At 37.5% G+C, this 68,336-nt stretch overlaps 4 protein-coding genes across 4 annotated transcripts; 3 read left to right on the forward strand and 1 right to left on the reverse strand.

Moving 5' to 3' along the window:
• Positions 1 to 3,217: 3,217 nt before the first annotated feature.
• On the reverse strand, positions 3,218 to 6,124 carry LOC580704 (INO80 complex subunit C). The gene is made up of 5 exons (XM_780745.4): positions 6,017 to 6,124; positions 4,874 to 5,332; positions 4,239 to 4,350; positions 3,639 to 3,706; positions 3,218 to 3,369 (listed from the first exon to the last, which is right to left on the reverse strand). Exons 1-5 carry the CDS (start codon positions 6,116 to 6,118, stop codon positions 3,238 to 3,240), a joined length of 873 nt encoding a protein of 290 aa, XP_785838.2. The 5' UTR covers positions 6,119 to 6,124; the 3' UTR covers positions 3,218 to 3,237.
• Positions 6,125 to 6,280: 156 nt separating this feature from the next.
• LOC587854 (pre-mRNA-processing factor 40 homolog B) lies at positions 6,281 to 30,978 on the forward strand. The gene is made up of 25 exons (XM_030974683.1): positions 6,281 to 6,354; positions 7,794 to 7,874; positions 8,384 to 8,624; positions 9,191 to 9,268; positions 9,856 to 9,890; positions 10,571 to 10,657; positions 11,380 to 11,490; positions 12,208 to 12,328; positions 12,901 to 12,928; positions 13,367 to 13,684; positions 14,219 to 14,318; positions 15,413 to 15,477; positions 17,939 to 18,011; positions 19,407 to 19,498; positions 20,247 to 20,506; positions 21,186 to 21,319; positions 21,754 to 21,960; positions 22,660 to 22,776; positions 23,746 to 23,883; positions 24,321 to 24,416; positions 25,255 to 25,353; positions 26,555 to 26,795; positions 28,588 to 28,652; positions 29,849 to 29,962; positions 30,846 to 30,978. The coding sequence occupies exons 1-25, from the start codon at positions 6,352 to 6,354 to the stop codon at positions 30,936 to 30,938; spliced, it is 2,997 nt and encodes a 998-aa protein (XP_030830543.1). The 5' UTR covers positions 6,281 to 6,351; the 3' UTR covers positions 30,939 to 30,978.
• Positions 30,979 to 38,365: 7,387 nt separating this feature from the next.
• LOC115918348 (aqualysin-1-like) lies at positions 38,366 to 47,087 on the forward strand. Its single transcript, XM_030974687.1, has 9 exons — positions 38,366 to 38,465; positions 39,636 to 39,742; positions 41,468 to 41,590; positions 41,859 to 41,994; positions 42,329 to 42,438; positions 43,408 to 43,546; positions 44,017 to 44,201; positions 46,173 to 46,344; positions 46,950 to 47,087. Exons 1-9 carry the CDS (start codon positions 38,381 to 38,383, stop codon positions 47,081 to 47,083), a joined length of 1,191 nt encoding a protein of 396 aa, XP_030830547.1. The 5' UTR covers positions 38,366 to 38,380; the 3' UTR covers positions 47,084 to 47,087.
• A 5,166-nt stretch (positions 47,088 to 52,253) lies between these two features.
• LOC115919953 (all-trans-retinol 13,14-reductase-like) lies at positions 52,254 to 65,835 on the forward strand. Its single transcript, XM_030974697.1, has 10 exons — positions 52,254 to 52,565; positions 56,194 to 56,376; positions 57,355 to 57,599; positions 58,497 to 58,698; positions 59,800 to 59,997; positions 61,118 to 61,237; positions 62,156 to 62,407; positions 62,888 to 63,054; positions 63,982 to 64,141; positions 65,570 to 65,835. Exons 1-10 carry the CDS (start codon positions 52,358 to 52,360, stop codon positions 65,698 to 65,700), a joined length of 1,866 nt encoding a protein of 621 aa, XP_030830557.1. The 5' UTR covers positions 52,254 to 52,357; the 3' UTR covers positions 65,701 to 65,835.
• Positions 65,836 to 68,336: the final 2,501 nt, after the last annotated feature.

Raw genomic sequence — 68,336 nt, forward strand, 5'->3', positions numbered from 1 at the left:
TGCGGTATTCTGTCATTTAAAACGAACTGAAGAAATATCTCACCTTGTGCATCCTTTCCTTTACTCATTTTAAGTTGATATGTGATGATTTTTCTATGCAAGAACAAGTAAAATCGCAAACATTTTCAGTTGCAATGACTACTTCTTCGTCAGTCGTCGGTTCAAACTTCCCGCAATCTGTGCACGGCTAGCGCGCGCTGATCAGGGGCTCGTTCCTAGAAACCAACGACAAGACAGTCATAACTTTATCCGCCAACTACGGAGATGTCTGTGATCTTCCTAAACCGTTTCACGAAGAGCTTACTAGCTAGTATCTCGTGAGATCGATATTATCGGCGAGAAGAGGAGCCGAGAATTAGCCTTAGTCGCAATACCACCAGATTATTACAAAATTAATATTAGGGAAAATGCAATTATTTAAATGAATTAGTAATAAAAAAGATTAAAAATGATACCAAGAAATAAGAGATCCAATGTACTTCCAAATTTGTGTAGATTAAACAATTGAAGTACTTGTAAAATACAATTGTGAGTTTTTCATTACATGACCAGTGAATCAGTTTTGTTGTTGAGATGGGCACCCCCCCGAATATTTTCATTTGATAGTTTATAAAAATACACCCTTATATTATTCTTTGAAAAAATACGATGTAATGAAATTTGTGTTCAATGTTTTTGGCGTCAGTACAATATAAAAATTACAAAACTTCAATATTTCAAACGTTAAAACATATATTTAAACCATTCACTTTGCATAATTGAAAATAAAATTCATCTCGAAATTAATATGGGTCTGAAAACTAAAGAATACACTTCAAACTATGGCTTGCCTGCCGTGGCAAAATACATATCCCTTCGATGAGTTTACAATGTGGAAATAAAGGCGTATAATCAGTTTATTTAAGTGGGAAAATCCTTAAATACAAACATGGCATATTTTCATGAGATTATCAAATACAAAAAAACGATAATTCACTGTTTAAGTGAATGTGTAGAAAATCATAGTTGGAGGATTTATTGTCCTTTTTTGCCAGCCATAGTCTACCCAATATATGACATGTGATGGCGCTGCCCATCGACTAAATAGTTATGACAGAGATACGACGGTGTCAGAGGTGTCATAACTCCTTAGTCAGGATGTTGTCGTTGATCTAGGCAAAGAGGGCTTGGTGAAACACGTAGCGGACAAGTTGTTCACTAACGCTGATTTAGTCAAGAAGTTAGACTTATGACGGTTTGTAGGAACGGGCCCCTGAGCGATCGCGATATAGTATGCATCATATCACCCCCCCCCCCCCCCCCAAACCCTTTTTTAATATAATTAATTTGCCCATTCTATCAGGGATCTCTTGCAACAACCCTTCTGATCAACATATACCCGATATTTTTTTTTCTCTCTCTGTATTTAGTTTCGCTTTATAAACCCAATCTAGATTTCTATTTCACATCTCCTTTTACCCTCTGGCTCTCTCCTCCCCCTCTATATAGATCTGTCTGTATCTCTCTCTCTCTCTCTCTCTCTCTGTCTCTCTCTCTCTCTTTCTCTCTCTGTCTGTCTCTAGCTCTGCCTTTCTCTATTTTTTGTCTCTCTCTCTCTCTTTATTTTTCTCTCTTCCTGCCTCCTTCCATCCTCCCAATCAAAAACCATGATTTCTACAAGTATACAACACATTTCATTAGTGTCTTCTTTCTTTTTATCTTTTTTTCCAATTTTACAATAACTGAACAAAAAATGAATCTCTTATCATTTCCAAATTGCAAATTGACTAGAAAGTAAGAAAAAAAATCCAACCAGTTCTTAACCACGTTGTATACATTTTATTGCATATTTACAATTCATAGTTCATGAGAAAAAATATCATACAATATATACAATATTATAAAAACATAAGATTTAACTAATGAGATGAAGCAACTTCATGACTTATAAGCATCTTTCCTGTGCCTTTGTTTTAAACAAATGCTTATGAATGAATAGGGCATGGAGGCTCTTAAAGATACTGTAACACTACAGACATGATATAGTCTCTGGAATGAGGAGGATGTGTGCATGAATTAATGTACCTGTGTGAGTTGACTACAATGCAACTGTTACTCAGAGCAAGGGCCATATATTATGGCACTAAAAGTAGTTTGATGTGCAATTAAATCAAGTGAGCAGGCGTTAACTCAATATTGTTTACAAGTAAAATCAACAACTACATACATGCATGTCTCAAAACTGTAGGCGACTTCTGTTATTCTTTCTTTAAGTACATCATACATTGTACAATCAGAAAACAAGGAAATAAAAAGTGGACAAATAACTCCTTTAAAACACTTCAAATAATCTTGCTTTCATGCCTCTTCTTCTTCTTTTTTCTATCTACTTTTTCTAGCAATAGACTCATGCACTATTAAACCTAATTGATTCATTTATTTTTTGTAATGCTAAGAAGTAGTACTTTTCTAATTGTGTTCATATGTGGAAGTATAAATAAAACGGTTATTTTCCCCAAACATCAATATCATGGACATAGAAATAAGCATGGTATACGACACAACTTTTACAAGTATGTATCTTTTTTTCATTCAGGTTCTAAATCATCTCGCTTTTGCTTTTCCATTTTGCAAATGATAAATCCCACATAAGCCTTCATGTTTGTCCAATTAATTTGTCTGTTCTATGATTTTTTTAATTTTAATTGTTTAATCTTAAGAGAATTCATCAGCAAAGGGTATATCAAAATAATTTAGCTCTTTACTCATGATCATATTTAGAGGTATTGAAGTCAAGTGGTTTCAGCACTTGACTTGAAATGCAAAGATAGTGGGTTCGATCCCCGACATGGCACTAATGTCAGTTGACAAGGCATTCATCTACATTTGCCACTCCATACCCAGGAAAGAAATGGAGACCTGGTTGGATGACTGAAGCATTTGTGTTAGCGCTTGTCATGTGCCCTCACTGTGACCATGTGATAGGAATACTCCCCAGGGAGTGGAGATGGTGCAAATTGTGTGAGAATTTAGAGAATGGAAAGTGTGAGAGAGGGTCCTTCATGTTGCTCTCCCTCTCTCTTCCATTCTTATTCTCACTGAACATTTAAATTGGCTCTCCCCACAGGTCACATCTTCTTTTCCAAGTTGTCTCCACCCCCCCCCCCCCTCCCCCTCTCCCTCTCTTTCCCTCTCTCTCCCTCCCTCCCTCCCTCCTTCTCTCTCTTTCTTCTTCTCCTTTTCTGACACAGTGTCATTTCACTGGACATCTAAATTTGCTCTCCTCAATGACAACAGTCCATTCACAATATCTTGTGGAAACATTCGCAATTGAGCAAACTCCTCGGTGGTTGAGTATCTTAGCTTGGTAAGAGGATCTGTATACTTTGCCTGCAGAAGAAAAATAGAAAGTAGAATAGAGATACAAGTCAATTTCTTGAAAGAATTAACATTTTCTGATCGTTGGTTGTTTTGTTAATGTTGGAGGTTTATACACAGATAGAAATATTAATTTTTTTAAAGGTATTAATATTCATGAATCTTAGCAAAGTCCAAAATCTGCGGGAATATTGTCAAAATGTGCCGTGTTTTTGTGATGTTATGATCTATTGATAGTCTTAGAAATGATAGGAACTGAAGAAAGGTGAAACTATACTTACTGGCAAACCTGAAATATCTGAGTATTTCTTTGGTGGTTTTCGTGAAGAAGGTGCATCAATACTGCTATCTGAAAATATCAAAAAATGAATAAATACAACATTTACTATCTGACACAATAGAAGATAATGTTGTCATTTCCAAAACCATTAAACCTTCATTGAATCAGTGAATTGAATGCTAAATGACTGCCATTCCACTGACAATATTGCCAATTTGAGAATCGCTTATAGCTATAGTCATCTCATATTTCAAACATTCATAACTTTATTCTTATCGGTCCAATTTAATTCAAATTTTTGCCATTCTGTTAATCTTATTTTTCTACTATCTTTCAAATGAACTTTAAACAAGGATTTGATTACCCTTAAACTTGCCATGTACTGTGTATTACAAAGAATAACGTTTTCATCTTCACTAAAAGTGTTCAGGAACTTTTCTACATTGTGTAAAAATGTGCTAAACTGCAAATACAGGTTTCCCTGCTCTGTTTTCACTTAGGAGGTTCAATGTTGGCTAATGTGACAAGAGATCAATTAAAATTCTACCTTGAGTTGAAGAAAATTAATTAATTCAACAGGACCCTCATCTTTGACACTCACATGTTGAGCCTACTGGTCTATGGAGTTGAACCCTTTCAGATGTAATGATCTGTTTCAATGTCTTCCATGCCCTCGTCTTCTTCCCAGCTGATGCACCCCCTCTACCTGAAAGCTTTAAGATGAGAATAAAAAACGGAGAAAGCGATTTTCAAATCAAAGGCACGATTGCTTTCAGTTTTCGCAAATAAAAGTTGGAAAATAATATGTATACTTGGCATTGGAAGTGGATGCCTAGCACACTCAAGACAAAATGAAAACACACACACACAAAATATCAAAAAGCAATATTGCTTGATTTCACTCACTTCAAATATCATAACATGGGAAACAAATTTTGCTTGATTTACTTTTTATCTTTGTGAACGAACATAGCAGAAACACAATTCTGTAATAAACCCAATGTTAAGCCTAATTTGCACCCTAAACAGATATGTAAAGAATCTTTAATTAAAGTAAAAGATTATTTGCTGATAAGTAAACACATGTGTTGAAATAAATTCATATCTACAAAGCTACAATGTATACTAATTCACAAATTGGAGAATAGTAGATGTGAAATTGTGTAAATGATCACACTACTATTATGATACAATCTTTGGAAGGTGTACTGAGCTTCAGAAGAGTATTAAACATACTGTAAAATTTGGATTCTTGAAGATGTGAGTTGGAGGAGGTAAGACTTGAGCTGCCAATTGAGCAGCCGGTTGAGCAGCAGGACCAACACTGGCCAGAGACGCTGGTTCAGACTTGACCTGCTGTCCTCCAGTATTAGTAGTAGCAGGAGGATTTTCAGGTGGAGCGGATGCAACAACCGGCTGTGTGGATACGATTGGCTTGGAAGGCACATCCTCCTTGGGCGCTGACGATGCCCCTCTCTGTGACGACCTTGTTGCCATGGTAGCATTGGTTGATGTTGTGGCAGCAGGACTGGAGATGGCAACTATATTTGCTGGTTTGCTTGAAGCTGTAGTTGGTGTAGAAGACTCTGCTGAAGAGTGGGATGGACTTGGACTTGTGAGTGTGGCATTCTGGACGACTGCAGATTTCTTTGCAGGGGTCGTCGGTGGAACAGCAGGGGTTTCATCATCTTTTGACTGAAACAAGAGAGAGAAATAATGATGATACTGATAAAAAATACTTATAAAACTACTGCTACTTCTACTTACAATAATATATTAGATAGTAATGCAGCTACGTGTGCCTTTCACCCACACATAGCTGCATTTTCCTGGCTGCTGGCTGTGTATTAAAACCTGTTTAAAGGGGGAGGGGCTCATATAAAAAGGAATAGCCAATAGAAAGGAAAATGGGCACTTATCAGAGGTGAACAGTGGCATTTGAGAGAAAGGAAAGGGAATTTTTTTACGAAGGAAAAAGTGCACTTATTAAAAAGGAAAAGCACAGGTTAAAGTAAAATTTCTAAAAATAGGGCAAAAATTTCAAAGGTGAAAAGGGGAATTTCTCGCACCCGAGTCTAGAGAGTCTAGATTCTAGATCTAGACCTACTTACCAGAAAAGAGAGGAAAGGGACAGTTATTATAAAAGAAAAGGGGCACTTTGAGGAACTTGAAAAAGAGAGATCTACACGAGGAAAAATGTTATTTTGAAATAACTTTGCACATAACAAAATTACCGGTCTCTGTTGTAGCTGTAAAAACCAGTAGCACACAAATACACACACATCGGACTATAAGAATATTTTGATAAGAAATTTATCATGGTTTTCACAGTATAACATGAAGGAAAATGATTTAATATAATAGTTATAATAAATTTACATTTTTCCTCTTCCTTCCTTCCGCAGCCGGTTCTTTATCTGTAGAAACTACCCTGCTTTTTCGTGCTTGAATTCTAGAAGAAGTGCGTACGGTCGCAGACATTTTGTCAAATTGCCAGGCTGTTCGATATTATTCATTAACTGAAAGCAAAAAATATATACTTTTGAACTATTTTGATCATTTTTATTCTTTAAAAAATATTTTAAAGTTATTCCACATATTTTAATTTGTCAAAATATTGAATTTAACAAACATGTAAGACATAATTAATTTTCTTTGTGAATAATTTTAATCTCGACATTTTACGCGTGTTTTGTGTGAATGAGCGGCTGGAAATGGTCAGTATAAAATTTAATTGTTCATTATATTGAGCTTACTATAAATGTATTTTGTGTGATCTCTTTATACAGAGAAGATATTCAAACATAACTTATGATTAGATTTGCTTTTTATATTAATTTGAATCATAATGATGGTGAGTTCTTTCGGACGTGTGCTTAATAAGCCGATGGGATTCGGGGAAGGCAGACGATAGCAAGCAACGCCGCCGGTGGTGCAGGCGTCCAATGCAGGTCTCGTCTGGAGATCCCGCTGATGATTTCTGCAGCGAGCAGCACCAGGCGCAGGCTGCACATCCAAGTTCTTGAATACCTTGAATACCAAAGCTTCTGTTGAATCGAACGCGTGTACTTTCTTATGAATTGATACTGTAGTACTGTACTATAAGTTAGCTCTCCTATATCATGTGAAAGTCAAATATGTGTGTTAATTTTGTGTGATCTAATAAAATCTGTCTGCAATCTGCACGGGCACATCCAATTCCAAATCCAAATCCAATGACAATTTGTGAGACTCGATCTGAGGCCAATCTAACTCCAAAAGAGTCCAAGTTTGATTCAAGAGATTCTCTCCAATATTGATTTATTGGAGATTCAGCTTACTAAAGATCAATTCAATAGAAAAAAACACTAACAACAAGACAATTTCCCCCTAAATTTCACCTTAATTTTGCCACTCCTAAGACCTAAGAGTAAGACTACGAGAGACTAAACCAGTATTTGGTTGTGTGTGTGATCATATTTTTCATAACAAAGATGTGTGTCATGAAAACAAAAGTAGACTGTGAATTTTTGAAGTAGACTGTCACAAATAGGGGTATTTTTTCATGAGTAGTCTGCACATCATATTTGTATTTTGAGCCAAGGTAAGGTAATTCATTTGCAGCAAACGTTAACACAGGAAATTGGTAGCCCAAAGGGAAGACAGTCTCCTATATTGCCTGAGCGCCTCTGCTGTCTATGATAGAAAATTTGACGGCTTTGGACCCGAGACTCCTGCTCGGAGATACCTTACTACAACACACCAAAAATCATCTAAATCTTCAAAAATTGTTCAAATAACGATCATGATCAAAAAGTTTATTTTTCTTGCCTGTTTTGTGTCAATTTTCTTATCTTTTTTTGAGTATTTTTCCTGAAAACAATATTTAATATACACTTTCTCACAGGTTTCATGACAACTGCTGCACAAAATAAGTGCATACCGACAGTAGGCCTCGATGCGTGCGTGCACGCATGCGTGAAGTTAGCGACTGAAATAATCATCATTATAACATTAATTCATAATGTGCATTACTTGCATGAATTCAATGAGGATTCGAGATAGCACCCGGCCTACTGTCGGTATGCACTTAACCAAAAGCTCATTTATGAAATGCAACATGTATTTTTAATGTAGCACTTTTTACCTGTCCTTTTGACCTTTGATTTATTTTTAGTCTGGACCAGGAAACCAGCCACCTGGTGGGGGGAATCCCCCTTACAACCCTCAGGGACCCATGATGATGCCACCGTTTGGGGTAAGAGTTATGGTTCTCTTTTTCTTTTTCTTTTTTTTTTTTAATATTTTTTACCATTCCTGACAAATGTTAACACTCCTAGTACTTTACTTGATACACATAATTTTTGCCTGTGGATAACTCCTCGTAGTATCATTCTTCACTGCACTTTCGTTGCTGTAGTATGAATCAGTGTTGCATGTTACTTGTAAAACAGCAAATTTTACAGTTAAGATAAGAACAAAATTTGGCAGAGCTACATGCACAGAAAAACAATATACAAGATACTAAATGGGATTTAGATGTGTCATGTCGATGTAAAGGTTCCAATTATAATAACTAAAATCAAATAATTTGTGCAAAACATGGTTTGATGGTTTATTGAATTGTACCACATCTCAAATGTTCCAATTCAAAATGGGTTGTCCAACTTTGGTTTTGTCTTTTGAAAAATTAGGAACCATTAAACAAAAATCTTTAGCAATGTTTTGTTCTAATTTGAATTTCTTCTGCTATGTCTCTCACTACAGGGACCAGGGATGCCCCCACCACCATTCCCCATGCCGGGTCAGGGGCCTCCCCCAACAGGTGGTCCGCCACCCCAGGGAGGGCCAGGAGGAGGACCCCCTATGAACATGCCCCCACCTAACTATGGGCAGCCCCCTCCTGGAATGCCCCCTATGCCCCCTCCCATGGGCATGCCACCCCCTGGATGGCCCACCGCACCCAACATGGGGATGCCCCCAATGATGCCGCCAGGATTCCCTCCAGGTAAATTATATCATACGTATGATGATGATGATGATGATTAGGATGATGGTGATGGTGATGGTGATGATTGAGAGGAGGAGGAAGAGAGAGGGGGGGGGGATGGATGATATTGATTTTGATTGATGATGATGGTGATGGTGATAAATAATTGTAATGATGATGACAACATCTTTCATGATGAGAAGGAAGAAGAGATAGATGATGATGATTTGTCGGCTAATTGACAAACCAAGAAATTAGTGAGTGCAGCAACAAAGATTTACATTGATGCTGAGAAAAGAACAACATGGATTAAATAATCATCCCCCAAAGATCTTCTTTTCCAATCCATGTGATTTTACATAAATAAAAACAATGATATACAGCAAGATAATGAAGTGAAAACTTTCAAAAGTTAAAGAATAGTGACCATTGACCTTCAGATTAGAAAGAGAAAAAATGTGAAGAAAACATACGTGTGCAAGTTAGTAAGGTCGCTTTATGATGATGATGATGATGAAAAGGATCATGCTGATTTGAAACAAAACAAAAACAAATCAGAAATGTTTTAATTTTTTTCATTTCAGGTATGTTTCCACCTGTTGCACCTCCCAGTGTACCACCAACATCTACAATGCAGCCTGCTAAATCTTCCGATGCCGTGGGTAAGTCTCAGTACAATAATGATCCAAGGGAGTGAATGCAAGTACTTGTTGAAATTCACAAGTTTTTACAAAATCAATGGTCTTTTCAGTAAAAATTTGAGTGCCTTAGTGAGACCAATAAGACAGAGAGAGTAAACCAACAATTACCCTGAATGGCCAAGAATCAGTTGGGTTGGGGTCGGTGTGGAGTCAATTTGGCAGTGTGATGGAAGTAGCAAATGGCTCATAAACACTTCAGTGAAGCAATTGTAACAAGAATGAGGGATCCATGTTCCTAGTGTATTCTTCTGTGTAGACTTATAAATATTGATGAAGTATAATCTGTTTCTGAAGCAGAACTGCATAGTTTATGTTTGTGTGCTCATGAATGGATGGACTTGTAAACTTATCTGTTTGGGTTGGAAACACACTTCATCTTGTGTGCATATGCATTTTGAAGCGAAAGATGTGTGGTTAAGTGTGGCTAAGCAGGTCTAGCCCAGATAATTTATTTGTTTAGCTAAAGATGAAATGATAACATTCCTTTCATGAAAAATGCAATCACATTGTGTCAAGTTTTCAATCATTATCTTGATTTCTTGTTACAGCTTTAACTACTAATGGGTCAGACGCATCAACAAAGGTGAGTTGCATGATAAAGTTCACATGATTTCAGGACAGGATTTATTTTTTAGGGCTAAATTGATCACATACTGTTCTTCAAATTGGCAACATTAACATTTTCTCTTATTGCTACATTGTTAGCATCAAATTCAATGTCTCTGTAAATAATATATACATAGGCAAGAATGAGAGCAATATGTTGAAAAAAATAGCGAATTTTGAGTTGAAACAATGAATTTGAATCTCTGGAAGTGTTGCCAATTTAAAGAGTTTAAAGCTTAATTTCTTTTCTTAAATTTCTGGCATCAAACACAATATAGTTCTTAAACAAAAATGGATGCAGTTTGTGTAGGAATCTTGCCCCTTCTCCAGTGTTATCTGGTATATATTTAAGGCTCTGAATCAAACTTGAGCAAAACCACAAAATGTGGAATGATTGTCTTGAAAGGGTTAAGCTACACAATATATCAGCGAAAGCGTTTCCTTTAAACATGTCAATGAAGTGCAGACCTACAAGTAATTATGTCCTTTTTTCACATGTTTGTCCAAAAGTTGGGTATTAACATTCCTCTCCCTAGCAGAAAAAAAGGTTTACATATTTTTCAGATTACCAACGTAGAAGTTATGGAAATGTATATTGTTTGACTCCTTACAACCAAGAGTCTAAATTTATTCTGACCTCTGTCTTTTGCCCATCAGCCCTCGTCATCAGGAGACAACAAACCCGGCGATAGCAAACTGGCTCAGAAGGAGACGGTTCAGGGAAGCGGTGATGAAAAGAAAAAGGTACCACGGATGCAATGCTGTAATGTTATTGTTTATGGAACCAATACCCACAGAAGTTTTATCTATCTGTATTCAAAATATCAGATTTGAATGTTACTTCTGTATAGAGATTTTGCAAGGTTGAAAATGCATTAATTAAATGTAAAAGCAACTGTATCGCTTGCATGCACACGGAAGTGAACTTTAAACCGTAACCATTTGTTGTATCAGCTAATTGAGGATAAGATATTCTGTCTCCAAATGATGTGCAAATTGTGTGAAGGACAACTAAAGTATTGCTTAGTTTGACGTGTTGTTTGAGGAATTGTTGGGTAGGTGTAGATCAAATTGATTTTGAAGAAACATTAATTTCACAGTTGAACTATTAAGCATCATGTGCGTTCAAATTAATTGAAATAATGCTGTTGTTTGTTCATTATGTTTAATATGCTAGTGGCATGTTTACTTTCTCCGGAACAATAATCATCTTTTCCTCTTTTGTAGCCATCTGCTATTCATTTCAACCACTATATTTTTTGATCTTCCATAATGGCTGTCATTTATTTACTTCTTCCTTACTGCCTTCTATTTTGACATCTGTCTAGAACAATAATCAATAATCATCTTTCCTCTTTTCTAGCCATTTGCTATTCATTTCAACCACTATATTATTCCATCTTCCATAATGGCTGGCATTTATTTCCTTTGTCCTCACTGCCTTCTGTTTTATTTATCTAACACAGAAGACTCAGTGGACTGAACACAAAGCTCCAGATGGGAGGACGTACTTCTACAACAATCTAACCAAGCAGTCCAAATGGGAAAAACCGGATGACCTCAAGACTAAAGCTGAGGTAAGTAGCAGTTCTTATATGTTTGCAAACATTAAACACCATTGTGTTTTTGCCATCGTTTCCTGGTGCCTTTATATGTAAATCCAGGCACTTTTACATGGCAATGTGACATATATCATTGTAGTTATTGTTATTGATTTTGAATCAATTTTTAAGTGATGTCCATCCAAAACTATTCATCTAATCTTGAAGCAGAATGCCCTAACAGAGTAACTTCATAAGTAGAGGTGTCGTATCGAGGGGTTTAGGCACTTGATTTTGAAATGCAATGGTTGTTGGTTTGATCCCAACATGGCACTAATGTCCTCTGAAAAGGCATTCATCTGCATTTGCCACTCCATATCCAGGGGAGAAATGGGGACCTGGTAGGATGACGAAAGCCTTTGTGTGATTAATGGCCATATGCCCTCACGGCGACCATGTCGGGAATTTTAAGAAAGTATATAAATCTAATTTTATTAAATCATACACCCTCTGAGAGTCAGAAAAGCAGTACGTTTGCCTTGATTTCTGTTTCTTCCTGTTGTACCACTTAATTTATATTTAATTACTCATATAGTTTAGGGACAAGCCTTTGATAGACCATTGGCCTTGTTTGTCCCCCCACATTTTGATACTTCTGTTGTGTTATTTGTTGGAATTGACTTTGTAATGTAATGTGTATGTTTATCAAATATGCAAATAAAATGAATTGAATTGAATTGAATTACCCCACAGATCTTGTTGACAGAATGTCCCTGGAAGGAGTTCAAGTCCGACTCAGGGAAGGTCTACTTCCACAACAGTCAAACCAAGGAATCGAAATGGACCATTCCTAAAGATCTAGAGGAGATAAAAAGTGAGATTCTAAGTTCATCATTACATGCTGCCCTCAGTGCTGTATCTAAAAGGCTTAAGGCTTCGTTGGTGAAATTAATTCTTACAGTACCGAAGGCAGTTAGAATAGCCCAAATTTGTATATCGTTTGTAGTATATTAGGGTTAATGGAAGCTTTTCTTTCTTGTCTTAATTCAGAACAGGCTCTTCCTGTGTGAAGTTAAAGTAACAGAACCATGTTGGTTTCACCACAAACAATGATAAAGCAAGTGTGGTGGTTTAATTTGACAGAATCTTATCTGTGCTACAAATTTGTGAATTCGGTGGCACGATATTGATTTCAAAGAAATGCGATGATTGCCACCACCACCCGTAAAATCTTGGCTCTCATAGCTTTCGATTTCTCAATACTTTTGTATTTTCAAAGATTGAATAGAAATAACAAATACTGTCTGTATGAATGCATAGTCAAAGAAAATACATCTTCAATGTATTTTTTTGTTTGTCCCAGAATTGAACCTTCTCTTCTTGTTCAGTACTTTATACCAGTTTAAACACTAATTTATGTTCACTCTATTTTTTATGAAATTGCAGATCGGATAGCAGCAGAGGGCCTTGAGAAGTAAGTGTTCTTTTATAATATTATTTTGTAATGTGTCAGATAGATTAGTACAGATTGAAGATGATTGATATATGTTTACCCTTTATTGGTGAATTATACACTGTTGGTCATAAAGGTGGAATATTTTTAAACCACTAGGCCGCAACACTCCTCATCTTTACCTAGGGTGACGATAGTAGTATTAATTATGCTTTTCCTGATGATCCTGCAGTTATTATTACTCCAACATTGCCAGGTACCGATATGATACACCTGGGTCAAGAGAGTTAAAATGTGGGCGAAACAGATATAAGCCCCAAGCCAGCATCGAATGGGGGACCTCTCTTATGAGGGTCAAAAGCCTTCAGCAATACACCACATTGTTCTTAGTAGTAAAAGATAGTTTATAGTTGTACTGAATATTACCAATAATTTTTCTGTTCTTTCGAAAATATCCAGGTTACTCCCCGGTTCTCCCGATGACTCCGGAAGCACACCCGTGGACAAGCCGGAGGAACCAGCCATCAAGCAGGACGCCCGAGACACGCCCACCTCCCAGGTCGCCGAGGCAACCCAGCAAGCTGCAGCTGTGCCCTCAGCAACCCCTGCAGCAGTGACGGGAGCAGCCTTAGACCCAGCAGCCATCATGGGGATTCCCCTCCCGGGAGCTCCCATGCCTGGTGTGCCGCCCGGTATCCTACCGTTCATGGCGGCGCTGGGAATGCCCGTGGTGCCCGGTGCCGTGGTCACACCCAAGACGGATGAGGACGCCGGAAGGTGAGTCATCGATTTCAAGCAATTGCAGCACAAAATAAATTGACGATGTACATCATGCTGTTATAGGCTTAGGCTTGTTTGTGTTGCTAAACCAGTAATATTGCTGTTGGAAACCCATAGATTCAGATTACTTACAAATCTGATTGCTTTCTTAATGTTTGTGGAGTCATTAATATGAATAAAAAATTACATGCCTGTCATGATCTTTTGGTCAACAATTAAAAGTCTCATGTGCCTTAAAAAGATCACCTACCCAATCAAGTCCTGTACATATTTTGTATTCTTTCCCAACACAAACAGACACCCAGGACCAAAGAATGCCCCAAAACTAAATGCTGGACCCCTTCAAACAATTTAAATTATGAAACCCTGTCTATGACACTTTTAGTGTTTTTTTAGCCTACTTAAATAACAAATCTTCATATTTTTACTGTGTCATGGCCATCATGTCAGAGAAAGTATGTTCATATTCCATCTTAGTCTGATACTAATTTCTAAGCTTGTCCACTCTTCTCCCTGTCTTGTTCAATACAGTGCAACTGAGTCTAGACCAGATACTCCAGAACTGAAAGAAGTAGTCTACAACACCAAGGAAGAGGCAAAAGATGCTTTTAAACTTCTTCTGAGGGAAAGAGTAAGTAACCAGGGGGTATTTAACAAAGATTTAAGTTAAACTTAACTATAAATTGGACTTAAAAATTATGGAGAGCCATTTGTAGCCTCAAAATAAAATATATTAAAAAGCGAAAAATCAAGTATTTTAGAATTTTTTTATAAATTCCACATAAAGAACGTGAAATATCTTTGATAATAGAGAGAATGATTTGAATCAACATTTTATGCCTTTTAAATTAACTTTTACAAAATATTTTCAAATATTCTAACAGCTTTCCATAATTGTTAAATCCAACTTAGAGATAAGTTCAACTTAGGATCTTTGTGAAACACCCCCAGCCCTGCGTTAATGATGTTGACTTGCTTTTGATTTCTATAAGATCAAATGATACTATTTTACCCTCAATTCATGTAAAACAAATGTTTTTTAAAGGCTTTGATGTAGGAAATTTATTGATTGACAGATTATTTTATTTACCTGACTGCCAAGAAAGCAAGCAAATGGTTGTACGTAAACAACTAGAGACTAAAGCCCAAATACATTCCAAGGGACATGGTAATGAGGATTTTTTTTTTTATGGGGGGGGGGGGGTGGGATATGTTTTCAGTTACAAACAATTGCCAGTTCGGGTTTAAACATATTATTGTAGACAGCTGGTCACACCAGCCGTTTCAAGAAAAGTCCCAAATGGGCCATCTCAAATTGATTTGCCGCTGCTCAGATGATGTTATGTGTCACTAATCTATTTTAAATCTAAAAATTTCTAACCCACATATTTTGTCGTAACATGAAAAAAACATGTGTGGAGCTCACAATAGTATACAATGTAATAGTGAGGAAATGTTCACTTATACCAGAGAAACAGGACATTACATGACAACAAAGCAACTAGATCTAAAAGCAAGCCTCACCCTACTAGAAGACTTTTTTTAAATTTAAATAAAAAGGAAACAGCTCCAGGTATTAATGCCATACCTTCAGTTGTTTTCTAAATAGAATCTCCCAGTTATCAGACAAGTTCTTCACCACTGAAATTGTAATGTGATCATTTGCTTGCTTTCAGTATCTGGAACATAAGTTTAATGTCCAATTTTGTTGTTGATTTTTCACAGAGTGTTCCATCAACTGCTAACTGGGATCAAGCCATGAGACTGATAGTGAACGACCCTCGATACAAGTGAGTGATTAACCCATACCCATCTTTCAAGAGAGGATTATGTCTTTACCGTAAACAGAGATGCCAATAGTTCCATTTTTGCCGTATTTGTTCCGTTTTTTTGCCATGAATACAGCAGTAAGTTTTTTAAGTTTTGTGTCTTTTTTTTTTTTTTTTTTTTTTAATAAACCTTTTTCTTAATTTCTAATCCTGGGCTTTGTGTTGTATGTGTATTATGCACCTAAGTCTTCAAACGATGAACGCAGTATGGTGACACGGGGCCCCAAACTCTGCATGTTGTGAACAACCCACGTGTTTGAATTGAATTGTACACAGTTCGTATATATATTGTAGGTGTTTCCTTGTCCTTCTATTTCTCTCTGACATAATATCTGCCTTCTTGGCCAGATGATGACAAAATAACAACAACAAAAACTAATTGCTATGTAAAGAAAGAACAGAAATACATCTACTAACCGTACTACAAAATAGTACAATGAATACGAAGTACTAACGGAACAGAAATGGGAATGCTTCCCCCCATCAAAAAACAAATATCACATTCATATAATTTCTTTATACATTCAATAAAGAAATGCAATGGAAATAAGGGAAATGTAAATCCATTAATTGAGCAAAAGAAAGACAATAATAATTGCCAGTAATTTTATAAGCTTATCAAAATTTGTTCTATGTATGTATTTCCGCTATGAAGATACAAAGATACAAAGATACAATTACTACTTTATGTATTGAGTGCCCCATTAATCAAGCCTTGGCTTTTAGGGGCACCCTGACCATTTACCCTCTATCAATAATGTTCATACATGCATGATTTGTATACCCGTACTGTTTTGATTTAAAATGGTTTAAAAAAAACAAATTGAATTGATTGAATTGATTTGGGATTCAAATACATTAAACATTATGAGAAAAACTCCACCTGGAGGTCATGAATTCCAACATGTAAACTCAGGGTTAGGGTCTGGGTGTCAGTGATGAATGAACTGACCTTCATTCCTTCCTTTGTCCATTGTCCTTGGTTGCTAGGCAACACATAGTCAATAGTTTGCAAGTACCAGCCCATCGTAATGTTCGATCTATTTGTGGCTGTTTTCACCTCTTGAATTAAAGGCCCATCGTGATTCCAGATATTCAACTTTTATTTATGAAATAATGATATTGAGAAAACCTACTCAGACTTGTTATATCTCATTATCAAACAACATTTTGTTCCACTTATTACCAAAAAAACCTGGCTTGTGAGCCTAATGCGTAACCCAGCCATTCAGACTTTCCCAGCGCTAAGCCCAGCCATATCGATAACAATAATAATAATAATAAAATAATAGTGTACACTTATAGACTGCACACACCGTCCAAGGACACTCATGGCGCTAGCTCAGCAACAGTTCTCTTTAATACAAGTAAAGTAATAATTTTGCAATATTTATTTATACCATCCATTTCAATCCTCAGCTCTGCCCGGTGGGGCCTCGTGCGTATACCTTTCATTTTGAGACGGAGAATTTTGAACTCAAAGATAAAATAAAAGACTAGCAGAAAATTTGTGTTGTGCAATTTTTATAAAAAATTACAAATGTATTATTTTATCAATACAAGGAAATAGAATAGAATTTCAATACATGACTTAGTCTGGCTCCAGCCCCTTATTTCTTTGGTGTCATTTCTAAATAACCTTTTGCCTAATCGACGAGCCCACAGCCCAACATCTAGGAGTGTGGCCTAATCCTTTAATACAAAGGACATGTCCATCCATACATGACAAGCAATACATGAACAAAAGATATTTCTGAATAAATCAAGTATTCAAGTATTCAATTTATTTCACATCACTTTAAAAACACATCTAAAGATATACAAACAAATCATTATAAATTAAAACAATATAAATATATACAAAAAAAACATTCATTTACATTGTACTGATGAAAGAAGGATGAAGGGTGGAGGATGTGAGGGATCAACAAAGGCCATTGGCCTGTCAAGGTTGATCCCCTATATTTCCACCCTTCAAAAGAAATACATTATACAAAATATAAACAATAAAAACAATCAAACAAACAGATAATATAACATAGCATAATCACATAAAAACACAACATAATTATTTACATAAATCACATAAATATACACATTATTACACTTTGAGATAGTCAAAGTTCATAAAGATTCAATTTCCATTTATTTCATGTAAATCACAGATATTTAGCAAAAAGAGTATCCCTCATGAAATGCATTTCCCCGCCAGTGAATGTTGTATTCCTGGCCTTAACAGCTGGATTGCCTTTTTGAAGAGCTTCGTGCGCGATCATTTTTTTGAGAACCATTGTCGCGAATGAGTTGAGAGTTGAACCGTTGCAGGTATTTAAAGTCATAGTAAGCCAAGTGGTGAAATATTTTTACTCTCTGTTGTTTTTGTTTTATATTGTGTCTTATTTCTCTGTTTCTGTCGTTTCAGAGCTCTGACTAAGCTGAGTGAGAAGAAACAAGTATTCAACAATTGGAAAGTCCAAAGAGGCAAGGAGGAAAAGGCAAGATTATTATTATTATTATTTTTTATTTTTTTATATTTTTATTTGTATGTTTTATTAAATCAAAACTAATATCACAATATTTACAGGTCATCAATAGTGATTGGTATATAACAAAAAAGATACATATAAAAAAAATAAATAAAAAAGTGACAAGAAATACAAGATATATTTAAATCAATAAACATAATATAATGCATAATATGAAGCCACAGAGAGAAAAAAAAATAGAAGACTGTTTATTATAACAGGAGTCCCCCTAGCTGACAAGACCAAAATCGTCCTGTCAAGGGCCACCAAAGCCTGGACACAGTCCACCAAACCACACGATCTGCACAAGTTCCATTCTTAACTACCACATGATCAGACCAGGGCTTTAATTAATCCAAGGCCACCAAGGCCATGGCCTTGGATGACCCTGTGATTGGCCTCAATGCCCCTCTAATTGGCCTTGGAGATTTTTGTGCCCTTTCCAATTCTTCCTATTTGTGCTGTATGATAGGAATGTGCCCTACAGAAAAGTGGCCTTGCCCTAAAAATGTTGAAATTTAAGGCCTGTCAGACCATCACTAAATATTGCCTGTATTAAACCTAACATGCAGCTACATGTAGCTTCATGATCATAACCTCTTCCAAACTATCTGATCATTCCTCTTCACACTCCCGTATTTCCTGCTATAGCCCAGTACATCATCTCTCATTTTGCTTACTTAAATTCATATCCAAAAAACAAACAAAAATTCAATCGTGGAGTGCGTCCTGACCCCATCGACCCCGAACTGGACGAAGAAACATAATGTGCACTGAACCAAATCAGCCACTTCGTATCCATTCCAGGCCAAGGCTCGATAAAATCACCGATGAGACCCACTTTATGCTCCCCTTAAAAATATCTCTGTGGCTCTGTACAGCAAATATTATGATACACAATGCACTGTATATACTAAAAAGGCTTAACTTAGGCATAACTTCCATAGTATACCACCAAAAAATAGGTATATGTTTACGGGAAAACAAGGTAAGATTATTTGATTGTTCCTAATAAAAATGTCATCACATTCCTCTTTTTTTCCCTCTTTGGGCTGATATTTCTTAGTTTTGAATGCTGTAATACATTTTTTCTCTTCAAAAAACGTCGACCGTAGATTTCCTAGATTTCAAGATTTTGGGGTCTGTCGCAAAGGGCAATACAACATCTTTTTTTGTTCGCCTTATTGAAATTGATGCCAATGCTAACATGAATTTTTTGTAACAATTTGCAAATATTTAAAATCATATATACATTGTGACTTTAAGTATGTAAGTGACACAGTATTGTGAGAAATTCACACGTTTCAGTGCACATTTCATGGAATGTCCATTTTTGTCTCTTTATTATTATTATTATTATTGTAGGAGGAACACAGATTGAAAGCCAAGAGGGCCAAAGAGGAACTTCAAGAGTATCTCCAACACCATCCCAAAATGACTTCTACCACCAGATACAGGTAAATATTGTGTACATGTTCATGGTAAGGTCGGGTCCCCGTCTTACAAAGAGTTGATATCAATCGCTACTTATTTGCGATTGATTAGAGGACTTGCGGTTGATTTGGATCAGTCACAAGTCTTTGTAAGACGGGGCCCAGACAAACTTCATTGTTATGCAATTCAAACTATTAAAGTTGGACCCCTTTTGGGGCGTGATGTGCCACTCTGGATGACATATCTTATACAGATGATAGAAATGAACAAAAGATCATGAGTGCAATTAAGCAGAAACCTAGGTTCGCATTTCAAAGTAGAGCTATTTGTTCATGAACCACTTGCTAGATAGTGTGTAATTCGGCACCAACGAGACCAAGGAAGGATTTATGAGTTTGAGCTGATTACATACAGTCGAACCTGTCTGTGGCAACCGCCTAAGGGAAACACAAAAAGAGGTCTTTGTAGACAGGTGGTCACTAAAGCAGGTTTGACTGTATGTTGTTCTTCTGTTCTCAAGTACCGTAAGTGCATGTCAGAAAATGTGCAAAATCTTAAACTTTTACTAAAGTTAAATCTGTCAAGAACAATTAAATTCCAATTTTTTCAATAAAATTTGTCCTTTATAGAAGTATATATTGCTGTGTGAATATTAATATTGCCTTTTATCTCGTGCATTTCAGCTTATTGCATTGAATTGAAAGTAATTTCCTATACGAATTCAGGCCTCAGAATTCTTAACTTTAACAATCACTTAACTTGCCACCACAGGAAGGCAGATGCCATGTTCGAGGAGGAGGAGATCTGGCGGGTGGTGCCAGACCGGGATCGGAAGGACCTCTATGACGACGTCGTCTTCTTCTTGAGCAAGAAAGAGAAGGAGGCGGCCAAGGTGCTGCGCAAGAGGAACATCGAGGCGATGAACAACATCCTGGATAGTATGCCCAACGTGACCTTCCGCACGACCTGGTCAGAGTGCCAACGGTATCTGGCTGAGAACCCCTCGTTTGCGGAGGATGACGAGCTTATGAGTGAGTAGTGGGAAAGAAACAGTTCCTTACTCAACAGAAATAAATTTATCACATGGGATTTAGTGCAATTTGCCCCTATCGTCTTTTTGAAACCAATGTAGCTTACTTGATGATTGGTTGTAATGTGTGATATCGCTAATCATGGTTGACTTGGAACTTGGAACTGTAGACAATTTCAATCTATTATCTGTACCTGCCATTTGCTGAGCTAATGAGTGAGTAGAGGGGACCTGAACTGAATTTAATTTGATTTAATTGAAGCGAAGTGAACTTTACTACCAGTAAGTTTACTTAACTCAACTCCAGTTGATTCAAATTGAAACAACTGATATGAAATGAATTGAATTGAAATTAATTGAATTACATTGAACTAAACATAACTGAGTCAAGTTGACTTGACTCTAATGGAACTGTGTCAAATTAAATCAAGTTGAGAACTGAAATGAATTGAATTGAATTAGAATCAAATTATGAGGTTTACTTGAAGGACAAGTCAGGGTTCTTTTTTGGGGTGGTTATATAATGTTTAGAACCATGCTAGAATATGGATCAGACCAAATGTTTAAAAAAATTAATATTATGTTATACATGTAAAGATAATTTTGGTGCCTTTTTTTAGATACGAAGGATGATGAAAATGGTACAGGCAGTTGATACAGTTCTATTTTGTTATATGTAGGTATGGACAAAGAGGATGCTTTGATCTGCTTTGAGGAGCACATCCGTCAGATGGAGAAGGAAGAGGAAGATGAGCTGGAGAGGGCTAAGATGCTTAAGAAGAGACACTTCAGGAAGTGCAGAGAAGCATTTCTGGTGAGGCCATTAAAATCACTTCAAATCGAATCAACTACAATATACAATTATACAGTAGGCTTGCGGGTGCACCATGTGAGAGAGAGAGAGGATTGAGGAGTCCTGAAAAGGACTGTTTGTGTAGTCTTGAAAAAGACTGTTGGTTATCTTTCTTAGCTTATAGTACTTGGAGAGGATGAGTGGCGGGAGTGGCTCAACGTTTCGAACAGGTTGACTATCCGTCGTCAGGCCTGATTCTACCCACAAAGTTCAACTTGGGATCTTTGTGAATAATAATTATAATAGTTCATTTCTTGTATAGCGCATGATACATTATGGAATAACATCTCTACGTCAGTGCTGACTCTCACTTCAAGAACAACCTTTTTAATATGCTTAAGGATTCTAATCCTTCTAATTATTTCTTTAAATTCTTATTTCTTGTAAACATAAAGGTATTGCTTGATGAGTTGCACGACAGAGGGCAGCTCCATTCCATGTCTCTCTGGATGGACCTGTACCCTATCGTCAGTGCCGACCCTCGCTTCAACGGCATGCTGGGTAAACCAGGGTCAACGCCCCTTGACCTCTTCAAGTTCTACGTGGATGACCTCAAGGCCCGTTTCCATGACGAGAAGAAAATTGTCAAGGACATTCTCAAGGTGAGGGATTTTTTATTTTTCGGTTGTCATGACAAATTCCATATTATGATTTTCTAGTTGCATGGGAAATAAACTTCAATTTGGGGGAAATTAAGTCAAAGGTTACAATTTGGATTAAAAATTTGTGGTCCTTTATATGTGATTATGATATTTAATTGCTTGAGAACTGCACATATTGAATTTGATGGAAGTATTTCAAATGTCCTTTGTATTGTAACATTGTGGTTCTTTGCTTATTATTGTATTGAACGTTCAATCTAACATTTGATCCAACAGCCTTACTTTTTTTATGGTACAAATAGTTGTAAATAGCTGTTTTGATTGATGGGTATGGTAATACAGTCAAACCTGCTTTAGCGACCACCTGTCTACAAAAAACAATCCTAAGAAATATCTGTTCAATTTAGCCTATGATTGATTACCATTAACTTTCATGTCTGTACATGATAAATATATACAAAAGTACAATAGTCCCTATTGTACTTTTGTATATATTTATCATGTAATTCATCTTCTGCACAAGTTGCACCTTGATCATTTGATTGTCAAGTGGATTTGGTACCTTACAAATCTTGTGTATTAATATTATAAAGACCACTTTTCTTGTCTCCCTTGGGAGGTCTTTATAGACATGTGTTCTCTTGTGGCATTTATAATTATGACATTTCACATTATTGTAAATTTCATCTTTGATTGCAGGATAAGAGCTTGACTGTGGAGCTCATTACAACCTTTGATGATTTTGCCAGTGCCATCAGCCTAGACAAGAGGGCTTCCACCTTAGATGCAGGCAATATCAAGATGGCGTTCAATAGTGTAAGTTCTGACTGGCAAGATAGCCAGCTATATTTGAAATCAGGGAAAACCGGGATAATGAGTTTCCTTTTTTTTTCCAGCCAGGGAATTGTCGGGTATTCAAGAAATGGTAAGGTAATGTTATTGGCCCCCAGACGAAAAATTTATCTCATTATAAGTTTGGCTTGTGTCCAGATAGTTAATCCGCTGGATGGTTGGCTTCTGTTGCCTTTTATTGTTTAAAATATCTTCTATCATGATTCTGATAAAATCAGGGAATTGTGTTTTCTCATGCAGTTATGGGATCACTCTCGGGGGTATACATTGGATTGTATTCACAGTTTTGTTTGGCTCCTCTTAAAGTCAGATTACTCTGCATTTCTATGTGAAAATCACACCCTCTGTTGATTCTCTCCACGACTTCAAATTCGTCAGTTCGGCGATTTGTGATAGGTCTAATGTTATACCACCTTATTTTGTCAAAAGATCTGCTGGCAGAAGGGTAGTTTCTCCAAGCAAATTCTCCTAAAAACATATTTAACGCATGATCATTATCTCCGTCGTAATCATCATCAACATCATCATATTTATCATCATCATCATCATCATCATCATCATCATCATCATCATCATAATCATTGTCACCATCATCATCATCATTGTCGTCATCATCATTGTCATCATCACCATTGTCATCATCACCATTATCATCACAATTATTGATTTCTCCTTTATCATCATCATCATCATCATCATCATAATCATCATCATCATAATCATCATCATCATCATCATCATCAGCATAATCATCGTTGTCATCATCATCATCATCATCATCATAATTGTCATCATCATCATCATCGTCATCATCGTCATCATCGTCATCATCATCATCATCATCATTGTAATCATCAGCATCATCATCTTGATCATCATCATCCTAATCATCATCCACACTAATTGAATTGTTATTATTCTTATCTCTTTCAGTTGATAGAGAAAGCAGAAGCGAGAGAGAAGGAGAGACAGAAAGAAGAAGCCAGGAAACAGAGAAGAAAAGAGAGTGCCTTCAAGACCATGCTCAAGCAATCTGCCCCACCCCTAGATGTCAACTCCAACTGGGATGACGTAAGTTCTTATCATCATTGCTTCTCTTTGAAGGAGGCGCAGTGGTAGAGCATTGGTCTCGTAACCGGGAGGTCCGGGGTTCGAAACCAAGTCGATGCGTTTGTTCCCTTTGGTTAGACCTCATAACCAAGTCTCGTGGAGAGGACTTAACATTAAAACTAATTTTATGTTGCTATTCATTTTATATTACCGATAGATTGTAAGCATGGTAAGATACAATTTATGGCAGCAAGATTGGAGTTATGATAGACTTTTACTATGGATTTAAATCCGTTTATATATTACAGGGCCTGGAAAAGTTTCACCATGTCGTTTGCTTGATAGGTGAAATTATTATATGATTTTTTTTTTTTGGGGGGGGGGGGGGCATCATTTTGCGCTCAAATCATATGTGTTGATGGGCCATGTAGATTAATTTTTGATATTTGGTTTTCCAGGTCAGAGATCGCTTTGTCAACGACCATGCATTTGATGGCATCACTGTTGAATCGGAAAGGATCCGTCTCTTCAAAGAATTTATTACATCTCTCGAGGTAAGCAATGTATGATGTGTGATTTTTGATTGGTTTGAGTCAGTTTGTTAAAGATGTGAATTGCAGGAAAATTTTAGTGCAAGGCAAACAGGTAATCGTTGTTCATCAAAGACTTTAAAGTATTTATTACATCTCTTGAGGTAAGCATTGTATGACGTGTGATAGGTGTTTCATTGAATGCTTGACTGGTTTCTAATGAGTCAGTTTGTTATATATGTAAATTGTAGAATTTTTTTAGAAAAAGGAAAACGGGTAATCGCTGTCCTTCACAGACTGTAAATAAATTGAAACATGGGAATCTTTTGTCCTTTGATAATTGACATTTTGTCGGAAAAATGCTTAGAAGGAAATCTGAATTTTTTTGGAAAAACTATCGTTGCGCTTTACAAAACGTGATTTGAAACTAGCCAAATTTGTTTTTATTTGAGTTCCTTCGTAGAGTGTGTTTTTTAGAAGAGGATTTCTTTCTTTATTTTTCCTTCTTTTTTATTAATACAAGTAGACAATATACACAAAAGGTATTATTGTCTTTCGAAAATACATGTTTAAAATCAGTCCAAGAGCAAGATTACAAGGAAAGTAAGAGGAATATAGTGTGTCTCTGTAATAATTTTTTGTAGCTTTAATGATATCTATGATATATCTGTTTCTTTGAATACAATCCATACTATTCTAATATAAAATTATATTTCCCACACTGAATAATGGTTAGTTTTCTTTGAATTGTCACAGCTGCTTTTTTTCATACATTTTAACCAAACTGATACACAATTAATGACCATATCAAAAATATTAATCAGTACATTTAAACAAATCATAATTTCTTTGTCTCCTTCAGGTTGCTTGTGCCCATCATCATGGGAAATCTACATCTCGCAAACATTCCAAGAAGTCAAAGAAACACCGCAGCAGACGATCTCCATCACGCTCTAAATCGGTGAGTCTTGAATAAGCCAGATCATAGTTGCAGTCTGAGCATGAGCAGATAAAGGTCATTGCAGACCAAATTGTGAAATAAGGCGGTGTCACACAGAAAAATTCCTTAAAAATCCCTTTAAAAATCCTTTCAATGGAGAATTTTCTTCTTTTGTTATTGGATTTTTGAAGGGATAATTGATGACAGACAGCAATTAAGAGGATAACTAAAATCCAGATTTTTGGCCTCTGTGGGACACCGGCACTGCCTACTGAAACAAAATACTGGTTGCGTGCTCATGAAAGTTATGCACTAGCAGTGCACTCCATGATACACAGGTGGACGTATTCTTTGAAAAGGGGAAACAGGCTATTTATGTAGCACCTCCATCGCTGTAGGAGTGATTACTTCAAAATGTATAAAGTGGGACTTCATCATGTTTTCAAGATCTGTGGATATTCGGGGTCATTTGGGACATGTGCTAACCATGAACTGGTCTATTCAGATTGAGAAGTAGAGAAAGGTTGTGTGAGAGAGTTTTCAAAAGCATGTAAGGTACAGTGGTGCAAAAATATTTAATTTTTATGAGTGAGACATAGACTGTATTATGATGCATTAGGTGTATATGTACGGGTAACAACTAAATTATTCATACCCTTACCAAGTTTTGTAATTTGTTAAATAATGTGAACAATTGATTTGTCTCAATTTATGGTTTCTTGATAATGTGACATATTACAGCTTACATCTTAAAGTATTCAACAAAGGCCATAATTCAACCCGTACACACTTCATTCTAATTTACGAAAATCACAAAAACATTGAATTTGCAAGGGGTATGAATAATTTAGTTGTAAACTGTAGCTGTTCATTCAGTAAGGTGGCTTTGTAGTTGAAGAAATGTGTAGTGAATGGCCAAATATTAAAGATATTGTGATTTTCATATTAATTGCTTAGCTTCTCACTATTTTATGGATTATGTGCATGAAAGTGTATCACAATGCAGGTCGATTGTAATAGAAAGGTCTTTACTTCAAACTTGTTGACTATTTTATTGCTTTGTCTCGCACGTTTTTCAAACTGTCTGATGAGTGTACATGTATTAGCTAAATATCTGCATAAAGTTTATAATCCTGAGGTACTTTGATTTATCATAAAAAAGGTTATATTTTTTACATTAACTGTGATTTAACTTCTGTTTTCTTTTGTTTTTTCTCATCAGTCGGATTCTGTTGATGATGAACAGGAAGAGAGGGAGAGAGAGCGGGAGCGAGAAAAGGAGCGTGAGAGGGAGAAGGAAAGGGAGAGGGAGAGGGAAAGGGAGAGAGAACGCGAGAGAGAACGTGAGAGAGATAGAGAGAGGGAAAGAGATAGGGAGAGAGAAAGAGACAGAGACAGCCACAAGCGCTCCAAGAAGAAGAAACGTTCGAAGACGCCTTCAGAGTCATCAGGTCATGAATCGGGTAAGACGATTCATTTTCTTTTTAATCAAAGATACTTTATAATTCAAGTGAACGATAGCATGTTAACAAGTTTGTGAGAACAATGATACTTTGAGTATTTGAAGAAAATTGCAAGTTGTCAAATCTATTAGATGTGATTGAATTTCGATTTTATACACATTTTTCCAAAAAGTCCTGCCTGGGTTATCAGTTTAGTTTTTGACAGGGTATGACTTACAGCCTTTTCACACAGGGGTAAAATTCATCGTATCTAGAGCTGATTAGTTTAAAGCTGTTTAACTAAACAGCTTTAAAGAAAATTTTCCCTGTGTGAACGTCGTTGATACGATGTTCGGACAGATACGAAGTCGGGATTTATATGCCGGTCAAAGCAGGCTGCAGATACGAAGTCCGTATCTAGAGGGCAAGACAATTTGTGTGTGAATGGATATACGTCCTTAACTAGAACGGGCACTGCTCTTTAAACTCTCAGTAGAGTGTTTAAAGAGCAGTGAACCTCGAACAACCGCACCGAAATCATCTGTTTGTGAATGATGTTATATCTAAAGCTGATTAGTTTAAAGCTCTTTAAAGCTAATTGGCTTTAAAGAATTTTACCCCTGTGTTGAAAAGGGGGTTAGTAAATCGTGGATACATTTTGAGAGTAGGAAATATTTTAGCACCTTCCGAGCCACCAGATTTATGAACAATTATAGATCGATTTTCAACATACACTTTTAACTTTTGATTCATTGAAATTTGAGTAGAATATAGGTTTGAACCTGGTTTGAACCTTGAGAAGGTCATGTGAAGTTTACCATATTAAAATACACAACTCCGATGTAATGTACTAGCAAGGAATCTAAGTTTATGAAATTAACAAGAAATCAACTCTCGAGTTATCTCTCAAAATTACAACCTGTCAATCAAGTGGTGAAATTCACTCTCAAGCAGGATGAAATTGACAAGCAAGTTATTTATGAGTGCAGTGTGAAATGTACACTTGAGTTGTTAACAGGCAGGAATCTGGGTCACAGTTTAACCCACAGTGCAGGTGTAGTAGTAGTATTTGCTGATTATCCCCCGATTCACTGCTCGTAAACGCGCAATGGCCCTACTGAGCGTTTAAAGAGCAGTGGCCGGTCTAGTTAAGGACGTATATCCGTTAACACACAAAACGGGCTTCGTATCTGCAGCCTGCTTTGACCAGCGTATGAATCACGACTTCGTATCGGTCCGAACATCGTATAAACGACGTTCACAAAGGGAAAATTTTCTTTAAAGCTGTTTAATTAAACTAATCAGCTCTTAATACAATGAATTTTACCCCTGTGTGAAAAGGCTGAATGAGTATTCAAATTAATGGTTGTTTCTTTCCTGGAGACCTTGTGACGAGGTATTCCAGTAACCTGTTATTAATGAATAAACTACAATACTTGGAATACATTCTGCATATTATTTGTTGCTATGTCAAGCCAGCTTTCAGGTTGTGAAGAACAACTTTTTTTTTTAAAGTATGCTTAAAATGTGAATAAGTTAGTAAACAAATCTAATAAAGGACCAAATTATTAGTAAAAATCAAAGCAAGCTTAAGCTGCATTTACACTCCAACCAAAAAAACAAAAGTCAGTTTTTCTCACATTCCCACATTTCGCCGGTAGTTGCATTGCACAACGTTTTTATTTGAGACAATATTAATCGATTGTGTGTACAAAATGAATTGTGTGTACCAATTTCACAGCATATTTTCATTTTGATACATCCTGTAGATTAAATTAAACAAGTCAAATTTATTCATTCATTTGTTTCACAGATCACAGTAAGAATAAATCGTCAAAGAGACACAAGAAGAAGACAAAGAAGAAGCGCAGGAGAACGGTAAGCAACCAGTCTCAAAAAGTGTTACAGAAAGCTTGTTCAGATGATTATGATGATGAATATCAAGTTCTTTATGCTGACATTGAAGGGGAAGTCCACCCTGATATTACATTGGTTTTAATTAGAAGCAGAAAATGAGAGAAATTGGTTAGTAAAAGTTAGAGCAAAAACCGATTAAAAAAAGAAAGGGTTATGAAAATTTGAAGGTGCCCTGTTAAAAAACACTTCAAAAATCTATATTTTCCATTATGAATATTTTCAATCATACATTCAACCTAGATATAATTAATTCAATTTGGATGCATCTAGAAGTTTATCATAGTTTGATGACCTTACGCTCATACCAGATGTTCATTGGAACAGTCAATATTTCATATCATCTCTTTAGAACCAGAAGGGCACTAACTCATATACTCAAGACAGAGTTATCACCCCTCTGGGTCTGAGCAGATAATGTATTCAATATTTGATTTTGCATGTTGATGAAGTAAGCCAGTTTAAACCAGTTCAAACCAGTCACATGCACACTCAAAGATCAGGTAATGGAGCTCCCAATAGTTCCCTTTGATAATAACAATAATAAATCTGGATTTATATAGCACTTTACAGATTTTATATTTACACCGAACCTCGAATTAATTCATGAGCACAGTGTGCACAATTTCCACTCTTAGAGGAGTTTTCCTACTGTATGGTTACCTGGAGGGCATATGGAAATTTGTATCACAAAGGCTTTTGTCATCCTACCAGGTCCCCATTTCTCTCCTGGGTATTGAGTGGCAAATGTAGATTAATGTCTTGCAAAAGGCCATAAGCTTGGTGTCGAGGATCGAACCCATGACCCTTGTAGTCAAGTGCTTAACCTTAAACCACTCAACTACGACTCCTCCTGTCTAGTCTCTATGGGAGGGAACTAATTCAGCACTTCTTGAAATTGACTTATGAACGAGTGTGACTTCCGGTGAAGTGACTATTTCTACTCTACTAGTTGTCGTTAGATGCAAATTCTGCTCTGGCATGGCTTAAGTTTTGTAAAATGAAGATAAGTGTAAAGTGTAATTCTGGCAAGTAAATAACATTGTATGAACCTATTCCTTGTAATACTTTATTTGGGAGCAATTTAAATTTGATGTACTTGTGAAAGAATTCAATTTGAACAGATAGAATTACTTTTATTTTGTTGTTTCTTTTTATAGCCTGTATCTGATTCTGGCTCTGATGAGAAGGAGAGTGGTGAGATATCAGTTCCCCACAAGCCAAGCAAGTCCGGTACTCCATCCATGTCTGCTGGAACACCCAAGAAAGAAAAGGTAACCAGTCTCTGCTGTATTGAGAACGGTAGAAACAGGAAGGATTTCAATTTCTATTTTTGATTAGGTATATTCTACGCTGCACACATAGATATTGTCTATGGAGACATTGCATTTTATTAGAACCATTTAGCAATAAAAGAAAAACATTGTGGTTGCCAATTTCAAGAGCAACATATGATCAATTAAAGCCTTGAAAGAAATCCTGTCCTGAAAGAGTTAATCTAATAAGAAGACGAGATGGCTCAGTTGGAGAGCATTGGTCTCGTAACCGGGAAGTCCCGTTCAAAACCAAGTGGATGAGCTAGTAAGGCATTAATCCTCGTTAAAGCTAAAGACCAGTTATGGTCATGCGATTGTATTGTGAAAGAAACGTTGTGAAATCGATCAAAAAAGGTTGATCATCTAGCATAGATGTACTGCAAGGTTCTGGAATCATCAAAATGATAAGAAATTTGGCCAAGTCTTCATAAAGTTAGAAGCACTGTACACAGAAAGATGTATATGGGACTACACACACGTGCGCGACACATGCATTTCATATCTCTCAACAGGCGAGAGATACACTAATTTACCAAATATATCAATTAGTAGGCGTTTTCCCGCCAAAATTTTTATCATCATGTAATATTCAAAACATATTCCTTCACATGATTGGTAATAAGAGCTCTCATTTCATTTTTGAAATTGGGGCGTTTCCAATACTGGTCTTTACCTTTAACAAGTCCCTCGGTGAGGATTTAAACTAAAGCCATCAGTCCCCAGGTTGTTTACTGACTAGCATACACATTTCTTAGCAGTCAAGTAAAACAAACCCAACCAAACAATACCATAATCTGACATGCGCTTCCTCATAAGTTTCTGCTTTCTTTCTATTATGCAGACTGGCTGGGATACTTCCGATAGTGATCTGAGCGATGGAGAATTGGAAAGACGGAGAAGGGCACTACTAGAGCAGCTGGCTGAAAATCATTGATGATGCAAGCTCCATGGAATCCTAAATTTATTTCTGTAAATGTTTTTATGTAGGGAGGAGATAAGTACTCATGCTCAAATCCTTTAAAGCCCTAACAAAGTCTGAATCATGCTAATATAGCTCAATCTGCTTTAGCAACCACCTGTGTAGAAAGACCACCTGTCTAGAAAGACTACATTTTTAGTTTCCCTTGAATATGGTTTCTCATTGAAACCTGTCTTAAAGGAACCTGTACTTAAAGACCACCTGCCTATAAAGATGACTTTTCATGTTTCCCTTGAGCGGTCTTTATATAAAGGTTGCACTGTAATACAAAAATTGTTTACCAAGGAGAGCCTCATTAGCATTAGTACTGTTCTTCCTGATGGCCCCTGCAGAAAGTTTCATTATTTGCCTTATATTCAACACCTTTCTCTGATTTTTCTGTTTCCTCCCAGTTCCACTGTTAAAAAAAGTGGAAATTTCCCTCTACCGTAGGTATATGAAATAAATTTTGTGTCTATTTTGGTTGGGAAAAGGGACAAAAAAGACGCAGAATGATGTTTTCTTGATAATGCTTCGATCCGAGGTGAAATTTCAGAATAAAAAGTTTCCAACAATGTCATTGAACTTTAGGATTGTTTGCTTTCCTTCACCGAGCTGATGCCAATTGGCAACGTCCCGTTTGTTTACAATAGATGGGCAGTTATCACCACCGTCGTACGTCCATGCATAGATAAGCCATTATTCTCATCAATCACTCTGTTGTTATCTGACACATGAATTGATAAGAAGATTGCCAGTGCCTTCCATTTGCCAAAGTTTATGTCCACAACAAGTCATTTGAAATTTGAAGGGTTATCTTTCTTTCTTTTATTTCATCCCATGCTAAATTTTGAGCAGAATTTCCTTTTATCAGCCCCATTTACCAATGAAATTAATTTATGTATTTTGCTCCCCAGACCCTTGCCCACAATTTCTATGTAAGTCATCTGTTATGTTAGTCCAGAATCTGACTGATTCTTATATTTTATCTCTATAATATTCTCAACACTTGCTTCAAGCCGCCAAAGATGGAGTTATCAGCGAACTTTTCGCCGGGCGTAGAAATACGGGGATCACGTCGTCTTGGGCTTACGGCAAATAAGGGGAGATTGCGGTGATGGAGACTAAAAAAAAAATTAAATTGGTCAGATTCTGGACAACTGTTATGTATGATAAATCTATGGATATAATCCCTATCTCATTAAATAGGTATTGCTATGTCGGGCAAGTGTTATGAAACTTCTTGGGTCATTGTTAAAGGAGGTTGTGTAGTACAGGTCATGTGATTGCGCTGTAAAAGGAACTCTAAAATTTTGAATAATTTGTATAGTAAATAGGAATAAATATGTATTAAAAAGATTTTGAAAGCACTGAAATGATAAGAAAACGACTAACTCCGACTAAAATCTGTCACAAAATAATGAAAGGAATGTGACAAAAGTATGGCTTCCACTTACAAACGACAGTAAATTTAGTTTGGTTTAAAGTTCTGAACTATTTCTAGTCATATAAGTATTCATATAGTTTGAATACATTTATTTAAAATGGTATAGGAATTGTAACATAAAACATGATTCATTCATTCAACAATTATTTTCTTTCAACCACAAATGTAATTTCTCCGATCTGTTTTGGATTGGAAGGTTGATGGACCATTGCCCTGCCCCGCCCCCCCCCCCTTTCTTTGTACATTGGTTTATCATTAGACAGATGTCAACATAATTTGCTTGGGTAGTTTACACCTTTTGTTAGCCTTATGCCTAACCTATTCCAATCAAATTTAAATTAAAGACCGTCAATACTACTGGGCCAGGAGGGATTAGACCACACAGCGAGGTCACTGACAGGTGGCTATCTCATTAACTCAGCTCTCAACTAACATAAGAAAAAGAGGATCATGGGGGACCAACAGGCACCGATTGGGGAAGTTTTTCTATATAGAGGGACCAAGTAGCTACAAGTAGGACAGTGGGGCTGATATGAACATGATCGCAACTTATTAGAAAAAAAGTCTACCTAAGGCAATGTCAGTAGCCTTGTGCATCATCACCTATTGAAATGTGTGAAGGTGACAATGACGTATTGCTTAATACGAACATGACTTCTATGGGATGTACAATGGGGTATTGAAATTACCCTGAATTGATTTTTCAAAAATAGTTGCAATCGTGATTATGATAGGGAAGGATAAATAATTAATCATGTTTTTTTACTGACCCTGTGTTGTTACAATACAAGCAAGACAAATTGTGCATGTCTTGAGGGATTTCGAGACGAGTTCTATTTCTTTACTGTATATTCAGAGCGGAGGAGAAATGAAAAAATGAATCTGGATTTCTTGTAAATATATGTGTATTATAGCCAAAGACCTGTATATCTTGTATATTGTTTGTTCTTGGGTATTATTCTTTGGGGTTTGTTAAATAGAGATCACTTAGTAAGTAAAGAAGTTTGTTAACCTTTTTGTTTTTACATTGTCTGCTTAAAATGCATCGCACAAACTGCATGTCCCCATCCCAAAATGGATTCTGGTGTTTACAAGTCATGCTGTTCTCCCATGGACTATGACAAGAAAACAAGATATGAAGATTTGATTCAAAGTGCCCTTCAGAACATGAAATATGAATAAAATGTCCATCTTATTGACCCTATAAGCAATGTGATGCCAAGTTGACATAGTCTTACAGAAAGGGAGAGAGAAAGATGGAGAGTTAGAGAGAGAGAGAGTATTATTCTTTACCCTCATCATTGATTGTCACATGATTTTTCTGTTTGGGACTAGAAGGGTGTTAACTCATATACTACAACACAGAGTTAATGCCTTTCTGGTCTGAACAGAAGATATGCTATTCATATCCGCCTGTGAAGAGGAGGAGGCAAAATTTTTGGTTAGGTGATGTTGAAGATGGCAAATTAAGTTATGCCTATAGAGCATGTAGTCATGGATGTGGTGTGTGTGTGTGTTAGATAGAGAGCGAGAAAGAAAGGGAGAGACACACACATTAGGGGAGAGAGGGTAAAAAGAGAAAACATGAATATAATGAGAGAGAGAGAGAGAGAGAGAGAAATGGGCGAGGGGTAAAGAGCAGAAAAGGGAAAGGGAGGGAGAGAGGGGAGAAAGAGAAGAAGGGAGGTTAGAGAAAGAAGGAAAAAAGAAGCGAGAAATGGGGGGAGGGAAGTACTGTATATGAAAGATGTGCGGATTTGTGAGTTTGGACAGTGAGGGGGCACACAAAATGGTAAACAGGGGAAATTACGTCGTTTGAAATTTAAAAATGCAAAAATGACCACAATAGCAGGCAATGATGTGGAGAGATGCATAGAAATATCAACAGAAGATGAAAAGATTTTTTGTTTTTCTTCAAAAGGAAGTACAATTAAAAATCGTTGTTAGGCGAAAAAGAAATAAGATTTTATCAGATATTAAAAATGTAGAATTCTGAGGTAACTACATATTACTTACGTATCGTTCCTAGGTCAATTTTTTTTTACCCTTCTTGGTACAAACTATCTCCATCCAAAAATGGATTCTGGTGTTTACAAGTTATGCTGTTCTCCCATGGACTATGCCAAGAAAACAAAAGATACGGAGATATGATTCAAAGTGCCCTTCAGAAAAACACGTATGACAAGAAATCTTCTTAGCTGTGTTGGTATTATTTGACAGAAAGCTCTTCAAACAACTTTAAAATTTTGAGATTGCTGGTTTGGATTCTCAAGAAAGATTTCGTTTTAAAAGAGAGAGGAAGGAAAGAAGATGATATTTAGTAAATAACTGGTAAAGAAGTCGTTTAGAGATCAGGGCCCCGTCTTACAAAGAGTTACGATCGATCCAAATCAATCGTAAGTCCTCCAATCAATCACAAGTTTGCAGTCTCCTATCTCTTATGTACATAGTTACGATTGATATCAATCGCAAATAAGTTACGATTGATATAAACTCTTTGTAAGACGGGGCCCTGGGCTCTGTATTACAAAGAGTTGATATCTTGGCACTACTATATCATGTAAATTGGATTGGTAAAAAAATGTCAACATTATCCAGAAGAAAGCAAATCAAAGGCTTTATTTCCTTAGACAACTTAAGAAACTCCACATAGATAATACACTTCTTGTTTTGTTCTATAAATCAATCATTCAGTCTATCTTGACATTCAATCTCATTTGTTACTTTGGTAATGGAACACGTGCTAGCAAAAGGAAAACAGAAAGAATAAGGAAAATTGCTCAGCGCATCATCGGTTGGGAATTGCCCAGTTTAGAAAGTATATATGTTGATCGTACATTGCTGAAAATTACACGTATTATGAAAGACCCCATCTCATCCTTTGTTCCATAATTATAATTTTAACCGTTCAGGAATTCGCCTCTGCGTTCCCCGCACTAGGCGGGAACGCTTCAGACGCTCATTTGTTCCGGATTCAACTCACATGTTCAACAGCAGGATGAAACGAGGTCAAGCAATGTAGACACTGTACCCCTTTTTATTTTATTTATTGATTTCCTCCATTCCATTCCTATGCAAGTAACCAGATCGTATTTTTTAGATGAAACGCCATTGATGTTATGTTGTTATTATGTTTTATAATCTGTCTAATTTTGTACATTTCCTTGTAACACACATGTACCAGTGAACAATGAATTTCCATATTATGGACAATAAATCAATTCAATTCGATATTGATCGCAACTATGTACATAAGAGATAGGAGACTGCAAACTTGCGATTGATTAGAGGACTTGCGATTGATTTGGATCAATCGCAACTCTTTGTAAGACAGGGCCCAGAGCAATAAAGACGAAAATAACGGCCACAAGATTTATTGATTTATACTCTAATTTTTTTCATGGTTTAATTTGTGAATGGCAAGCGGTGGCTGAATTGCTCACCACTTCAAAAATATGCATTTTAAAACATAATGAGGGTATATATCTACATGTGCAATAATAAAGGTATACGGTAAAAAAAAAGACAATCTAATAGATATTGAACATGTAAACAGAAAGTTTATAAGAGTAAGGACACAAATCTATGGAGAGAAACGTAAAGATGTGAAAATCAGCGTATACCAAGAGGCATAAAGAGTGGCAGTGAAAAAGGGGGAGACTGCGAGAGGAAGAGGAAGAGATGGAGAAGAGAGGGGAAGAAAGATGAAGTGATATAGAGAGATGGAGGGAGGGGATGGAGGGCCGAGAGAGCGAGAGAGAGAGAGAGAGAGAGACACACACACACACAGAAAGAAAGAGAGACAGAGACTTTACCACCACTACCATTGCTACTACTTCTACTACTACTTCTGCTACTTCTACTACTTATACTACTACTACTACTACTACTCCTACTACTACTACTACTAATACTACTACTACTACTACTACTACTACTACTACTACCACCACCACCACCGGTATACGGGGACGATGTCTACCAGAAAATAAACATAACACAAATTATTATCCACCTTAATTTTGAATCGAGTAGCTTTGGTAAATTGGTCTCGTTGACCCACTGGCCACCCCTACCCCCACCCCCCCCCCCCCCCCTCCCCATAAAAAAAGGTTTCTGAATGTTATACTTTAATTGGAACTGCAGCTAACGTACATGGTCTACCAGAAAATAAACATAACACAAATTAGGTTTCTGAATTGGTCTCGTTGAATTGGTCTCGTTGAATTGGTCTCGTTGACCCACTGGCCACTCATACCCCCACCCCCCCCCCCCTCCCCATAAAAAAGGTTTCTGAATGTTATACTTTAATTGGAACTGCAGCTAACGTACATGGTCTACCAGAAAATAAACATAACACAAATTATTATCCACCTTAATTTTGAATCGAGTAGCTTTGGTGAATTGGTCTCGTTGACCCACTGGCCACTCATACCCCCCACCCCAACCCCCCTTAAAAAAAAGTTTTCTGAATGTTATACTTTAATTGGAACTGCAGGTAACGTACATGGAATGCTTCAGTACAAGTGAAAAAGGACATTCTAGGGAGATAAAAGTTTCGGGATGGCATTATTTTGAACCATTTGTAGTCTATAAATGGAGAATTAGGGTTAGCACAAGGAATAGGGTAACGGATAGAGATCACTTAGTAAGTACCGAAGTTTGTTAACCTTTTTGTTTTTACATCGTCTGCTTAAAATGCATCGCACAAACTGCATGTCCCCATCCCAAAATGGATTCTAGTGTTTACAAGTCATGCTGTTCTCCCATGGACTATGACAAGAAAACAAGATAATTATGAAGATATGATTCAAAGTGCCCTTCACAACATGAAATATGAATAAACTGTCCATCTTATTGACCCTATAAGCAATGTGATGCCAAGTTGACATAGTCTTACAGAAAGGGAGAGAGAAAGATGGAGAGTTAGAGAGAGAGAGAGAGAGAGAGAGAGAGAGTGGGGGAGAGTTGGCACAGAGTTCGCACAAACTATCTCCATCCCAAAATATTGGTTCCAGTGTTTACGAGTCGTGCTGTTCTCCCATGGAATATCTATAGCAAGATAACAAGATATGAAGATATGATTCAAACTGCCCTTTAGAAATTAATATATGACTTTAATAATTGCCCATCGCGTTAACCCTTTTGATACCGTAATATCCGCAACGGGATCGGCCAGACCTCGAGAAAATTGTAGAAAACTCACGAACTGCTTTTGCACGGTCATACGACACAGGTTCCAACGACAATATCTCGAGTTAATGACGGGCAATCCAAATTTTGTAATAAGTTACTTTTTATGAGAACAGAAAATGAGAGAAACAGAATGGCGAAAGTTTGAAATAATTCGGACCCGTAAATAAAGAGTTACTCATGTTTGAGATATGACAAACCCTTGTCAGTCACTGTGCTTCAAGGTACTATGTCTCATTTGCAGCCAACATCAAATTCTGTAGAACTTTGCAGAAATTATTAACATGTAACGTATGTCCTATCTGTGAAGGTTAACAGTGTCCTTTTTGTTTAAGGGGGGGGGGGGGCTACATCTGATTACGCAACTATAAAAGCGACCAAACAATATTTTTATCGAACTGCAAAATCACTATTTATTACACCCAGTTGAAAGTGTGCTTCCCTGCAAAGTCTTTAGTGGGAAAAGTTTGCTCTCTTGCAGACGATGAACTTTTTCTTGGTGGCGCCGAAATGCGGATCTGAAAGGGTTAAAAAATACTCTCGAACTTTTTGCTGTATATACTAGAAGTTGCATATGATCTGTATTTCAAAATGTCTGGTATTCTCCGGGTTAAGAATTTTGAATATACTTTGAACGACTCGGTTGCTTCCCAACTGATTACTTTATTTTTTAAATAATATTCAAACATTTCGTTGATTGGATGAAAAACATCAAGATAAGACATTTTAAAGACGTCATGACTAAAGTTTTTGCTCGATGGCTCAGGGATGATAGCAGATGTTCCTTCTTGAATGGCATAAATACACCGCTGCTTCCACACTAAAACCATCTCATCTTCGGACTGCAAATAGACAAGCAACCGGTAAGTAGAAACCTCTCTTCGTGCATTTTCTGCTCGATCTGTGCTCTGCTACAGCCCACGGACCGGCAGCACAAGAGACCGACACTGAGCCCAGGAGACCCGCAACCCATGAGACCGACAGCTCACAAGACTGACAGCCCATGTGGCCGACAGTTCAAAAGACCGACAGTTCAAGAGACCGACAGCCCAAGAGACTGACCGTCTAAGATACCGACAACCCAAGAGACCGACAACCCAAGAGACCGACAACCCACGAGAACGATAGTCCAAAATATGGACAGCTCACGAGGTCGACAGCCCAAGAGACCGACCTGTCGGTCCGTTGGCCTTCTGATTTCTGACAACTTTTCTGAGGATTCATGAGACTGACAATGTTGGTCTCATGGGCTGTCGGTCCATAGGGATGTCTCGCCTCACTGAATGAGTGATTGAGGTGATCCTATATCTTGCTAGCCTCTCTGCAGGCCGAGTCGTACGTCACGAAGACGGCATATGCACGAAGGTGTCAGCAGGTTTTATTCTAGCTGCAATTGCTCCAGGCTGTTTTCTGTTCAAAATTATGTAGGGTTATAATAGGGTTAGGTTGATTTTAGATTTCGGGTAAGGGTTACTTTAAATTAAACATGAGCGGAAATCCATTTCCTTTCAAGTCATTATTAGGCCAAATTAGGGGTCACTTTATTTGGAGTAGAATCCGTATTCATATGAATTTACTCTCAAGAGAGTATTTCATCAACAGTGCTTTCGAGTAGTGGATCCTTCTGCAATGTAAGTGAGTCCTAATCGGAGCATTATCACCGCAGCATAGTTCATGGGCCGCGAAACCAGAGGGGAGGGGGAAGGAGATGGAGCTGCCGGGACTGCACCCCTGCACCTTTTTTTCTTCCTGTGTGGTCAAAATAATTAATGTTTAAACTTTAGAGTGCGAATCTTCTTCTTCTTTCTTTCGCAAAATGAAATGTAATTGTACAAGTGTGTCGGTAAAATTCAAAGTTTGGGGAGATCAAAATATCAGAGGTAAATATGTCAAGGGGGTGATCCCTTTCAAAGAAAATGTCGCCTAGCAAACTCGATAACTTAAAGAAGATTCTCAGGTTTCAGTGTACTTCATGGTGGAGAAAACTGTATAAAATTGTTCAACATACTTGATGTTTTGTTTTTTTTAAACAGAAATCATGCGTGCCTTCCTAGTTCTCCTCCTCGTTGCTGCGGCCAACGCCGCTAGCCTTCTAAAGGCATCGGAACCTATTTTCGGCCAATACATCGTGAAGATCAAGGTAAAACTTTAGCTATACAGTGTGAGTCAAAAAAAAAGTTTACACCTAGAAAATTGCTAATTATTTTAAAAATCATCTATGAACAGTAAATGATTATACATCTTATGAAAGGGTGTTTTATCGCAAATCATTTGGTATCATTTTTGTGTGGTATGTGTTCACGCTTGGATAAACAGGAGGCATCGTTTGCGAGAGTGCAAAAATCGATTTGCGCCAAAGTTGCTTGTGTGATGTTTAAACAAAGCAATTGGGATTTGGGTATTAATTCGGTCTTTGCAGATCCAAATAACATCCCTAAGAAAACTAATCATGCCACACATATCAAATATCGAATATTTAATATCAACGAACATTATTAAGTGCGCGCGTGTGTGTGACTTTGCTTCTGCAAAAAGCATAAATTATGCAATGCATTTCATTTGATACATTCAATTCATTCTCTCACTCCGCTAATCCCAACATTATGCTGTAGGCATCACTTTGGCGCAAGTCGATATTTGCACTCATGAATACCTCATGTTCATCCAAGCGTGAACACATACCACACAAAAATGATACCAAATGATTTGGGATAAAACACTCTTTCAAAAGATATATAATAATTTACTGTTCATAGATTATTTTAAAAATAATTAGCAATTTTCTAGGTGTAAACTTTTTTTTGACTCACACGGTATATTATACAGGGTGGCCCACTAAAAAAAAAAAATTTCCTTTTGCGATCGTAATGTAGCATTAGTGTGTAGTAATTGGTTGTAATCGAAATAACGTGTCGTGTGCAAAATCCATTATAGGGATCTAGTCTCCCAAAATATAATAATACTTATAATGATAATGATAAAAATAATACTAATAATAATGAGAAGAAGAAAACAAAATTGCCCTATAATAATAATTTTGTTTACCCATGCAGGGAAGCCTCACCAGCGCCAATATGCGGTTCTTTCTCAGAACCCTGCAAATAAATAACCCCAGTCATTGTCACGCACCCATTTAAACTTGGGTGAAGAGTGGTAAATGTGGATTAATTTCTTGTCAAACGATATCAGTTTTGGGCAGGGATTCGATCCCTCACCCCTTGGATTGAGAGTCAAGTAAATGAACCACTATGACCAGGGGCGGATCTAGCTTTTTGCTAAGGGGGGGGGTTGACCAAAATAATGACGATGCGGAGCATCGTCCACGAGCCGCGAAGCGGCGAGCCGATTTTTTTTGGGGTGTTTATTTGAACCCCGTAAGTGATGTTTTCCTGGCATCTATTAACACAATGGAGACCATAAAAAGCAGTGCATGATAACGTCTTTTTAAATCAAGTAACAGTTTAATACATAGTTATATCCAGAGTTATCATGTGTTTGGTTAAGTTACCAGATGAGTTGAATATCTTCTCACAATATTTGCACTTGAAAGGGTTTCTCTCCAGCGTGCTTTCTTTTTTCTTTCTTTTTTTCTTTCTTTTTTTTTCTTTTTTTTTTCTTTTTTTCTTTTTTTTTTCTTTTTTTTGGGCCGCCCAAGGGGGGGGGGGGTTGCAACCCCCCCAACCCCCCTCTAGATCCGCTTCTGATGACACGACACCTCCGAATCGTTGGGCAAATTATCATTAATGGTTCAGAACATTTAGTTTTGTTTGATCCTGCATTTACTTTCTTCATTATCTTCTTGGATATTGTCATCATCTTCAGAGCCTTATACTTATAATTGGGTTTACTTGATTGTTTCCTTTAGTCGGACTTCGACGTCCAGTCCGTTCTGCCCACCGTTCGCCTCGCTGGTGGTCGTGTTGGACACGTTTACAATGCCGTCTTCAACGGATTCGCCGCCAAGCTATCCGAAAAGGTCCTCGATGCTGTGAGTATGAATATTATTTCTTTTTATGAGTTTCTATCTTATTTTAATGAGAAGTAAACGAAAGGTGTAATACCTGAGTTAAACAACCTAGACAGCTGCTGAACTCTCCGATAAAGTCCGGTTTAGAGTCATGTTGGCGATGTGGCTGCGGTGTAAAACAAGCATTATTGAGTATATTTATCCTGTAACTTTATTTGATGTTTACATTCGGCTGCAAGACCGTTATTTTTAATAAACCCTTATCGAATTGAATTATGAAACGGTATAGGTCCTCAATCTGCCCGCTGTCGAGTACGTAGAAGAGGACGGCGTTGTACGCACTCAAGCTGTTGGATCATGGGGTCTTGATCGTATCGATCAGGCCAATCTCCCACTAGACGACTCCTACGACTCTACCAAACGAGGTAAGAAGGGATTTCATTTATTTTGTTGTTGATGTTCGTATCGTAGTTGTTCTTGTTTGGGGAATGTTTCGATTTTAGATGAATAACAGATCCATTTATTTTGTTGTTGATGTTCATGTCGTAGTTGTTTTTGTTTGGGGGTATGTTTAGATTTTCGATACATTACTTAGTGCTATGACGGGCAAGCATAAGTCAAGCTTTCTAGTTGTGAAGAACAACCTTTGTTTCAAGAATTCTCTTCCGAACCTCTTCCTAGCTACGTGTCATGTTATGTGAGGAAGAAGGGTGGTTATAAACTATTCTTGGTGTTTTGATATCATCTTTTAATAATTAGGTACCAACGGAGCAGGTTACAATGTTTACGTGATCGACACTGGTATCAACCCAACGCACAACGACTTCGGCGGACGTGCGGTCACTGCCTGGTCCGCCATGGCTAGAAGCGTAAGTCATACAAATTAATACAGTCGAACCTGTCTATTAAGAACGCCCAGGCGCGTACGCAGGGGGTGGGGGTGGGGGTTAACCCCCCCCCCCCCCCCATTTGATTTTTTTAATTTTTTTTAATTTTTTTTTTTTAATATATATAAAAATTTAAAAAATTAAAAAAAAAAAAAATTATTCCTACGGCCGACCTAAAAAAGGTGACCTTACCCCCCCCCCCCCCCCAACTGAGCAAAATGTCAAATTTCAAAATTTCGAGACCAAGATTTTTTTTTAAAGTGTCCTCTTACCACCCCCCTTGAAAAAATCCTGCGTACGCGCCTGAGACCGCCCAAGGGAAACATAAACTGTGGCCAATGTAGACATGAAGGAGCATTTTTAGACAGGTTCCTACTAAGACATGCTTGACTGAATTTAAATATAAAAATGAATAGTAAATTGAAAGAAAAATAAAGGAAAAATAAACAAGTAAAACAGAAACTGTCGCGTACATAACTGTTTGCAGAATTCCTGAAAATAGCCGTAATTCGCGAAAGTTTCTAGTCGCAGTAGGCCATCATAAATCATGTAAAGGAAATTAAATTTGCCAAAATTTAATTATTGTTGTTCTTGATGCATTTTCGTGAAATGATGTTGGAGACTTCCACTGGCCTGGTATAGTGCTCCTCTCAGAGAATAACGTATTATTGTGTAGTTTCAGAAATGGTATTATTCCTGAGCTTTGAGCAAATTGTAATAAACGTCAGATTGAACACAAATATAACAATTATACACACATTTTTTTCGGGCGTTTTTAATGACTTGTTAAAGATAGTTATGAAATTATACGAATTGTTTAAAATGCAGTTTCATTGATACTACCAACAATTTTATGAAAAAATAATTGATACTACCAACAATTTTATGAAAAAGTAATCATCTTTTTGTTTTATCATGTTGAGTTTGTGTTGCGTATATTTATCCTAACAGGAAGATTGCAATGGACACGGAACTCACTGCTCAGGTACTGTAGCAGGAACCGAATACGGAGTGGCGAAGGGAGTCAATGTCTATGGCGTCAAGGTTCTAAATTGCTTCGGTAGTGGGTCATGGAGTGACGTCATTGCTGGTACGTTTTCAGTCATTTATCGGTAACGTTCGGCACTTGTAATTTGTAAACTTGAGTTTACGAGTTGATTTTTTTCTATAATTCTGTCAGTATGAAAGAATCACGACAGACAGCGCCGTTGAACGTAACTTCCTTTAATATTTACGTAGGCCCTACATGTAAATGTTTTATAATTGTTTTTGATAATTGTTTTACATTACTGCTAAGAAAGCATGTTTATGCTTGTATCAAAGTAAACAGCCACGGGGACTGACGGCTTTAAGTCCACTCCGAGGGACTTGGTATTGAGGATTAATGCCACGATCACCGAAGGGCGCATTGACTTGGTTTCGAATCCGGGACCTCCCGGTTATGAGACCAGAATACCATAGCGTCCCATTAATGGACTCCTATTGTATTTTATAAAAGCATGGAAATTAGCGTATATAATGCTCAACTTCGTTAACCAAATGGTGTTTCCTTCTTATTAGGTGTCGATTGGGTTAGCGCAAGTGGTGCTAGGCCAGCAGTTGCATCGATGTCTCTTGGTGGTGGCTATACCGATTCCTTAAACGAAGCTGTTAAGAACTTAGTCAACAGTGGTGTCCAAACTGCCGTCGCAGCTGGCAACGACAACAGTAATGCTTGCAACTATTCTCCAGCAAGCGAGCCTGAAGTGAGTAAATAGTAGGCCTTTTTTAAATTTCGTGTAACTCGTATTTTTTAAAACTTTGCACCACGTAAAATATTGAACCTAGTTATGTTATGTTTTGTAAAGTTCGGGATAAAGGCGCGTTGTCCATTTTTTCTTCAAAAAGTGTGATACTGGTATTGACGAAAATATCCATATCCTGACATTCTTATCAGCATCATAATTTGTAACATTATAAAATGGCTCCGACACACACAAAAACATATATATATTATATAGGCGTGAAGAAAATGGTCTAGGAACGTGAGACGTAGCTTTAATTTAATTTCCTATATATATATAATATATATATATATATATATATATATATATATAGGAAATTAAAATAAAGGAATTAAAAAACATCACCAGTTAGTTAATGTTAATATAATACGTGTTATGTGTCAAATTTACAGACTTGTTAATCAGGAACATAACCTGATCCTGGGTCCGTTTTGCCGTCCTTAGCCCCCTTTCTTTTCCTTACAAACTAGGATTTGTCGTGAAGAAAATAACTGTTTTTTTTTTTTTTTTAGCTATACGTGTATTACGTGTATAATACAGCTCGGTTGTTCGTATTATTTGATTTGTATCCCCTTTGCTATCATTTCTATATGATACGTTCAGGTACTTTCTGTTTTACAAGTCTTGTGCTTTTATATCCTTTCATCTATCTCTGTTGCCAAATTGTGTATTTATGACTGTTGTTTTTACATTGTTCGATGATAAATAAATTGAATTGAATATACCATTTCGTAGTTAGTAAATGGATAAAATGACCCCAAATATTCACAGATCTTTATGTGTATTACAGTGTATTTTAGATTAATCAATGCCAAAGTCATGTATGTGCTTCATGAAAAGCTTTTGTTTGCCCTGTTGCATCATAGAAAGTACCGCAGGTGCACCACATGAATAATGATTACATAATACATACCATGAGCACTTATTCAACTCGATGGGTTTTACAATAGACCAGTTCACGGTTAGCACATTACTGCAATGACCCCGAATATCCACAGATCTTCAAAACATGAAGAGGTCCCACTTTGTACATTGTGAAATAATCATTCCTACAGCGATGAAGGTGCTATATAACATAGCCTTTGTTTTCCCCTTTGAAAGAATACATCCACCTGTGTATCATGGATTGCACTGAATGTGCAAGAATGAATAACGATTACATAACTTTCATGAGCACGTATCCAGTATTTCGTCTCCGTGTATTTCACAATTTGTTCTGCAATGACCTTGATCTGCTCATGCTCAGACAACAACCGTGAACTCGCTTATTTTATCAGAAATAACTTTTATCTGCCCTATCTGCCCATGCGCAGATAGTATTTACGAAATGGCTTATTCAAGAAGAAGAAAAAAATGAATTCAATCGGAAGTATAAACATCAAAGAAAAATCGAACGAATAAAATATCAATAACAAAAAGGAAACGGAGAAACCCCTTTCATATCAAGTTACGCAAAGGCCTTATCGGTTCGAGACCCGCCGCGGCAGGGGCGTACGCAGGATTTTTTCAAGGGGGGGGGGGGTTTAAAATCTGGCCCAAAATATTTTGCTCCCGAAAATTTGAAAATCGCGCCGGCCGAAAAGTCGCTCAGTGGGGGGGGGGGGGGGGGGGGGGGCGGACACTTTTTTTTTTTTTTTTTTGGTAGTCCAACGCCTGCGCCGCGGCACTAATGTCCTTTGGCAAGACATTAATCTACATTTGCCATACTCCACCCAGGTGAGGTAAATGGGTACCCGGTAGGAAGAAATTCCTTGAATGCTTGAGCGCCTTTTCATGCTAGCTCGGTTAAAGCCGGTGTATACAATGATATGATTGCAGGGCCCTCAGGGAGAACAGGCTACCCTGCACGGGTAAACGAGACATCAGTATTATTATTGTTATCAATTTTTTCACCTAATACGGCCTGCTAAATTTGTGATTTGCTCATCACAGGCTGTGACGGTTGGGTCAACCACGAGCACAGACGCTCGTTCTTCTTTCTCCAACTATGGAAATTGCGTGGATGTCTTTGCTCCAGGTAGTTCCATCACATCCGCATGGTACACCTCCAACACAGCCACCAATACCATCAGCGGAACGTCCATGGCTTGCCCTCATGTTGCAGGTAATACCGCGGACTAAGCATTACGGTATTACGCCCTCAAGTAGTCCAGAATCTGGCCGATTTATCTGTTTCAATCTCCACTATACCTATCTTTTGATTTACATGTCTCTGTAGATCACATGATTTGCATGAGTCCCATGAGACTCAATATTGTCCTTTGGCAAGACAGACATTAATCTGCATTTGCCAATCTCCACCCATGAGCTAAATGGGTAGGCCTATACCCAGTAGGATGCGAACATTGATGTGGTTGGATTCGCATGATAAAATTATGTGTGCGCTCGTAAAATGGCGCCTGGCCAGAATAATCAAAAGGGAAAGGAACGTGTGCATTATTATGTGTGGATTAGCAATTTATTGAATCTAGTGATAATTTAATAATTACAATGCAAAGTGCTTAGAAACGTAATATTGTGCCCTCTATATATAGCAAACAATGCCTAATCGATGGCCATTGTTCCCCATGGTCCCCTTTTTCTTATGTTAATAAAGAGCTGATTTGATGAGATAACCACCTGTCAGTGACCACGCAGGGAGGTCTAATCCCTCCTGGTCAAGTAGTGCAGATAGGCTTTAATTCAAATAGTTCCCCATTCTGTTTTCAGGTGCCCTTGCTATCTATGGCATACTAAATGGGAACGATGGTGAAAGGGCAGCGGCCGCTCTGGTCAATGAGGCTACCTCGGGTGTCGTAGGAAATCCAGGCTGGAACTCTCCCAACAAGTTGCTCTATGTCTAGTCTGCACAGGTGAGTACAGGCAGGGGGTAGACTCTGGATTCTGAAAAGAAAGGGGACCCCAAAAAATTGTCGCCAATACAGGGGAGTGTTTCACAAAGACTAAGATCGACTTTAAGTTGGACTTAAATATGACAGGCCATTTATGCCACTGGTTGCTCTAACCATTGGTCTCTCAATAATTATGATCTTTAGAAAATATTTTTTCCTTCAATAATGAACTATCAAAAAAGCTGAATTCACTAGATGTGTGACCATGATTTTGTACGTCCCTTGAGAGACCATTGACAGTAAATGGTGAGAGCAAACAGTGGCATGAATGGCCTGTCATAGTTAAATCCAACTTTGTGAAACACTCCCCATGTATAATGTTTATCACATCCTTTAGTTGTTCAATGATCAGGTGACAGGTGCCTTTAGGGGTCTACAATTATTGATTACCTTTAAACATGATCTCAAAGTATTTGGAGAAATCAAACTTTGGCAATTTCAAAAGCCCTGTCCATTACCTCTAAATGCATGACCCATGACCTTTACAACTATTATGCAATCCGAATATGATTTTCACAGGCAATACAAAAAGGCCAAATATAATTGATTCCGAGTCTTGTCTGTTTGTTGAAGAAAGTATGATTAAAAATAATCAATCAAACACAAATTGGCAGCGCTGTGGGACGCCCTCTCACATTTTGCTCTATACAGAACATGTCAATTTTCTTAGTCGTTGAATAAGAAAGGATATGTTAAATGCTTGCTCCGAAAGGATTGAACAGTATCAGAATATTAAAGAGAAAGTAGGTATATTACAATATAACAATAGGAAATATAGAGTGGTTTATACAAGACTGTATATCTTTTCTTACATTTAGTCATTTATTTTTTCTTGTCTTGGGGTGGAACATCCTAGCACCAAAAGATGATTTCTAACAGCAAAAGAACATTGTGTATGTGACGGTGTGTGTGTGGGGGGGGGGGCGGTGTGTGTGGGTCGGTGTGTGTTGGGGGCGATGGGTGTGTGTGTGTGTGTGTGTGTGTGTGTGTGTGTGTGTGTGTGTATGGATGTGTGTTGTTGATGTTAATGTTGTTGAGATGACAACCATTCTCTCTTCACCTTCACTTGTTTCTATCCTTGTGTTCTTTTATTCCCTCTCAGGTCCTAAAACCACCGTGCTGAGCTCAAGCGGACTTTCTACCAACTAATCACTAATTGCGGATGAAGTGACACTGAAAAAATGCCGTACTCATAACTTTAAGACATTAACATAAAACCAATCTTAATAAAGTGCAATGAATTATGACGCCATCGTCTGGCATTATCAAATCAAAGTCATTTATGTTTTGTCTGTATCAGAATTGCTTGACAGTTCTGATCGTTAACGTAATACTGACTTCAATAAAGTTCGCTTGTACCTCAATCGAATCAGCATTATTTACAGTGTGATTTTTGTCTTTTTATGTTCCTACATATCCACTAATCCTGAGGGGTTGCCCTAAAGAAAATACCCTCACATCACTTGGGGTGCCTTTTCACACACAAATTAGCACATCCATACCAACTGAGCACCCCAGCAACGACTGTTTTTCGATGGGGAATGCAGGCACCCCCGGTATCCTATAGCTCTCGTGATCAAACAATCGTATGGGGATGACTTTGGTGTTAATAATGTTGATGAAGGAAGCGGCCATGTTGAACATTGATGATGTTGTGGTTGCCGGTGGTGGTGAAGATGATGATGAAGAAGAAGATGATGATGATGATTGTGATGATGATGGTGATGAAAAAGATGGTGGTGAAAAAGATGATGATGTTGGTGATGAAGACGATTATGATGATTGCGATACTGATAAGTGATGATGATAATGTTGATAATATATAGTGATGATGATGATGATGACGATGATGATTATGATTATGATGATGATGGCGATAATGATAATGATGATGCTGGTGGTAGTGATAAGTCCACCAACAATATCAGAATATCAAAATGATCCTATATTATACCATCTTCCAATAGTATACCACGTCAGCTCGAAATCGTGATACATGATGTAGCATAGTTTCCTTCATTATACGGCCACCAAAATATTATTATATGGAACGCCCTCCAGTTTTAAGTCCTTACCCCCAGTTTTCTTAACCTTATTAAGCAAAGACCATGGGCGGCGATCCAGTGAGGGGCGGGGGACACGGACATTTTGCACAACTGGAGGGCCCAAGAGTGCAGCGTTAAGACTAATAAAAATACAAAAATCTTCTCGCTCGGTCGCTACGCTCACTCACATAATATCCTTCAAAATGTACGAGTAAATATTGTAGAAAATCTTTATTCCTTTGGCATCACCGTGTTACCAATCGAGTACAGATTTTCCCTCGCATTTCCCCCCCCCCCCCCCCCGGTTATGAAAAGACATCGCCGTCCCTGCTAAAGACACACCTCTTCAATAACCGAGTTTTATTTATTTATTTTTTGTTGTTGTTGTCTTGTTTATCCTTTTTTTATAATCTTAATAGGTCTATGTTGAGTGCACTTAGCAATATTTCAATGGATTTTGCGATACATAAAGATTTGTTTTTAAAAATTATGTACATAATGAATATCATGAAGCTACCGTAAATTATCCAGGCGACTGTATATGCATTTGTGTTTTTTCTTTGTAAAGAAGCTTATTTGCTTTGGAAAGAGCTTGAAAAGAATGTTAACAAATATTTCATGTCTAATTTTCAATTCAAACCATTTCACTTCATGGTTTCGACTTCGGTTTAAAAAAAAAGGAAAATGATATTGATATAAATTTTAATTATGCAATTTTTAAAATTATCAAATGATAGTACGGAAGCGAAAAACAACATTTATAGAAAAGTCGCTTTAGATGACAGTTGCATATAACGGAAAACAAAATAGCATAAAACTGAAAAGTCAGGCGGATTTTCTAGTGTAGTACCAGCCCCAGCTATCTTCATCATTCATAAACGTCATCATACTTCAATTAAATTCCAATCATGGAATTGGTGTGTTGTTGAAACCCATACTATGACCTGAATATCAGACCAAGGACTCCTTGATCAAACAAAACGTGCTTGAATCCTTTGGGCCGCTATGGCTATTCAAATATTTATTTCCATATTTGACAATCAACATCGTTTCATAATTATTTGTTGGCATCTGTGTATAACAATTACACAATAGCATCGCGGAATAGTGAATCTACACAAAGGAAATCCAAATTTAACCCCCAATCTCAAGAAGTTATTGAGGTATTCTGTTGTGATCTTTTTAGGTCAAGTTAATATCCAAATGTGATTGCAGGTGACGGAGATTTTTTTTTAAAGCAGATGTTTCTGCATTTATTAATAAATAAAATACCCCCCCCCCCAAAAAAAAAAAATAAAAAAATAATAATAATAAATAAATACAAAAATAAAATAATAAAAAAAAAAAAAAAAAAAAAAAATTATTTAAAAACAGGTAAAAAATAAATAAATGAACAAAATAACAATAATATATCATATAATTGATTTACATAAAGAATGACAACTGAAACACACACACATAAAAATGCATATATATATAATTGAAAACTTAAAAGTATGGAGGTAAGTCAAAGAATCAAGATAAATGCAGAGACCAATTATTATTAAAAGCATGAATGTTTGAGTCGATAGCATGTTCATGTTTTTTCTCCCTCGAAAGACATATACTTGCCTGGAAATATTGGGTTGACCAATAGGCCGTTTTCGTAATGTAATTTAATTGAATGCATAACCTATGTTAGGTGCCTCGATCGTTATATACAAATTATTTCATTCACCTGTTAGGAATAATTGCATTTCAATAGTCAGAATGCGAATTGCATATATTACGTGTTGTTAGGTAAGGCAATCCGTAATATTTGTCCTACCTATAGCAACATCTAATCTACGCAATTTGCATTATCGAAATACATTCGTAGCAACTAACAGGTGAATAAGTTTTTAACAAGGCCCTTAAAAACGACTTATGTATTAAACTTGATTGCATTACGAAAATAGCCAGCTATTATTAGAACTTTCAAAGTGTTATGTGCATTCGTCACTTTTTGCCATGTTGCACATAATTCATGTTGCCCTGTATTTTGGTTTCCTTTTTCTAACTTGATTCTTCTATGTGCCCTAATTTTGATGTTGAGTGACTTTATAGTGCCCGTTATTTCAGAAAAGTTGAAGTTTGTGTCACTTTTATTGAGAGCATTTAAATTTATTAAAAAAAGTGATGATGGGCTAGCCGGTAGTCTGGGGATATAAGATGAAAAGGGAAAAATCACACAAAACACTATAGAGAAACGGATGAACACAGAGAGAGGGAGAGAGAATTGAAGGAAATATCGGTTTCTCGAGTTGACGGTCTCGTTGACTGTCGGTCTAATGACCTCCTGAAACGGGAAAAAGGGCCAAGAGACCGTCAATTTTGGCCACCCATAGGCCAGAGGTAACGGGGGGGGGGGGGATATCGCAAAATATTCCTCAGATGTGGACAAAGTATCATTTTCTCTTTAACTACTATATTCTCATCAATCAAAATGAACGATCTCGTCAATTCATACTTTGAACTACAAGATTTTGTTCCAACTGGCCTGGATTTGATTTGTTCTAAAAAGTAGTCCCAAGTTTTAAAATTTTGTTATAATAATATTTTGTTCAAAATACTAAGGTACCAACCATTGTTTATATCACATTTTGTCATTCTATAAACGTATGTATATATTTTTTTAGAGCAACTTTTGCTTCAGATTAGCATTCTCGTACTTATTAATAATTTAGAAGTAGGTCTAGTTAGCTTTTCCCCCCAAAATGTCTGAAAACACACACTACAGTATTGCGTAATTTCTTCCTGTTTGTACGAGCAGAGTTCACTTGCTAGTCTTGTCAATATTCTCTTACGACTTAAAGACTGGTTTCCTTCCAAAATTCATAAATAGGACCCAAAACGAAGCAAAATTAAATGTTTTGATTTGTTTTCATTTTTCAATTTGAAATAAACATATATATTGATTTCGGAATAAAACCTGAAAAAATAGTAGTTTAGCCATTATTTCGAAGTACCGAGTCTGTGCAGAGCGCCTAGTTCAGCGTTTTCGTTGTGCGATGCGTTTGCATGGTGCATGCTAGCATGCATCTCCCTAGCCCTGCGCGTATTGGCATTGTCCTTTTGCCTTCTCGTACCGTTTACATGCACAATCCGGTGACTTGGTCACACGAAGAAACGGAGGGATTTGAACCTTTACAGACGATCCACAATGTCGATCAGTAGCCAGCTTGTAACATGGGCTTTTGCCAATCCAATCCTTTTGGCATTTTGCCTCTTTGGAGCTCTATTGGCCATTTTTGTGGTAGTACTTGTGTCAAAATTGAAACCCGGTCCCAACCCTTTTGCTGAGGACTGTGCCCGCCCTCCAGCCCCGATGGTTGCCGACAGCTCCGCTCGGGACAAAGTTATCAAGCAAGGTAAATTTTAGGTCGTTGCTTATCTCGCTTATCTGGCCGTTTGTTTGTGGATTTCGTCTTTCTTAGTGTCAGTAGTATTTGATTTTTAAGTCAGGTTATCTTGTGTCTTGAATTATAAATTTGGGAGCAACTTTGAAACATTCCCCCACAAAAGTCGTAGATCTACATCGTCATCAACTAGATCGATCTAGGCCTATGTTAAACTAAGTGCAAGATGTAGAATTTAGATCTAGACTGAAATACTGTCTCTTTTGTTTGTTAGCCTCTGATTTGGGTAGAGTTGGCTCCTCTCTTACCCAGAAGCCGGCCATAGGGTCACCTGTCAGAAGTTGGTGGTAGTCACGTTATGCCAAAAGTGCCACCAAACTTTGGACTCAAATGTCTTTTTAGCAGATTCATATCCGATGCATTCCATTTGTACTTGAAAATTAGGCCTAGATCTAGAAGTAGTAGGTATATAATTATAGGCCAAAAAATTTACATCGGTTCCACTTACCTGCTTGACTGTATGATGCATTTAGATGTCTTTTTCAGCATTTTGTTGGTCGAAGTTGCATTTTGTATTGAAATTCTGGAAGCTGTATTTTAAACTGTTACTGCGCATGAAGGTCTTGAAGGATGATGACATCTTCCATTGACAGTAACAGTTTAAACTATGGCTGCAAGAATTTATTTGTATACTAGTTCTAAATTTTTTCAGTTTTCCATTCAATTATTTTTGAGTTGTATTTTCATCGGATAAGGTCTTTAATGAAAATTATATCTATTTTCTTTCCAATCATAATTTTTGCTAGATAAAGAAAGACTGAGGGCAAACTGTTTAGTTTTTACTCTAATACCACAAAAAAGCGGCTAGTTAATCCCCCGTGTGTATGCAGCAACTTAGGGTTACCTAGAGATACATGTACTGTCTTCGTATGAGGAAGGTTGACAAATGTCAGTTTAATAAAAGAATTCTACATACCAGATGGTCATTTCTGTCTACATAGCAATATTTTCTAGATTGATACATGTACATTAGATGATGCCTGTGCACACGCCAGGCAGGTATCATACCTTGGATATCATGCCTTGGAAGTAGGCATAAAGTTATACAAAACTTATTTGCCCCTCGGTGTCTGCTAGTGGGTTACTCTTGAATTTGGCGTTGTGCAGTTATGGATGGACTGTTGAATAGTTCATCAGGATTAAACTTGTCCTTCTTCAGTGACCAGTACTCGTCAAGATTTGATTTGAAAGAATTGAGTGATGGACTTTCTGCTACATATGATGGGAGACCATTCCATTCATTTACTACTCTCTGTGAAAAAGAGCTCTGCCTCAATTTAGATTTTACATGTTTCTTTTGTAGTATGAACTGGTGACCTCTTGTTACTGTGACAGTGGTACGATGAAAGAAATTAGTTGACTGGAGGTCGTTGATTCCATGCATTATCTTATAGACCTGTAGCATGTCGCTTCTATGACGTCTGTATGATAATGAAATAATTTAGTCTACCGATGATAAATACATGGTAGGTGAATGACTCTTGAAAGTCAAATCAAAGGTAGGAAGTGTGTGTGTGTGTTTAGGTTTTACAGACGAACATCAATCAGATAATCAGAGGCACTTAAAGCTGTAATATAAACTTGTACGGACTTTGATCCAATGAGAGGTTTAAATCTATACAGTGATACGTGAGAGGGGATGTAGATGGGCTTATATGAGTTGTTAGGATCAATGAGCAGCAACAAGAAGCCTACATGTAGATAACCTGCATTGTATCACAAGCACCATGCATGTGTGAGCAAACATTTTTTTTTTTAATTGTGGTAAAGTATCGGTCTGGTGAAAAAATCAAGAAGAAAAGATGGTTCCAAGCAGTGGTGTTCACTTGGAAAATGTCATTTTATTTTGATGTGCTATATTTCCAGAGGATACAGGATGATTTTCCTTAAAGCTTATCTGCCGTAGTTTACAGGAGGGATTAGACCGCTCTGCAAGGTCACTGGACAGGTGGTTATCTCATCAACTCGGCTCTCAGTTAACATAAGAAAAAGAGGATCATGGGGGACCAATGGTCACCGATTAGGCATTGTTTGTTATATAGAGGGCGCAAGTAGCTACCGGTAGTGCAGTGGGCCTTTAATCTAAGGACTAGTTCAGAATTGTAGGAGTAATTTTTTTAAATTTCCAAACGTTTTGGGAAGAAGTGAAGTGAAGTACTATTTCTCAGAAATGCAGGGAGTTTGTTTCATAGGCATGAGGGCAATGCATTACCTGTAACAAGATTCAAAGCCAGCCTGTTTTCAGGATTTGGGACTGAGATACATGTAGGAAGGAGCTGATGTACAGAGTAGATCGAACTGAATGTAAATCTCTGTCGCTGAAAGAGTGAGCAGATGTATAGAGAAGTGTGGTAGACAAAAATGTCCAAGTTTGAAAAATTATCCAGTATTGTATTCTTGTACATGTTTATATAGTAGGCTAACTGGAAGCCAGTGTAACAATAGAATAGCATGGGACTATTTCGGCTTTTGACATAGTAGCCGAGGATACTTACAATTATATTTAGGTAATTTACAATAAGAGAAAGTTATCTAACCAGTTAATGCTGTTCTTTTTCCTCTTTTGCCACTGTACTTTTTCTGCTGAATAAGTACATTTTTAGAACTTTGTTCTTTGTTATAGTGAGCAAGCCCAGTCAACCAAATCTAATCTTTTCTTTTTATTGACTTTCTGTATACAGGTATTTTGAAGTACCTTGTCCACTGCTGGTTTGCCATTATCTGGAAAAGAAGAAGAAAAAATATAGGAAAGAAAGAAATTAGCTAACTATAAGATTTAAAGTCCACCCTAAAATATAGTTGGTTTAAAAGAGAAAAAACAGAAAACATATATGGAAGCACAATGAAGGGTTGATCTGGTATAAGATAGAAAAATTATAAATATTTAAAGTTGTAATCGCTCAAATGTAAATTTTACACATCTTTTGAACATCTCTTTTATTTGCTACATGTATGTACTAAAATTTTCAGAACTTTCCAGTTGCTGGACTGATCATGATGGACTAGGGTTCTTTCAACAACAACAATACCAATGATAATAATAAAACCCTATGCATTTTTTGGGAGGTCAAAGTAAACCTGGAGCGATTGCTGCAGGTGCAAATGTCAGGTCAGCATGGTCACCCTCAGAAGGTGCCACAAGTCTGAGATCTGGATGCCATCATGAGGGGGGGGGGGGGGGGGGGGGTTATTGCAGTGTAGATGTTGCACACATACAGGTACATGTACATGGGCTTGAAATCCTGTGGTTTGTTTGCATTACTTACTGCATGACTGTAAAGTGCATTGAAGTATTGATTTGCAAGTTGTATAAATATTATAAGCAGTATTATTATTATCTCTGTAACACACAGGTTTCACCCCACAGAAGGTGTCAATGATTTGGATGCAGTCGTGATAGGGAGGGTTATTGCAGTGTAGGTGTTGCATGTACATACATGTACATGGGCAGGATGGGCTTGAAATCCAGTGGTCACTGGTCAGTGTACATTACTTACTGCGTGACTGAAAAGTACAAATATTAATATAATGCACTGTATCAATAATAACCATTATTATTATTATCTCTTGGAACACACAGGTTTCACCCCACAGAAGGTGCCCAAGGATCTGGATGCCATCGTGGTCGGGAGTGGTATTGGAGGTCTGGCCATTGCAGCGATCTTGGCTAAGGTGGGAAAGAAGGTCCTGGTACTAGAACAACACGACCAGGCCGGAGGATGCTGTCATACCTTTGTGGAGAAGGGCTATGAGTTTGATGTGGGTAGGTACATGTTTGTCAATTTTTGTAGATATAACAACAATATACAGCAATTCCATGCACTGTTCCCCCTACGACAAATGCTATTTATCTGTATATATTTCATCCATTTCAGAGAATCATAATGTTTTTAATTACAGACTAACTTTTCCTTGTATTCAATACAGAACCTCAGTGATGTTCAAAGTACAATGGGTGTTTATTTGTTTTAGCAGTTATTTTTAAATGTCATTTCGAAATGACTTGCATCTTTTGGATATTAATGCACATGACTCCTTCTCTATTCTGTGGAGGTGTCATGGTATAGTGGTTCATTCACTTAACTTTCAATCCAAGGATTCAGGGTTCAAATCCCAGCCTGGCACGAAGGTCCCTTGGCAAGACATTAATCCATATTTGGCACCCTCCCTTCAGGTGTAAATGGGTACCTGATCCACCAAAACATTACATATTTGGCTGCTCGACTATGACTGGTGTCATCTTGAAGCACCAGGAGTATCATGGCCTGATGAACATGTTAGCTATATAAGAAGCTACCATTATTGTTATAATAATAATACATGAGATTTATATAGCGCCATTATCCATTTTAATTAAATGCTCAAGGCGCTTCGAAATATTAGGGAACACATTACATCATGACAAAGAATTGTGTACATTTACATAGGAAAGAAAATGAAAAAATGAATGAATGTCTGTCTTCAAAATGCGAAATTGAACAAATGGGATTTAAAGTTGCTCTTAAAAGACATTGGAGAGTCAGAGTTCTTCAGCTCCTATGGAAGTGAATTTCACAGGGCTGGTCCGGCATGAGCAAAAGCTCGTTCCCCCCAAGATTTCTTTGAAAGCGGGATGTGTAGAAGACCAGAGTTGGAGGATTGGAGGGTATGAGTGGGTTGGTAGAGGTGAACTAAAGACTGTTTGTATTCAGGAGCTGTTCTGTTCATGATTTGATTTGATTATTATTCCAACATTTCTCAGGCATACATTACATCGGTGAGATGGCACAGAGCACAATCACACGGCTCTACATAGACCAACTGACAGAGGGCCAACTCCTCTGGGACCCCATCGACAAGAACTTTGACACGGTGGTCATCGGCGAGGGCGAGAACAAGAAGTTATTTCCAATGCAATCGGGGAGCAAGCAATGGTTTCGGGAATCTCTGATGAAGATGTTTCCCGAGGAAGAGGCAGCCATCGAAAAGTTCATCTATTATATGAAGGTACAGTGGAACTTGCTTCAGTGACTCCCTGTATAAAAGGAATACCTGTCTATAAAGACCACCTGTATAGAAAGCCCACTGTCTTTAAAGACCATCTGGAAGACAAGAATACCTGTCTGCAAAAACCATCTGTATGACAAGAATACCTGTGTTTAAAGACCACCTGTATAGAAAGCCCACTGTCTGTAAAGACCATCTGTAAGACAAGAATACCTGTCTACAAAAACCATCTGATGACAAGAATACCTGTGTATAAAGACCACTTGTATAGAAAGCCCACTGTCTGTAAAGACCATCTGTAAGACAAGAAAACCTGTCTATAAAAACCATTTGTAAGACAAGAATTTGAGTTTCCTTTGGAAGATTATGGCGGCGTCCATGTGCTGCCCTCTATATACTCAAGCTTGAGCATCTTTAAACTCTTTCCTAATGTAGGGAAATATATGCAGACAGTTTTCTTGCTAAAGATTCTTCCTATAGTGTAACATGCCATATTCTCATATGACCGGTAATCTTTATGCTTTTTATAGTTTCTCCAGAGTTTTTTAATTTTCTAACTAGAGCTATATGTAAGTTTGGTAGAGCTGTTCTGCAGTTTACTATAACGCTTTTGAAACTTTGGCATTTCCAAATGTAGGAGCAGAGAAAACACATGCAGACGGCTTTCTTGTTTGAGATCTTCCCAATGAGAATCTGCCATCTTCTCATACTTATCTTTATGCATTTTCTAGTTGTTTTTTTATAAGTTAAATTCAGCTGTTTTTTTAAATAGTCTAGTAGAGCTGTTCTGTAGTTGATTAGAGCTCTTTTGAAGCTTTTCACAACTAAATTTGCTCTTCGTTCCTATTCATTATAACAAACAAAAACAAAGATCTTTTTTCGCATTTCCAAATGTAGGAGCAGAGAAAACACATGCAGACGGCTTTCTTGTTTAAGATCCTCCCAATGAGAATCTGCCAGCTGTTGATCTCCACAGGCATGGCCAGTGCCATGACCAAGTACTTCAAGTATTCTCAGATCTCTCTGCAGCGTTTCCTCGACGGTGTGACAGAGAACAACGACCTGAAAGCAGTGCTTTCTTACTGTTTTGGAGATTATGGTGAGTTATGCAGTATCAGGGGAGTGTTTCACAAAGACTAAGATCAACTTTAAGTTGGACTTAACTACGGCAGGCTGTTTATGCCACTAGTTCCTCTTACCATTCCTGGCATTGGTTTCTCAAGGGATGTACAAATCACGGTCACAAATCTACAGAATTTATTTTTGTTCATTATTGTAGGAAAACAAAAAAATTTAACAATCATAATTGAGATACCAATGGTGAGAGCACCCAGTGGCATGAATGGCCCGCCATAGTTAAGTCCAACTTAAAGTCGATCTTAGTCTTTGTGAAACACTCCCCTGGTCGTATTCAGATATGACGTGGCAACCATGGCGGCGTCTTTATTTTATGAAGACGTAAAGCGTTGTACACATCACATTTTTGTTTATTATAACACTGAGCTCAGTGAATATGCACAGAAAAATAAGTCATTTTGTCTTTGGGATGTACATGTATGAAAACACCGAAACACAATGTATCACTACTGTTACGTGTGTACTTATTTACTGATTAGAGGTACACCCTTTCGATGTTAATAGTCAGACCAGGGCCTGTTGCATAAAACTTACTGTTGATGGTAACTTTGCCATCAATGGTTAATACCATGGAAACCTTGATTTTGATTGGCTGTTGAACCCTGTTACCATGGTAGTTACCATTGTAGGCAAAGTTACCCAGATGGGAACAAGACTATACGGATGGTGATGATTGTGTGGAATTTCTTATAAATTGTCTCTCTAATAATGCTGTCTCAGATTTCAGTGTTGATCCCATTGCAGTAGAATTGATAAACAATTGAAGTTATTTCATTAACTTGTCAAAATGTTGAATAGCGCTAATGGTTCGAGTCCCGCCACAGCACTAATGTCCTTTTGGCAAGATATTAAGCTATATTTGCCACTCTCCACTCGGGTGTTACATGGGTACCGGTAGGAAGGAACTCCTTGAATGCTGTGAGCGCCGAAATCGGGTGCCTAGCAGAGTCGGGGTAATAGTTGGAGCGCCTTGAGCACCATGCATGGTGGATATGTGCGCTTTGTATGTTTAATATTATTATTATTATTAAAATTCTTGCTTCTCGATTTATTTGCCTGTCAGGAACCCTTCCTGAGGATGCTAGCCTCATGATGCACACCCTTCTCATGAACCACTACGTGTATGGTGGCTTCTACCCAAGGGGCGGGGCCAGCGAGATCGCATACCACATCGTACCCGTCATCGAGAAGGCTGGGGGTAGGGTCCTGGTCAGGGCTCCCGTCTCGGAGATCCTCATCGACAGAGATGGTGCAGCATGCGGTTAGTTGAAATTGGACATGCATGAATGAAGGAAAGAAGGAAGAAAAGTGATTAGATGAATGAGGGAGAGGGTGAATGAATGAATGAGTGGGTGGGTGTGTGAGTGAGTGAGTGAATGAATGAATGAATGAATGAATGAATGAATGAATGAGTGAATTGATAAATGAATGAATGAGTGAAAACATGGAAGTATGCATGCAGTCTTAAACTGAGGCCCTACTCAACATCGTACTCAACATCGAGAAGGCTAGGGGTAGGGTCCTGGTAAGGGCTCCTGTCCCAGAGATTCTCATTGACAGTGATGGTGCAGCATGCGGTGAGTTGGAATTGGGCATGACCATTAGATGAATGAGTGTGTGAGTGAGTGAGTGAGTGAGCGAGCGAGTGAGTGAGTGAGCGAGTGAGTGAATGAATGAATGAGTGAATAAATGAATGAGTGAGTGAGTGAATAAATGAATGAATGAGTGAATGAATGAATGAGTGAGAGTGAGTGAGTGAGTGAGTGAGTGAATGAATGAATGAGTGAATAAATGAATGAGTGAGTGAGTGAGTGAATGAGTGAATAAATGAATGAGTGAATAAATGAATGAGTGAGTGAGAGTGAGTGAGTGAGTGAGTGAGTGAATGAATGAATGAGTGAATAAATGAATGAGTGAGTGAGTGAGTGAATGAGTGAATGAATGAATGAGTGAATAAATGAATGAGTGAGTGAGTGAGTGAATGAGTGAATAAATGAATGAGTGAATAAATGAATGAGTGAGTGAGAGTGAGTGAGTGAGTGAGTGAGTGAATGAATGAATGAGTGAATAAATGAATGAGTGAGTGAGAGTGAGTGAGTGAGTGAATGAATGAATGAGTGAATAAATGAATGAGTGAGTGAGTGAGTGAGTGAATGAATGAATGAATGAATAAATGAATGAGTGAGTGAGAGTGAGTGAGTGAGTGAGTGAGTGAGTGAGTGAATGAATGAATGAATGAATGAAAACATGGAAGAATGCATGCAGTCTTAAACTGAGGCCCTACTTAACATCATACTCAACATCGAGAAGGCTGGGGATAGGGTCCTGGTAAGGGCCCCTGTCTTGAGATCCTCATTGACATTATTTTTCTGGGCGTGTAGGTGTTCGCGTTGCCAGGACAACAGGAGATGTTGACATCCATGCTCCTCTCATCATCTCAGATGCTGGATTAGTGAACACGTACCAGAAATTGCTCCCTCTAGAGATCGTTAAGAAACATGGTAAGTTTGCTTCATCTCTTTGTCCGTCTATCTCTCTCTCTCTCTTGGAAACATTAATTAGACGATAACCAGCTTAAAGATCTACAATGACCGAGTTGTGCGTCAATTTTAAAAAAGGAACATTGTGAAGTATTGCAAGCTTCATACTCTCTTGTGATATAAAATCACCACAGAAAATGTATCTTGAAACTGTAAAAGAATATTGGCTTTCAGGATGATTTTCTCATAATCTTTATTTAATCAACAGGGACTAATAACCAAAGGAAAGCAATCATTTGTATTACATTAGAAGACATTAAGCATGAACAAAATATATAAGACAGTGAGATAATAAACAATTTAATATGAAGGAAATATGATTTTATCCTAAGACCCGTATGAAAGTTAATTTTGAAAATTCCATATGTGCCAAATCTCTTATAAGTGCAATCACTAGGCTTATAGCAAGTAGCCTTACCTTTTACATTTTTATATTTCAATTTTTGTATTCAGAATCGTGACATCTCTTTACATAAATAATATGTAAAGCTGATATTTGCAACAATGAATACTAGCATTATTGTGTCCCAAACACACAGAGCCAAACAATCGCTGGTTGTTACTTACAAGCAGATACATGCTTTCTGAACAGTTAAGTAAAGCAATCATCATCAAACAAAATTTCATCATCATCAAACAAATTATGTTGATCATCACCGCCCAACTGCACTACTTATAGCTACTTACTGCGCCCTCTATATAGCAAACAATGTCTTATCGGTGACCGTTGGTCCCCCATGGTCCCCTTTTTCTTATGTTAATTGAGAGCTGATTTGATGAGATAACCACCTGCCAGTGACCATGCAGGGAGGTCTAATCCCTCCTGGCCAATCTAGTGCAGACAGGCTTTAAAGCATCAATTCTTTTCCATCTCTTTAGATCTGATGGACAAATTCAAGGGAACCCGCACCGCGTTGGCCGGCTTCTCTGTCTTCGTGGGTCTGAAGGGATCAACCAAGGACCTGAACCTCCCTGCAAGACAGTACTGGTCGTTCATCAACAACGACCTGAACGGCATCACCAAGGCTTATGCTAATCTGTCTGCGGAAGAGGCTGCCAAGTCCAAGGTCCCGCTCCTCTTCATCAGCTTCCCGTCGGCCAAGGACTCCACTTGGGATGAGAGATACCCAGGTGAGTAGGTTACCCATGCAGGACAGGGGGTGTTTCACAAAACTTGTCATCAGTGACAAATAACAGTTTTTGTTATAAGCTACTGAAATCCTGGCTTCTGATTGGTTGTCAGCAAATTTGTCACTGGTTTTTGTCCTTTGTCATTGAAAAAAAGGCTTTGTGAAATGGGTCCCTGGATTCCAGTGGTGAATTTCCGTTTGGTCTACAACCAGCCTGTCTACTATCCACATGGTCTAACAATCTTTTTGTTTACTTATCATTTGGTCTAATGGCCATTTAGGTTAATAGTCATTTGGTCTAATTTCCATATAGTCTAATCTCCAATTAGTTTAATAAATATTTAGTCTAATTCCCAGTTTGTCTACTGGTAATGCCCATGCAGTTCTATGGTATTATAGGACACACTAAATGGCAATACTGCTAGTATGGTGCAAATTCCTTGTTAAACAAATTATCCATATTTCTTGAATGCCCTCACAGGAAAGTCTGCCTGCACCCTGGTGACCTTAGCAAACTGGGAGTGGTTTGAGGAATGGGAGAAGACCAGGATGCATCATAGAGGTGATGAGTACGATGCTATCAAGAAGGGGATCGCTGATAAGATGTGGGAGCGTGTCCTGGAGCTCTTCCCACAGTTGGAGGATAAGGTCAGTGTTCTTATTTGATGTCACTTATGCATGTACTATCATATGGGAAAAGCACGCTTTTCATTCAAGTATATGGGAAGAGCCCTCTTTCGAGATTGCATACAAGTCCAGCGCTGCCACTATGTTTTGTATAGATGTTGGATGACACTAGTAAATCACAATTACTATACATCCCACCCCTGCCTCCATGTTATGTTAAGATGTTGGATGACACTAGTAAATCACAATTACTATACATCCCACCCCTGCCACCATGTTATGTTAAGATGTTGGATGACACTAGTAAATCACAATTACTATGCATCCCACCGCTGCCACCATGTTATGTTAAGATGTTGGATGACACTAGTAAATCACAATTACTATGCATTCCACCGCTGCCACCATGTTATGTAAAGATGTTGGATGACACTAGTATTTAAAATCACAATTACTATGCATCCCACCCCTGCCACCATGTTATGTACAGATGTTGGATGACACTAGTAAATCACAATTACTATACATCCCACAGCTGCCACCCTGTCATGTAAAGATGTTGGATGACACTAGTAAATCACAATTACTATACATCCCACAGCTGCCACCCTGTCATGTAAAGATGTTGGATGACACTAGTAAATCACAATTACTATGCATCCCACCCCTGCCACCATGTTATGTAAAGATGTTGGATGACACTAGTAAATCACAATTACTATACATCCCACAGCTGCCACCCTGTCATGTAAAGATGTTGGATGACACTAGTAAATCACAATTACTATACATCCCACTGCTGCTACCATGTGATGTAAAAATATTGGGTGACACAAGTAAATCACAATTACTATACATCCCAACACTTTAGAGGGGCTTTTAAGGAGTACAACATGTGAGAACTTAAATTGTGACAAATGAAGTTATTTTTGTTTTCTTTGCATCTAGGTTGATTACTTTGAAGCTGGTTCTCCTTTGAGCAACAGGTACTACCTTGGTGCCCCTGCTGGTGAGATGTATGGACTGGACCACAACAAGGAGAGGTTCACCGCAGAGACCTGGACTAATCTCAGGCCCGAGACTCCCATTCCCAACCTATATCTTACAGGTAAGAACGTGACTTAGGTATTCTTGGTCTTAAGCCCCACTGCACTACTTATAGCTGCTTGCACCCTCTGTATATCAAATGATGCCTAATAGGTGCCCGTTGGTCCCCCATGATCCTCTTTTTCCTATGTTAATTGAGAGCTGATTTGATGAGATAACCACCTGTCAGTGACCTTGCAGGGAGGTCTAACTCCCCTGGCCAAACTAGTACAGACAGGCTTTAAAGAATAAAGACCTATTTTGTCTTCTCTGTGTCAAGACCTGAACCAACCTTAGGCCCGAGACCTCCATCCCCATCCTATATCTTGCACTTATGAACGAGGACAAGATCTAGGCTGTAGTCTTTAAGGGGACTTTTTTGTGAGACCTGGACCACTTTCGAACCCTCGGACCCATCCCCCATCCCGATCTCGATTTTGCGGGTAAAACTTGGAACAGGGAGAGCATTGGGGCCATGCCTATTGGATTGGGTTTTGGTCTATATTAAAGAAGGAGTTCTATTCTTTGTCAAAGCCTGTCTGCACTAGGGATCATGAGGGACCAATGGGTACCGCTTAGGCATTGTTTGCTATATAGAGGGCGCAAATAGATTTAAGTAGTGCAGACAGGCTTTAAGACCTGGCTGCTCTCATTCCTGAAACCATCATCGCGGATCCCTTACTCATGTGTAAGAAAAGGGTCTGAATCTATAGGCCTAGGCTCTAGTCCTTAAGGAGAGACTATGTTTTCGAGACTTGGACCACTTCTAAACCCTCAGATCACTATCCTACATGTATATCTCTATGATACAAAAGAGAATGGAAATGGATGTAATGTAGATTTAGTCCTGGGGGGTGTTTCACAAAGACTAAGATCGACTTAAAGTTGGAATTATCTATGGCAAGCCGTTCATGCCACTGTTTACTCCCACTATTTACTGGCATTGGTGTCTCAAAGGATGTACAAATCATGGTCACACATCTACAGAATTGAGTTTTTTTTTATTGTTCATTATTGAAGGAAAAAATATCTAAAGATCATAATCGAGAGACCAGTAATGAGAGCAATCAGTGGCATGAATGGCCTGCCATAGTTAAGTCCAACTTCGAGTCAATCTTAGTCTTTGTGAAACACCCCCCAGGAGATTCTCTACAGAGACAACCACTTTTATATTCTTTATACTCTAACGCAATTGAAGATTTACAGAAAATAGAGCCTAGGTTATATTATTTAAAATATGAATTATTTTGTACATTTATAAAAAACATATTTGTCGGTATTAATGCCAGAACTTTATACAGTGACAATACATTTTCATTTGATAGATTACAATGAGAATTGTGGACACCTATGAAAAACAGCATTAGTGATGATAAGGGTGTTCCATCCCATGATTGGTAAATAAATAAATAAAAAGAGATACAAATTTATTTGCTTCCCCCCCATACAGGGCAAGACATCATGACGTGTGGCTTTGCAGGCGCTCTCTACGCCGGGTTGATGTGCGGCACCAAGATCCTAAACCGCAACCTGATGGGTGATCTATCCACTCTCAAAGCCAAGAAGAAGAAGGGCGAGTAATCTTCAAGAAGGTAGCCAAGATAATATCTCTGTTAAGTGGGCTATCTTAAAGCCCCACTGCACTACTTATAGCTACTTGCGCCCTCTTTATAGAAAACAATGCCTAATCGGTGACCATTGGTCCCCCATGATCCCCTTTTATGTTAATTGAGAGCTGATTTGATGAGATAACCACCTGTCAGTGACCTTGCAGGGTGGTATAATCCCTCATGGCCAAACTAGTGCAGTGGTGCAGGTGGCCCGTGTGTTAAGCCTATGGCAATAAATGAATTCAGTAGTCAGCGGGTTTATGACGGGACGCTCAAAGTGTCCTTTGGCCCTTGATATCAAATATGAAATGCAAATAGAAAGAATTGGGGTACACAAATACATGTTGTGGATAAGACTTTGCAAATAGTGAAGGTTAAGTGATCTTCACAAATCCAAGAAAGATTTCCCTTTTAATCAGTCTCTACTAGGCTCAATATTTTGATAGGCCTTTGCAAAAATACCAGTTTTTATGAATAAATAGAATTATTGTACAAATTCATGTTTTGGCTAAAGCTTGCATGTTTTGGCTAAAGCTTGCATGTTAGTTGTAAGGCCAAGTCAGGATAGTGATCATTTCTTTCCAGGATATCTTATGATTTATTTTTTTGGCAATAATTCAAAATCAAAGAAAGAAAAGAGCGACAGAACAAAAAAATTAACAATTGGACAAGCCTTTTTGTTTTCTTCTTAATGTGAATGCAAAGCGCAATCTTCACTTTAGGATGAGAGTGCATTTAATTGTTGCTTGAAAACATGATTACACTCTGTTAAAAAAAGACAAAGTGAACCTCAGTTTGGATTATTGATGCTTTCGCAGTGCAACGGCTGTATTATCGAAAAGAATATTTCAGTTGTTATTTGGGTTGTGAAAATCTTTCGCAGATCCTTAGCTTTGATTAGCATTAAAGTGCCTCAAATGATACGGGTTTAAATGCACATATGTGACTTTAATGCTTGCGTATTCAAACATACCTCTTTAAATGTACGATAAACATGCATAGTGAGCAATTCTATAATAACTCTCATAATTTCCCTTTTATCTCTTCCATACTTTCTCTTCTCACGTGTTTGATAATTCAGCACGTTATAATCCTCTGAAAAAATTGCAAATTCGTATAGACTTAATCATCATTATCATCATTATTATCATTATCAATTTGTGTAACACCGAATGCATTGAAGCTTGTAAATTTAATCGTTGTTATGATTACTATTTTTGTGACAGACCAAAGAGATGAAACTTTTACATTTTAATACTGGGAGGTTTTCTTTTAGTAGTGTATGAATGATTGGTTGTTGAAATCAAATGGAAATTATGAAATGTACGTTTAGGTCAAAATATACCTCGGATGATTTCATTATATCTTTTCTACTAGATTGAACTTTTATTTGAATACAGTAAAGAGTAACTCTTAATTCCTCTATCACTCCCAAGAGCTGGGAACTATAGATAAGTGTAATTCAGTGTCTGAAATTATATATTTTTGGAGTGGAATCTGTTAAGGTTCTGGTTTAAGCAACTGATTAAGGAGTTAAAAATCTACGCAAAAGCAGCTGTACTTCTTAAATTTCTGGGAAGATTGTGTTAATTTGATGAATTGAGGATAACGTGCATACAAATGGACATGGAAAGTTTGGAGTCGCTTCGTGAAAAAGTGCATTTCATTTGATTGTAATGCCTTAATTAAAAAAAACTCACAAAGTGGCAAGGAACCAACATTGCGATCCTTTTAAAATTGTCATGATCTTAATACTTCTTTAGTATTGACATGAACATCCAAAATTGTATGATTTTTAATTGCTTTTTTATTATTTTTCGAGTAAAAAACACTAGGTATTCAATGAAAATGAAAAAGTGGTCTTTCTATACGGGTGGTCACTAACTAAAGCATGTTGGACTGTATTATGAAGTATGATATATCAATATTTTAATTCTCAGTATTGATCATGATTTGTATGTTGTATGATTTATATCATCATTAGTTTATAGTATTCTGTTCACTGCGGTTGTACGAATCTGAGGTGGTAAATTTCTATCTCATTTGCATAATATGTATCACAATTTACATGGGTATTTTGTGTTTTCATTTGGATTAACATGAAGAGATATGCTGCACGTGATTTCATTGTTGATACTTTATATTGGACTTTCACAGGTGATATCAATACCTAAGAGCATAATACAGCCTTGTTATGTATTTGTCTGGTTATTTCAGGAGATGACTTTAAACAAAAAGTAAATTCTTTAAATTGGACATGGTATGCATGCAAAAGTAGTGCCAAATGCTCAACTATAGGGAATTCTATCGAAAACTGTCAAAAAGAAATTGAGTATTCAAAGGTACATGATTATGATATGGTGATGTATAGGTCTACATAGTTTATGAGATGTGTGGTTATTGCATACATGATGTTATTGAATTCCAAGTAGGGGCTTGATCTTTAAATCATGATTCTCTCACTGTCAAAATTTGTGCAAATTATTTAAAAAATGAGATTCCATATGACAAGTTTATAATTTCTCAATATATTTCCTTAATAAAAAGGAAGTTCCATGGTGTCGAAATTGGTGATTGATTACTTGTTTTAGATTACAAGAACTTGAG

Source organism: Strongylocentrotus purpuratus, unplaced genomic scaffold, assembly GCF_000002235.5.
Source record: "Strongylocentrotus purpuratus isolate Spur 01 unplaced genomic scaffold, Spur_5.0 spur5_contig_866, whole genome shotgun sequence".
Lineage (NCBI taxonomy): Eukaryota > Metazoa > Echinodermata > Echinoidea > Camarodonta > Strongylocentrotidae > Strongylocentrotus > Strongylocentrotus purpuratus.

Coding starts and splice junctions, on each gene's coding strand:
- LOC115918348 (XM_030974687.1), top strand. CDS start 38,381: ATGTTCCTTCTTGAATGGCATAAATACACCGCTGCTTCCACACTAAAA. Junction 42,439..43,407: donor GGTCCGCCATGGCTAGAAGC/GTAAGTCATACA, acceptor TTATCCTAACAG/GAAGATTGCAATGGACACGG. Junction 43,547..44,016: donor ATGGAGTGACGTCATTGCTG/GTACGTTTTCAG, acceptor CCTTCTTATTAG/GTGTCGATTGGGTTAGCGCA.
- LOC115919953 (XM_030974697.1), top strand. CDS start 52,358: ATGTCGATCAGTAGCCAGCTTGTAACATGGGCTTTTGCCAATCCAATC. Junction 52,566..56,193: donor GGACAAAGTTATCAAGCAAG/GTAAATTTTAGG, acceptor TGGAACACACAG/GTTTCACCCCACAGAAGGTG. Junction 63,055..63,981: donor TCCCACAGTTGGAGGATAAG/GTCAGTGTTCTT, acceptor CTTTGCATCTAG/GTTGATTACTTTGAAGCTGG.
- LOC580704 (XM_780745.4), bottom strand. CDS start 6,118: ATGTCTGCGACCGTACGCACTTCTTCTAGAATTCAAGCACGAAAAAGC. Junction 4,351..4,873: donor TCAAGAATCCAAATTTTACA/GTATGTTTAATA, acceptor CTCATCTTAAAG/CTTTCAGGTAGAGGGGGTGC. Junction 3,707..4,238: donor TAGACCAGTAGGCTCAACAT/GTGAGTGTCAAA, acceptor TGATATTTTCAG/ATAGCAGTATTGATGCACCT.
- LOC587854 (XM_030974683.1), top strand. Junction 19,499..20,246: donor ACTTCTACCACCAGATACAG/GTAAATATTGTG, acceptor TTGCCACCACAG/GAAGGCAGATGCCATGTTCG. Junction 23,884..24,320: donor TCAACTCCAACTGGGATGAC/GTAAGTTCTTAT, acceptor TTGGTTTTCCAG/GTCAGAGATCGCTTTGTCAA.